The sequence below is a fragment of the Dendrobates tinctorius genome, unplaced genomic scaffold (genome assembly GCF_039654945.1).
Source record: "Dendrobates tinctorius isolate UK_male_01 unplaced genomic scaffold, ASM3965494v1 ptg000028l, whole genome shotgun sequence".
NCBI classification, from domain to species: Eukaryota; Metazoa; Chordata; class Amphibia; order Anura; family Dendrobatidae; genus Dendrobates; species Dendrobates tinctorius.
The window spans coordinates 49592946-49665034 of NW_027361696.1; the positions used below are offsets into that span (position 1 = coordinate 49592946).

At 46.5% G+C, this 72089-nt stretch overlaps 2 protein-coding genes across 2 annotated transcripts in view; one reads left to right on the plus strand and one right to left on the minus strand.

The window, feature by feature from the left end:
• Positions 1 to 1410: 1410 nt before the first annotated feature.
• Positions 1411 to 59952, minus strand: LOC141085000 (transmembrane protease serine 3-like; the record flags this gene model as incomplete). The annotated part of the gene is made up of 14 exons (XM_073569926.1): positions 1411 to 1488; positions 1978 to 2130; positions 6154 to 6296; positions 11900 to 11995; positions 20089 to 20258; positions 20339 to 20504; positions 23267 to 23310; positions 23776 to 23898; positions 26435 to 26579; positions 27490 to 27633; positions 27903 to 28040; positions 28288 to 28399; positions 32078 to 32131; positions 59935 to 59952. Coding segments are annotated over 14 exons (1527 nt in total), but the record flags the coding sequence as incomplete, so codon positions are not given.
• Positions 59953 to 65390: 5438 nt separating this feature from the next.
• LOC141085363 (uncharacterized) overlaps positions 65391 to 72089 on the plus strand; it is a 20156-nt gene continuing 13457 nt past the window's right edge. Inside the window, exon 1 of the mRNA XM_073570655.1 lies at positions 65391 to 65674. Coding sequence (XP_073426756.1) covers positions 65452 to 65674 — 223 coding nt within the window. The 5' untranslated portion in view covers positions 65391 to 65451. The remainder of the gene's footprint in view (positions 65675 to 72089) is intronic.

Genomic DNA, 72089 nt, shown 5'->3' on the forward strand with positions numbered 1-72089 from the left:
AGAGAGCTACTTCCTGTATCTAGAGCACTGACCGCACACACTGACAGCACAATGGTGACAAGTACTGACCGCACACACTGTTAGGGCTGGTGGAACGCACCAAATTATAAATAATAGTAGGTGCGTTCGCAGCCCGGGGTCCACCGTGCAGAGGTGGTACACTGCCGCTTCGTAATGGCGGAAGAATAGAGCAGCGTGAAAACAGTCACACGTGGGTTACGTCACCCAGTGTGAACAGGAGCGAACTCTGTTGACTCACAGAGCCGCACAGCCGCTGAACGCGAATACCGGAGCCTGTTTAGCTCACAGAGCCCGGCCAAAAAGCGCACAGAAAGCGGCCACAGAACTCTACCCCAAGGACACGGGGTTAGAGTTCTTCTAGGCCCTCTGAGCGCACGGCGTCGCTGCCGTGAACGCCGCTATAGACGCTGGCTACGGAATGTGGAGCACGTGCACTGTGGCGTGCCGAGTCACTGATGGGGACTAATGCCTGACTCCGACTCTGCCCTACCTACACCTAAGCCTGGGCGCTAGCAGGCTAGGCTGCACAACACATGCGTACCAAGGGTAGGGGTTTCATAATGAGTCAGTCACCAGAGACATTCATACGTACATACATCACTCACTCCTCATGGTCTGAAAATACAGAGTATCCTAGCGCATGGCCGAGCGGCCATGTGAACCTTTTATAGCCGCGAGCATCTGGGACCTTCCTGGCTTCTCGGATGGGCCAATCCGAAAAGGAGCAGGACCTGAGCACGTGACCTTCGATCTCCAATGGGAGATCACTCCACGGGCATGCTCAGTGGCCCGACATGAGGACTTAGTCCCTGGAGAATCTCGCTGCTGTGCAGTCTGCATTGCCATAGCTGTGCCAGAGGTGGCAGCAGCAAGCAAACCCACGGAGGTGTTCTGGGCAGAGTGCTGGGACCGAGTTTGCTGAGCAACCTCCTCTGCGGCTGGGGAGGAATGGGAGACCACCGGGAGCAGGGCTCGGGATTCCTGCTGTGCAGCAACAGGAACCCAATGCCTGACACACACTGACAGCGCAATGGTGACATGTACTGACCGCAAACACTGACAGCTCAATGACCCACATGTACTGAGGACTGAGGGTCCTTTGGCCCATTCTGTCTCTGGTCAACCATTTTCGTTTTTATTGTTCCCATAAAGTGAACTTCACCCTTTCTGGAGCCTCAGGATGCTGCTGCTATGCACTAAATATAGTATTATGGGCAGGAACAAATGGCTGTACAGAGGTATACTACAGGGGGTCAGTCACACATTCCCCCTGCCGCCACATACCAGAACAATACTTATTTCACTTAGCTGCTGTCTTTCTTACCGCAGATCGGAGCAACAGTTGGCGAACTACAAATCCCATCAATCATATGAAAAGGGCACACAAGACATGACATGATGTGCTTTATTGGATACAAATATAGTAGTGGATGGATCGTCTTCTTATTACGGGATCTCGCTGTCGGTCTGAGGAGAAAACGAGAGTGATAAAAATGTCATCACAACATGCAAAAATCAAGCAATCTCACAGCCCCTTGGATGGAAAAATAATGGCGATACAAAACAAAATTGTATTTTTTTTTTACAAATTTCCAAATTTTACTTAAAACTCAGTAAAAAATTAAAGAAAAGACGATAAAAGTATGGTTTTGCCATAATCATACAAAGAAACGCTTTGTCAGGTCTTCAAAAATAAAACTCAAAAAACAAGGACTGAATTGTTATTTTTCACCATTTTTTCGACTTTTCAGCACATCAAATTGTAAATTGAATGATATGATTAAAAAGTATATCTCAAAGCCCTCATTGACAGACAAAATTAAAAAATGACGCGCCTTAAGGAAGAGAAGGAAAAAAACGAAAATTGGGAAGGGGTTGGAGAGCCGCCATAATGGTTTGGGGGTCCTGTTGGAGATTTTGCATCGGAGCCCACGAGCGTCACTGATTACAACCCACCTGGAGGCGGTGATACACCCAGTCCAGGAGCGTGGTGAGATTGGTGTAGACTCCTGGACGATTGGGTCTCCCACAACCTTCTCCCCAGCTGACAATGCCAACCTGCCACCATAAGCCACCCTCCTGGCAGACGAGAGGACCCCCACTGTCTCCCTGCAAAAGAGAAGAAAAATAACATACCAGTTATAGTCTATCCTGTCCATGAACCCGGAAGCTCCATTATCACCCCGTTATCTACAAATGAGAAAACAATATGTTTGATTAGTCCTAATGATTTTATAATTTAGATTAAGCCGAGGGTTTATTGCTTCATTATTGTCTGCCGCTAAGCCATGGGGAAAATCGTCATCTCTCTAGGTATACAGAAAGGCTGGAAAGGACAAGGGTCAGAGACTTGGTTACAGCCCACCATTGGAGAGGGATCCATGTTCTCAGAGGTTGGACACCGCTCATCACAAAGAGATGGCATCCAATCAATATCCCATGACTTTATAAGATGGCAGTATCAAGTACAACAGCGGAGACGATAAGATAAGGGGATCAATACACCACTGTGATCAGGGGATTAATGTGTTATGTACAATAATTAGATTATATCATTCCGTCATTTACATGGATGAAAGTGCAATCAATTTCTCCTTGTGTTCCCATCAGTGCAGTTATCACTGTACACAATGCACTCTGTCCCAGTGCGCAGACCGCTGAGCCCGGGCCGAGCACTGATTATAGGCACATGAAATAGTGATTAATTCTTCTATTTAATGCGAGGGGTTAGTTACCTGATATAAATGTAAGGGCGTCATAACACACCCCTCAGCTGCTGCAGAACCTCCTTTAATCCACCATTGTTTGATATGAAATTTAAAAAAAATGTCTGCAGCAGCTTTGGTGTATTATGAGGTTCTGCAGCAGCTGAGATGTATTATGAGGTTCTGCAGTAGCTGAGATGTATTATGATGATCTGCAGCAGCTGAGGTGTATTATGAGGTCCTGCAGCAGCTTTGGTGTATTATGAGGTTCTGCAGAAGCTGAAGTGTATCATGAGGTTCTGCAGCAGCTTTGGTGTATTATGAGGTTCTGCAGAAGCTGAAGTGTATTATGAGGTTCTGCAGCAGCTGAGATGTATTATGAGGTTCTGCAGTAGCTGAGATGTATTATGATGATCTGCAGCAGCTGAGGTGTATTATGAGGTCCTGCAGCAGCTTTGGTGTATTATGAGGTTCTGCAGAAGCTGAAGTGTATTATGAGGTTCTGCAGCAGCTTTGGTGTATTATGAGGTTCTGCAGAAGCTGAAGTGTATTATGAGGTTCTGCAGCAGCTGAGGTGTATTATGAGGTTCTGCAGTAGCTGAGATGTATTATGATGATCTGCAGCAGCTGAGGTGTATTATGAGGTTCTGCAGCAGCTTTGGTGTATTATGAGGTTCTGCAGAAGCTGAAGTGTATTATGAGGTTCTGCAGCAGCTGAGGTGTATTATGATCTGCAGAAGCTGAGATGTATTATGATGATCTGCAGCAGCTGAGGTGTATTATGAGGTCCTGCAGCAGCTGAGGTGTAATATGAAGTTCTGCAGCAGCTGAGGTGTATTGAGGTTCTGCAGCAGCTGAGGTATATTATGAGGTTCTGCAGTAGCTGAGAAGTATTATGATGATCTGCAGCAGCTGAGGTATATTATGAGGTCCTGCAGCAGCTGAGGTGTAATATGAGGTGCTGCAGCAGCTGAGATATACTATGATGGTCTGCAGCAGCTGAGGTGTAGTATGAAGTTTTGCAGCAGCTGAGGTGTATCATGAGGTTCTGCAGCAGCTGAGGTGTATCATGATGTTCTGCAGCAGCTGGTGTATATTATGAGGTTCTGCAGCAGCTGACATGTATTATGAGGTTCTGCAGCAGCTGAGGTGTATCATGATGTTCTGCAGCAGCTGGTGTATATTATGAGGTTCTGCAGCAGCTGACATGTATTATGAGGTTCTGCAGCAGTTGAGGTGTATTATGTTCTGTAGCAGCTGACATGTGCTGTATTATGAGGTTCTGCAGCAGCTTTGGTGTATTATGAGGTTCTACAGAAGCTGAGATATATTATGAGGTTCTGCAAAAGCTGAGGTGTATTATGAGGTTCTGCAACAGCTGAGATGTATTATGATGATCTGCAGCAGCTGAGGTGTATTATGAGGTTCTGCAGCAGCTGGTGTATATTATGAGGTTCTGCAGCAGCTGACATGTATTATGAGGTTCTGCAGCAGCTGAGGTGTATTATGATGTTCTGCAGCAGCTGGTGTATATTATGAGGTTCTGCAGCAGCTGACATGTATTATGAGGTTTTGCAGCAGCTGAGGTGTATCATGATGTTCTGCAGCAGCTGGTGTATATTATGAGGTTCTGCAGCAGCTGTGGTGTGTATTATGATGATCTGCAGCAGCTGAGGTATATTATGAGGTCCTGCAGCAGCTGAGGTGTAATATGAGGTGCTGCAGCAGCTGAGATATACTATGATGGTCTGCAGCAGCTGAGGTGTAGTATGAAGTTTTGCAGCAGCTGAGGTGTATCATGAGGTTCTGCAGCAGTTGAGGTGTATCATGAGGTTCTGCAGCAGCTGAGGTGTATCATGATGTTCTGCAGCAGCTGGTGTATATTATGAGGTTCTGCAGCAGCTGACATGTATTATGAGGTTCTGCAGCAGCTGAGGTGTATCATGATGTTCTGCAGCAGCTGGTGTATATTATGAGGTTCTGCAGCAGCTGACATGTATTATGAGGTTCTGCAGCAGCTGAGGTGTATCATGATGTTCTGCAGCAGCTGGTGTATATTATGAGGTTCTGCAGCAGCTGACATGTATTATGAGGTTCTGCAGCAGCTGAGGTGTATTATGTTCTGTAGCAGCTGACATGTGCTGTATTATGAGGTTCTGCAGCAGCTTTGGTCTATTATGAGGTTCTACAGAAGCTGAGATATATTATGAGGTTCTGCAAAAGCTGAGGTGTATTATGAGGTTCTGCAACAGCTGAGATGTATTATGATGATCTGCAGCATCTGAGGTGTATTATGAGGTTCTGCAGCAGCTGAGGTGTTATATGAAGTTCTGCAGCAGCTGAGGTGTATTGAGGTTCTGCAGCAGCTGTGGTGTGTATTATGATGATCTGCAGCAGCTGAGGTATATTAGGAGGTCCTGCAGCAGCTGAGGTGTAATATGAGGTGCTGCAGCAGCTGAGATATACTATGATGGTCTGCAGCAGCTGAGGTGTAGTATGAAGTTTTGCAGCAGCTGAGGTGTATCATGAGGTTCTGCAGCAGCTGAGGTGTATTATGATGTTCTGCAGCAGCTGGTGTATATTATGAGGTTCTGCAGCAGCTGACATGTATTATGAGGTTTTGCAGCAGCTGAGGTGTATCATGATGTTCTGCAGCAGCTGGTGTATATTATGAGGTTCTGCAGCAGCTGACATGTATTATGAGGTTCTGCAGCAGCTGAGGTGTATTATGATGTTCTGTAGCAGCTGGCATGTACTGTATTATGAGATTCTGCAGCAGCTGGTGTATATTATGAAGTTCTGGAACAGCTGAGATGTATTATGAGGTTCTGCAGCAGCTGAGGTGTATTATGAGATTCTGCAGCAGCTTGTGTATATTATGAGGTTCTGCAGCAGCTGTGGTGTATTATGAGGTTCTGCAGCAGCTGAGGTGTATTATGAGTTTCTGCAGCAACTGAGGTGTATTATGAGGTTCTGCAGCAGCTGAGGTGTATTATGAGGTTCTCCAGCAGCTGAGGTGTATTATGAGGTTCTCCAGCAGCTGAGGTGTATTATGATGTTCTGCAGCAGCTGACGTGTATTATGAGATTCTGCAGCAGCTGGTGAATATTATGAGGTTCTGCAGCAGCTGACATGTATTATGAGGTTCTGCAGCAGCTGAGGTGTATTATGATGTTCTGTAGCAGCTGAGGTGTATTATGAGGTTCTGCAGCAGCTGACGTGTATTATGAGGTTCTGCAGCAGCTATCCAGCAGTTGATAAGAAGAATGAGCGTCCTGTAACATTAACCTGTGACGCCCTTCTTCTGCATGAGGAGACAGGCAGTGCCTTCCTATCTCCGCTTATCTCCGTGTTCTGATATTAGCTGTATCACTAATATAAATGTCATTTACAGACATGTCTCCATTGTGAATGTAACATTGGATACCTGACACGAGTCCACCTTTCCATCCAGATAACCAGCACATAACATGCGGGCACTGATCAGTCCCGGGTAATACGAGGACTGGTTACACAGCTCATTGCTGATCAGATGCACCTTGGCTTCTCGGAGAACCGGAGACAATTGCCCTGAAATAATTAAAACAGTAAAAAAAAAAAAAAAAAGATTAATACTGTAACAATGAGAAACTAGAGGACACATTCAGCGCAAAACTATTAAATCTAAGCATGAATCACCTCCTCCTTACAGCCCCATACATATTACATTTGGTGCAGGTCTCCACAGCTTTATTTGGGGGAGGCAAGGATCATGCATGCTGACTGTAATCCCTTGGAGATTCGGCCATTTTTCAATTTTTCCTCCCCTTCTTCCTAGAGCCATTACTTTTTTATTTTTCAGTCGACAGAGTTGTGTGGGGCTTATATTTTTTATCATTATCATTTTGGGATCTATACCACTTTCTGATCCTTTTGAATTATTTTTTTTGGGGGGGATGATGTTCTGAGTTCTGAGATATTTTTATCATCTTGGAATTCACCAGAATATTATTAGTTCTCACAATTATGTACATGGTGATACCAAATGTGTTATTTTTAAGATTTTTCTATTTACATTTTGAAGAAAAAAAGGATGATTTAAATTTTTACATTTTTGTTCTGTATATACGGTAAATACAGTCATGGCCAAAATTGTTGGCACCCTTGAAATTGTTCAAGAAAATAAAGTATTTTTACCAGGAAATTATTACAATTCCACATATTTTGTTATACACACATTTATTTCCTTTGTGTGTAGTGGAACAACGCAATAAAACAGAGAAAAAAAAAATTGGACATAATTTCACACAAAGCCCCAAAAATGGGCCGGACAAAATTGTTGGCACTCTTCATCTTAATCTTTGGTTGCAACCTGTGGAATAAATAACTGCAATTAGTCGCTTCCTATAACGATCAACAAGCTTCTTATACCTCTCAAGTGGATTTTTTGACCACTCTTCTTTTGCAAACTGCTCCAAGTCTCTCATATGACACAGGTGATCAATGGGATTTAGATCCGGACTCATTGCTGACCACTTCAGAACTCTCCAGCGCTTTGTTTCCCATCCATTTCTAGGTCCTTCTTGAAGTATGTTTGTAGTCGTTGTCCTGCTGGAAGACCCATGACCTAGGACACAAACCTAGCGTTTGCGACCCAAAATCTCTTGATAATCTTCAGATTTCATGATGCCTTGCACACAGTCAAGGCACCCAGTGCCAAAGGAAGCAAAACAACCCAAAACATTGTTGAAACTCCACCATATCTGACTGTAGGTACTGTGTTCTTTTCTTTGTATGCTTTATTCCATTTTCAGTACAGTAAAACAATGTGCTTTACCAAAAAGCTCCTGGTTTTACATCTGTCCACAAGACGCTTTCCCAGAAAGATTTTTGCTTACTCACGTACATTTTGGCAAACTGCAGTGTAGCTTTTTTATGTCAGTGTCAACAGTTGGGCCCTGCTGGTTCTCCTGCCATAGTGTTGCATTGCACTCAAATGTTTGGGATAGTTCACGCTGACACTGATGAACACTTGGCCTGAAGGACAACTTGAATTTCTTGAGAACTTGATTGAGGCTGTTTAGCCACCATCCGGACTATCCTGGGTTTCAACCTTTCATCAATTTTTTCTCTGCCGTCCTCATCCAGGTAGAATAGCTACAGTGCCATGGGTTGTAAACTTCTTGATTATGTTGTGCACTGTGGACAAAGGAACATCACAATTTCTGGAGATTGACTTGTAACCTTGAGATTGTTGATATTGTTCAAGAATTTTGGATCCCAATTGCTCAGACAGTTCTCGTCTCTTTCTGTTCTTCATGCTTAGTGTGGAACAAACACACAAGGCAAAAATTATGTCATCTTCTCCCCTTTTTATCTGGTTTCAGGTGTGATTTTCATATTGCCCACATCTGTTACTTGCCACAGGTGAGTCTGAACGAGCATCACATGCTTGGAATAAGGTTGTTTATCCACAATATTGGAAAGTGGCAAGAATTTTGTTCCGCAAATGTTTTGGGCTTTGTGTGACATTATGTCCAATTTGCCTTTTTTAATTTTTTTCTTTGTGTTGCTCCAATACACACAAAAAGAAATAAACATATATGTAACAAAACGTGTAATTGAAATAATTTTCTGTAACAATTTAAAGGGGGCCAACACTTCCGACCATGACTGTATGTATGTATATATATACTGTATATACAGTATATTTCATACTTTTAATATCATTATTACTATTATTTTAAATGTACCTTAACCCCTTACCAACTGCTGATACGCCTTTTAATGACGGCAGTTAATGGTACTTATTCCTCAGCGCCACTTTTTAACGGTGCTAAGAAATAAGTGTATAGTACCCCCAGCACTGGAAAATCTCCAGGGTCTCAGCTTGCGCAGTACCACCAGCGGGACACCCACGCCGGACCCCCCCGCCGCTGGAACCGCAGCTAGACCCCCGCCTGGACACGCCGCTGGACCCGCCACTGGACCCCCTGCCAGGACCAACCGCCGGATCGCCGCCAGGACCTGCCGCCGGACCCCCCACCGATTGACTACACGCGTCGGATCCCGCCGCTGCCTGCCCACCCACCTCCGTTCAGTCACAGCCAGCAGGAAAGACTGTGGCTTGCGGCCTGTGCTTGAGATGGGGTGCGGGCGCCCTCTGGTGGTGCCGCACCCCATCACCAGCCGCAAACCACGGTGGGGGGGGGAGAGACAGCCGCCACCCCCAGCGCCACAGAGCTGCCCCAATCATGATGTCACTGCCCTCGCAATGCGATAGCATCAGGCCCACACTAGTGTCAACTAGTGTCGGCTGTTAGTGAACAGAACTACAGACGTGGCTGACGCTCTAGTTGGCACATGATAGCAAGTGTTCAGAGCGCATCCTCGTGGTTACTGCTGGAACCAGCAGAGCCCGACCATGTATATATTACATTATATGTCTGGTGTCTGTATCATATGGTATCTGCTCTATTCATTATCTATGGAAGTGATGGAAATAGCTGAGCGCAGCATTCAACAGCTCTATAGATAATGAATAGAGCAGGGGCTGAGCATGTACAACTCTGCTTTATCCAGGGCGTGACTGCAGACCCCTGTTCTCAGGATCTCTGTGGGGCCCAGTGGTTGAATACCCAGTGATCAACAAGTTATCCAAGATCCGATGGATCACACATACATCGTACATATACCATACATCCATACGCACAAACAACATACATACACATACCATACATACACACAGATACACATACGTACACACACATACCCTACATATATAAACACACTTATATACACATATATTATACACATACCCTACACATATACTGTCTATACACACACATACATACACAGATGTACAGACACATACATATACATACACAGATGTAAGAGACACATACATACACATAGATACCCACATATACTGTACATAGATACACACATATATACACACACACACATAGATAAACACATTTACATATACAGGTACACACACATACATACTGTATATTGTACATACATACACACACAGGTACGCATACATACACAGGGATACACACATAAACTGTACATAAATACACAGATGCACACACACATACATGTACTGTACACACACATATACAAACACACACATAATAATTTATAATATCAGGTATTAAGATGAGCCATGGAGGAGGTCGGCCTCATAGTTCAGCTAGAGAAGCCTGCAGAACTCATTGTGGGGGATGGGGACACAGCAGAAAGGACTGATATCAGCCTCCTGCTGCTGTGCTGTCCTGTGCTGTGAGCCTTCTCCCATGACCTCTTCTCTGAGTTGCTGGGATTAGAACAGTGGAAGGAGCAGACTACACACTGTAAGTTCTGCTCTTCCTCCACTTTTGTTCCCCAGTGTGCTGTGTGGCCCGGGCTCCCTGACTACAGGTGAGCACTCTCCATTTGGACACGTCATGCAGGACAGAGACGGCAGCCAGTGAGCGCTCTCCTCAGTCTGGTGGTGCGTTCATTGGCCAGCGTCTCTCCCTTCTTGACACTCCCCTTTTTGAACTCCTGCACTCTGCGTGCCGATCTCTCCCCGGCTCTGGGTAGTTGCATGATTATTACATTAGGGAGTGAGAGGGGCCCGATGCTGCATGACACGGGGCTCCTTTCACTCCCACCCTCAATCTTGACTTAGTGGCCCCATAGCAGCTGCATACTGTGCCACTATGGGCAGTACGCCCCTGCCTGCAGGGGTCTCCCTCCACCTTCAGGCCCTGGTGCAGTTGCACAGGAAGTATGTCCGCCCCTGGTTGGGGCTAAAGTTAGGATTTGGGGCTATGGTTAGGGTTTGAGGCTAGAGTTAGGGTTGGGGCTAGGGTTACGGTTGGATTTGGGTTACGGTTGTGTTCGAGTTGCGGTTGTGTTGAGGTTAGGGTGGTGATGGGGTTAAGGTTATGGTGGGGTTAGGGTTGGGATTAGGGTTAGGGCTGTGTTACTGTTGGAGCTAGAATTGGGGGGTTTCCACTGTTTAGGCACATCAGAGGGTCTCCAAACGTGACATGGTGCCCGCCAGCCATTCCAGCCAATTTTGCATTCAAAAAGACACATGGTGCTCCCTTCCTTCTGAGTCCTGCCATGCATCCAAACAGTTGCTTTCCCCCACGTATGAGGTATCAGCTTACTCAGGAGAAATTGCACAACAAATCGTGTGGTCAATTTTCTCCTGTTACCCTTGTGAGAATAAAAAAAGTTTGGGTCTAAAGTACATTTTTTGTGAAAAATGTTAATTGTTTCCTTCCACATTGCTTTAGTTCCCAAAGTCAATTCAAATGTGATTTGGTCCCTAAAAAAATGGTTTTGCATATTTTGTTGGAAAAATGAGAAATCGCTGGGCAACTTTTAACCCTTTATAGCGTCCTAATAAAAAAAAATTATGTTTCCAAAATTGTGCTGATGTAAAGTTGACATGTGGGAAATGTTATTTATTAACTATTTTGTGTGACACAACTCTCTGATTTAAGGGCACAAAAATTAAAAGTTTGAAAATTGCAAAATTTTCAAACTTTATGCCCAATTTCCTTTTTTTTTTTTTTTTCAAAAATAAATGCAAGTCATTTCGAAGAAAATTTACCACTAACATGAAGTACAATATGTCACGAAAAAACAATCTCAGAATCAGTGGAATCTGTTGAAACGTTCCAGAGCTATAAATTCATAAAGTGACAGTGGTCAGAATTGTAAAAATTGGCCTGGTCATTAAGGTCAAAATGGGCTCGGTCACTAAGGGGTTAATTTTTTGTATCAGTCCTTTTAGACGGTCTTGAACTTGTAAGTTTACTGTTTCTCATGACTATATCTCCGATGAAGTCCAGATAAAGGCTGGGAGCATCATAGGTGTACAAATATGGCAGACATGGGGGCATTCACTGGGCCATCTCCCTGCTGCCATTAAAATGAAATTAGAGATAGATAGTATGAATTTACCCAACTCCCTATTTTCTATGAACCGAGAAAAAAATATGTTCCATTAGTCATAATGATTTTAAAATTTAAATTAAGTGGGGATTTGTGGCTTTATTATTGAGCAAAATGACAGAAAGCAGTTTAATGTCATGGTGAAAAATGTCAACTGTAGATATACGAGAGAAGGAAAATGATCAGAGGCTGGGTTACATACCATTCAGATCTACCATTGCACCCGGTCACCTTACCTCCTTCACTCACATGTCCCCAACCGCTGATCCAACAGTTGCCCCTTGTTTGGAACTGCTGACGTGTTCTGGGTAGACACACGGGCCGGAGGGTCTCTGCAGGAAAGAGAACACAGAGAAGCGACAACAAGCTACAAAAAAACACATAAAACACCCAGGGATTTGTGGGAATAATAAATGGGAGAAGTATACAAAGCGCTTTCGTGGCTCCCATGAAGGACCCTACTCTTCTCTGAAAACGCCACTCCACTTAACTATTTCTGTAAGGCATCTGTCTCCAGCAGAAGTTCTCCCCCACTGCTCTGTCTTCAACAGGAGCTCTCCCCCACTGCTCTGTCTCCAGCAGGAGCTCTCCGCCACTGCTCTGTCTCCAGCAGGAGCTCAACCCCACCCCTCTGCCTCCAGCAGGAGCTCTCCACCACTGCTCTACCTCCAGCAAGAGCTCTCCACCACTGCCCTGTCTCCAGCATGAGCTCTCCCCCATAGCTCTGTCTCCACCAAGAGCTCCACTCCACCACTGCTCTGTCTCCAGCAAAAGCTCTCCAACAATGCTCTGCCTCCAGCAGGAGCTCTCCCCACTGCTCTGTCTCCAGCAGGAACTATCCCCCACTGCTCTGTCTCCAGAAAGAGCTCTCCCCCACTGCTGTGTCTCCAGAAGGAGCTCTCCCCCACCGCTCTGTCTCCAGCAGGAGCTCTCCCCCACTGCTCTGTCTCCAGCAGGAGCTCTCCCCCACTGCTCTGTCTCCAGCAGGAGCTCTCCCCCACTGCTCTGTCTCCAGCAGGAGCTCTCCCCCACTGCTCTGTCTCCAGCAGGAGCTCTCCCCCACTGCTCTGCCTCCAGCAAGAGCTCTCCCCCCCAGCTCTGTCTCCACCAAGAGCTCCACTCCACCACTGCTCTGTCTCCAGCAAAAGCTCTCCAACAATGCTCTGCCTCCAGCAGGAGCTCTCCCCCACAGCTCTGTCTCCAGAAAGAGCTCTCCCCCACTGCTCTGTCTCCAGAAGGAGCTCTCCCCCACCGCTCTGTCTCCAGCAGGAGCTCTCCCCGACCGCTCTGTCTCCAGCAGGAGCTCTCCCCCACTGCTCTGTCTCCAGCAGGAGCTCTCCGCCACTGCTTTGTCTCAAGTGTAGGAGGGAGAGTCCCCACTGTGTAACCGGGCCGGAACCAAGGAGACTGTCACTAGGGAGACTGTTTCCGGGGGACATAATTGGAGGACGGACCAGAGACAGTTCTAGAAGGAGTGGGGGCGGAGCAGGTATAAAAGGAGCTGAGAACGTGAGCAGGGGGCACTCGACAGAGCGGGAGATAAGGAGCAGGGAGCCTAGGTGGTGCCAGAGAGCCAGAGCCAGAAGGAGTGAGCGACGACCAGAGAGACTCACGAAGGACAGGGAGGAGACAGCACTGAGCAGCTCAGCAGCGGGACACCGACCGAACGACCGCGCTCCCGTCATTCGCCTGCCTGCCGCCTCCCGCGGCTGCCACTGCTCGACTCCAGCCCGCGGCTGCGGCCTGCCGCTGCTCGGCCCCTACCTGCAGCTGCGGCCTACACGACTCGGGCCCCCGCTGTCCCCATTCTGCCTCCACCGGGAGGCGCAACGCAGAGGAACTTTTCAGGGGCCTGTTGTGCCCACACTCCACCTGGGCGTAGGAACGCCAGAAGCTCGTGCCAACTCCTCGTCGGCTGGGCCCAGCAGCTGAGACACCGAAGACTCCTTTCCACACTCCGACACCTGCACCCACACACAGGATAGTTCAGCAATGGCCCAGATTGCGGCTCCATACTTAGAGGATAGCAGAGCACCTTTCGTGGGTCCTTGCTTCATAACACGAGATGTGCTGAGAGGTGGGTGGAGTTAGGTATAAAAGAGTGGGAAGGTTTAGAATTGGAGTTCAGTTCAGTTCAGTCTGGAGTTCAGTCTGAGAGCAGGCTGACAGGAGGTCAGCCTGAGGGGAGGTCAAGGCGGAGGAAGACAGTCAGTCAGGAGAAGCTGAGGACTGGTCTTGGTGGAACGAGCTCCCCAGAAGAGAGATAGAAGAGAGAGTGCTGCAGCTGCCTCAGTGATCTGAGCCAGCTGGCACGGGAAAGGAACAGAAGGAGAAAGACGTAGAACTGCAACCTAAGCTTCCATAAGAGAGAGAAGGAACAGCGCGGAACGGAGGAGTAGGAGAACAGAAAGGAATTGTGGGTTAGAAGAGGAACCCTGCCTATAGGTTCTCAGCGCAAGGCCGGGGCCCGGTAACCGAGGTTGTATGGACACTTATGGTTCTGCAGCAGACACCGGTGGAGTAGTTGGCTGTAAATGCACTACTCTCATCTAAGACTTGGGACACAACAGCAACACGGATAGAGAGCCGGGATCCAGGAGCATCCCTGAGCAGGCTACAGCTGTCTGTCATACAAGTAAGGTTCTAGGAACATCTGACAGGAGGAACTTCAGAGTACCACGGTACTGGAGCTCTTCACACTAAAAGGCGCAATAGAGGAGTCGTTCAGGAAAGATACATGTTGGCGGAGTGTTGGAGAGGAGAGCCCTGACTTGCCCAGGAGGTTGATTGAGTCTCTGCCCCGGAGGACACGGCATGGAAGCGGGCACCAGTGTGCACTACGAACTGTGAGTAAAGCTTTGAAACTGCAAGCCCTGGTGTCTTCCATTCATTGGTGCGCCAACACCATCAGCACTGCTACATCTGGGTACCAACATTCCTCACACCGCCTGCGCCTATACACTGCCCTGGGGTTACAGCTTCACCTGTGGGGAGCTACACCATCTATGCTGCAACACACCATCAGCCCCAGAGGATCTGCAAGCAGTGTTGGCTTAATATCTTGCTTGCCAAACACCACAGGTGGCGTCACAAACTATTCCTATAAACTACATTAAAAACCACCATTGATATTGGGCGCCCAGGGCCACGGACCGGGTCACAGCTGCCGTGATACTTACCCCTTGACACCAGCCCGGTACCGAGTACCCCACAGCCCTGGGACGGGGCGACCCAAATTTTGGCGTCACGAACAGGATGACGAGACCCGATGCCATCGGGTTCTGTGCACCTGAAATTTGTGAGACTTTGTGCTTTTGAAAATGTGCAGAAGACTTGATTTGATAGACTGTAAAATGGACATTAGAAATGGCCGCTGGCGAGGAGAAGAAGGGCGTGAAGAGATGGGAGGTCCTAAGAAAAGACAGCGAAGAGTATTGGGCCTTCCCTGCCTGAATTACTATGTGACAGCGACATGGCCCACCCCCCGAGGGGTTCGTATACTGGCTTGGTATGGAGGCGCTGGAAGAAGACGCCACCCCCGGAAGGCGGGGCAGAAGAAGCCAGTGGTGGGAAAGGGGCCGAGGCAGGAAGAACGCGAGAACGCCATTTTGGAGAGTGAGGGAAGGAGGCCTGCGGAGCGCGGGGAAACGGATCTCCCTGGCGCCATGGCTGAAGGCTCCGACCCGATCTCAAGAATGAATCACCAACAGCTGGAGGACGAGATTATTCAGCTGACGCGCCGCCTGAGACTGAGGCGAGAAGCGCTATGGACATTAAACCTGCAGCGTGCCCAGGAGGGGCCTACACCTGCAGCACCCGCGACACCGGTACCCGCAGCTGTTGCATCGGATCTTTTCCTGGCAGACCTTGCAGAGCTTGGAGCCGCTGCCATGCCATCGGCAGCGTATACTGTCCCCTCTTTGCCGCTGATACCGGAGGAGCTGTATACAGCCCAGGGAGCTGAAGCGGAGGAAGAGAAGCTCCTGCCCGGACCTGTTGCGGCTGCGAAGGTCCCGCCAGCGAACCCAGCGGAACAGGAGCTGCTATTGGCTCCACCGCCGTCCCCGGTGTCTCACCGAGCAGCGCCCGCTGCCACGGACCAGGTCACAGCTGCCGTGATACTTTCCCCCTGACACCGGCCCGGTACCGAGTACCCCACAGCCCTGGGACAGGGCGACCCAGACACACCGACCACCACTCTGACGGATATAAGAGGAGGATAAGTGACACGTTGTAATTGATCAATCATAGTTCCTGGACCCGTAGTCGGCCATACCGCGGCCTCATACTTTAGTTACCGTTTCCGACAGGGTAGTTATCGTATTACCTGTATATTATTGTTCTGATCCCTGCGATGATAACTGTTGTTAGCTTGTTGGTTACTCGAGATAGCCCCTATAGATACATATATATATATATATAATAGTTACGTTCTAAGCTCACTTCGGCTCCCGTCTCGTCACTGCATCCCGCGTACCTGTGATTACTACACCAGCAGGAACTCTCCGCCACTGCTTTGCCTCCTGCAGGAGCTCTCCGCCACTGCTCTGCCTCCAGCAGGAGCTCTCTGCCACTGCTCTGCCTCCAGCAGGAGCTCTCTGCCACTGCTCTGCCTCCAGCAAGAGCTCTCTGCCACTGCTCTGCCTCCAGCAGGAGCTCTCCGCCACTGCACTGCCTCCAGCAGGAGCACTCCACCACTGCTCTGCCTCCAGCAGGTGCTGGCCCCCACTGCTCTGTCTCCAGCAGGAGCTCTCCCCCACAGCTCTCTCTCCATCAAAAGCTCCACTCCACCACTGCTCTGTCTCCAGCAAAAGCTCTCCAACAATGCTCTGTCTCCAGCAAAAAACTCTCCACCAATGCTCTGTCTCCATCAGGAGCTCTCCATCACTGCTCTGTCTCCAACAGGAGCTCTCCTCCACTGCTTGGTCTCCAGCAGGACCTCTCCCCCACTACTCTGTATCCAGCAGGAGCTCTCCCCTACTGCTCTGTCTCCAGTAAGAGTTTTCCTCCACTGCCCTATCTCCAGCAAGCAGGCGCTCTCCCTTACTGCTCTCTCTATCACTGCTCTGTCTCCATCAGGAGGTCTCCACCACTGCTCTTTATGGGTCGCCCCTCACACCCAGGGCAGTGGGGTAGTCGGTACCGGGCCGGTGTCAGGGTGTCACAGCAGCGGTGACCCGGTCCGTGGCCCTGGGCGCCCAATATCAATGGCGGTGATGTCAATGGTGTTATAGCTTAGTTGAATAGTTCGTGACGCCACCCGTGGTGTTTGGCAAGTAAGATATTGAGCCAACGCTGCATGCAGATCCACTGGGACTGATGGTGTGGTGCAGCAAAGATGGTGTAGCTCCCCACAGGTGGAGCTGTAGTCCCAGGGCAGAGTGGGTGCAATGGAAGAGGAGAGGAGCAGAATGGTATAGATGCTGGTACCCAGATGTAGCTGTGCTGAAGGTGTTAGCGACGAATGAATGGAGGACACCAGGGCTTGCAGTTTTAAAGCTTACTCACAGTTTGTGGTACCCACTGGTGCCCGCCTTCGTGCCGTGTCCTCCAGGGTAGAGACTCAATCAACCTCCCGGGCAAGTCAGGGTTCTCCTCTCCAACACTCCGCCAACATGTGCCTTTCCTGAACGACTCCTCTATTGCGCCTTTTAATGTGAAGAGCTCCAGTACCGTAGTTCTCTGGAATTCCTCCTGTCAGATGTTCCTAGAACCTTACTTGTATGACAGACAGCTGTAGCCTCTATCGGGGACTCCTCTCAGAGTCCTGGCTCGCAAATCGGTTGCTGTTGTGTCCCAAGTCTTGGATGGGAGTAGTGCAATACAGCCAACTACTCCACCTGCTGCAGAATCATAAGTGTCCATACAACCTCGGGGGCCGGGCCCCGGCCTTGCGCTGAGAACCTGTAGGCAGGGTTCCTCTTCCAACCCACAACTCCTCTCTGTTCTCCTACTCCTTCGTTACGCGCTGTTCCTTCTCCCTCTTATGGAAGCTTAGGTTGCAGGTCTACGTCTTTCTCCTTCTCTTCTCTTTCCCGTGCCAGCTGGCTCAGATCACTGAGGCAGCTGCAGCACTCTTTCGAAACTGAACTCAAACTGAACTCAAAACTTCAGAACTGAACTCCTCTCGCCTGACCTCCCGTCAGACTGACCTACTATCCTCAACTTTCCCTCTCTTTTATACTAACTCCACCCATCTCCCAGCACATCTCGTGTTACGAAGCAGGGTTCCACAAAGGGTGCTCTGCTACCCCCAGCCTGAAGCTGCTAGGCGGACCTACTGAACTATCCTGTGTGTGGGATGCAGGTGTTAGAGTGTGGAAAGGAGTTCCCAACCTACCTACTTGGTGGGGCACTACACCTTAGGAGAAGGTGCAGTACCTCTGTGGCGACTGAGCCTAAGGGGTGCCACATTTACCCTGCAAGAATTCTCCATCACTGCTCTATCTCTAGCAGGCGCTCTCCATTTCTTCACTGTTCTGTCTCCAGCAGGGGCTCCCCAATACTGCTCTCTCTCTCCAGCACGAGCTGTCTACTACTGCTCTTTCTACTGCAAAAGCCCTCCACTACCGCTCTGTCTACTGCAGGAGCTCTCACCAATCTCTCTGTCTCAAACAAGAGACTGATCTGTCTACTGCAGGAGGTATACTGAACAGCTCTTTCTCCGGCATGAACTCTCGACCTCATACTCTGTCTCCAGCAGGAGCTCGACCCCACTGCTCTGTGTCCAGCACGAGCTTGGCCCCACTGCTCTGTATCCATCATGAGCTCGACCCTACTGCTGTCTCCAGCAAATGCTCAACTCCACTGCTCTGTCTCCAGAAAGAGCTCAACCCCATTGCTCTGTCTCCAGCAGGATATCGACCCCACTGCTCTGACTCCAGCAGGAGTTTGACCCCACTGCTCTGTCTCCAGCAGGAGCTTGACCCCACAGTTCTGTCTCCAGCAGGAGCTCAACACCCACTGCTCTTTCTCCAGCAAGACCTCAATCCCACTGCTCTTTCTCCAGCAGGACCTCAATCCCACTTCTCTGTCTCCAGCAGGTGCTCAACCTCACTGCTTTGTCCCCAGCAGGAGCTCGACCCTACTGCTCTGTCCCCAGCAGGAGCTCGACCCCACTGCTCTGTCCCCAGCAGGAGCTCGACCCCACTGCTCTGTCCCCAGCATGAGCTCTACCCCACTGCTCTGTCTCCAGCAGGATATTGACCCCACTGCTCTGACTCCAGCAGGAGCTCGACCCTACTGCTCTGTCACCAGCATGAGCTCGACCCCACCGCTCTGTCTCCAGCAGGAGCTCAACCCCACAGTTCTGTCTCCAGCAGGAGCTCAACCCCACTGGTCTGTCTACAGCAGGACCTCAATCCCACTGGTCTGTATACAGCAGGACCTCAATCCCACTGTTCTTTCTCCAGTAGGACCTCAATCCCATTGCTCTGTCTCCAGCAGGTGTTCAACCTCACTGCTCTGTCTCCAACAGAAGCTCGACCCCACTGCTCTGTCCCCAGCAGGAGCTCGACCCCACTGCTTTGTCTCCATCAAGAGCTCGACCCCACTGCTGTCTTCAGAAAATACTCGACCCTACTGCTCTGTCTCCAGCAAGAGCTCATCCCCACTGCTCTGTCTCCAGCAGGAGCACAACCCCACACCTCTGCCTCCAGCAGGAGCTAGACCTCACTGCTCTGTCTCCAGCATGAGCTCCACCCCACTGCTCTGTCTCCAGCAGGATATTGACCCCACTGCTCTGACTCCAGCAGGAGCTTGACCCCACTGCTCTGTCACCAGCATGAGCTCGACCCCGCTGCTCTGTCACGAGCATGAGCTTGACTCCACTGCTCTGTCTCCAACAGGAGCTTGACCTCACTGCTCTGTCTCCAACAGGAGCTCAACCCCACTGCTCTGTTTCCATCAGAATCTCAACCCCACTGCTCTGTCTCCAGCACAGGCTCGAACTCACTGCTCTGTCTCCAGCAGGTGCTCAACCTCACTGCTCTGTCTCCAACAGGAGCTCAACCCCACTGCTCTGTTTCCATTAGAATCTCAACCCCACTGCTCTGTCTCCAGCAGGAGCTCGACCCCACTGCTCTGTCTCCAGCAGGAGCTCTCCCCCATTGCTCTATCTCCAGCAGGAGTTTAGCTCACTGCTCTGTCTCCAGCAGGAGCCCAACCCCATTGCTCTCTCACCAGCAGGAGCTCTCACCCACTGCTCTGTCTCCAGCCGGAGCTCTTCCCCACTGCTCGGTCAACAATAGGAGACCAGACATGCTAAGCATCAAAAATGGAAGAATTTCTGTGGAAAGTGAGGTAAAATAGTTGACAGAAAGTAATACAACCTGTGGACAGGTACGGCACAGTTTTTCGAACAAAGCATCTTTGTTTCTCTACATATTTAATTAAAATTATTAACCACAGCAGGACTTGAACTAACCAGAAAAGCCCATGGGCTGACTAGTTTTAAGCAGAGCGACATCGTAGTCATTGGTTTCAGGGTTGTACAGCCCATTGTAGTAGATGCTCCGGACCGAGTGAGAGGTTGATGGGTTGAGGGAGGCAGAACCAGCATGGACCTTCCACCTTGCAACAGTGAGGAAGTTGGACCTGTGAGATATGACATCATACTCCATCAGTATAGAGAAGGCTTCACTGTATATCTCCACATAGATGAGCCGACTACTCACAGGACAAAGCAGTGGGCCGCGCTCATCACCCATTGGGACGAAATGATAGACCCTCCACACACATGCCGTCCATCCCAACGCAAGCTGACCTGCCATGGCCAACGTCCCCAGGCTGATGGAGATCCTCCAACTATACGCTGACTTTCAGCGGAAGAACGACCGCAGTCTACAAGGAGAGGTTAGAAGCAGTGAAAGCACAAGTGAATAACCAGCGCCACATCTGTCCATCTGATTGGTAAAAAGGAAGATGCAGAAGCAATCCGTCTCCAAGACTGAAGACCGGTTCTCAGACTATTTTTCAGCTCGTAGGAGATCAGCATTCCGTTTTAGCGATCGTGGGGTCTCAATATTTGGAAATCTCACTAATCAAAACTTCAACATGAAGAGACATTATACCATGATCCCCTTTACTCATGGGTTGACCACTTCCTATAAACAAGGAGACGTCAGGATCTAATGGGTTCCGAACAGAAACTTATTCCAGAGATTGAGGTCGACCTCCATGAATAATTCATCCCTTCTGGTTATGATATTTTAGGAGGTGTTTTCTATTTGCAAGTTGCTAAACTAGTCTCAATGTGTTACCGAGAGCTGTGCACATCTCACGATCATAATGATGATAGCAAGATTGTTACTCTCTCGGCGCATTAAAGAGACGGTACACCTAAAAATGCATTGAATCATGTGTAGAAGATAATTTTGTGCTGATTAATTCCTGAGGATAGAGTGACAACTTTTTTAAAGAGGTTGTCCACCACTGGACAACCCCTGTTTACTCAATTCAGGGCCACATAGAAGATAAAAACAATGGATACTCGCCGACCTCAGTTGTGTCGTTCCAGAGATGTCAGCAGTGCTGTGCCTGGAATTGTCCTGTCAGGTGACTGCTGCAGCCGATCAGTGTCTGCTGACCGGCTGCAGCTCATTTATATTTCATCAGAGCAGACTGCTCTGATGAAATTATAAAGGCTGGAAGGCGCTTCATGTGTTTAACTTCTTAGGTGCCATTTAGGCAGCTTCTGAGGAGTTTGACAGAGGGAGATTACTCCCTCTGTCAGCTTTTTACACCCATAATATAACAATGGCTTTCTTGCTTTTGCCATATATCAATGCCCATAAGTTGCTGCCAGAATCAGGATCTAATAGGCTGCCTGTCAGTGTCATATTGCAATCGTTTTCGCGACACAGACACGTACAACCGAAGCCCTGTTATACCTACTTACGGTAGATGGAAAATAAATAGGCCTGGACTTTAAGGAGTTAAAATGGATAAGTGTAAAATCACATGTAAAACCAGGTTAAAGCGTTTTTCCCCATCTTCATATATGGGTATTGTCGGTGTAAGGTTGCGCTGTCATTCCAGTAGGGGATACTCGCTTAGCAGCCACAATAATCACGTCCGGCACGGGTTTTCCATAAAACCATAACAAGCCATGCGGTTTATTCAGGCATCATAAACCCACAGCAGCAACATAAAGTTCATATACACAGCATAGCGTCCATGACAGAGCTTCCCTCTGTTATCCCTGTACTAACATAGGTTATGCAATGTCCATTGCGCAGGCTTTCTAGCCTCACCGTTCTCACCCCGTCAGGGTTTTACCTCATGGCTGCTTCATCCATACTGCAGACGTTCATTCCCTCTCCCTGGGAACGGTCAGACACTTGCAGCCATTAAACACAGCATTCACGGGCTGTCAGGCAGGACGCCCCATCTCCCAGCGGGACCTTCCACAACGGACCAACCAGGTCCAGGCATTCACCCCATGTGACCAACCCTGGCCACCTTATATGGTCCGTAGCCACGCCCACCGGGTCACATGGCTATGACCTCATCACAGGTCCTTCAACCACTCATACACACTTTATACTAGGGTTCTTAAACACACCCCCTGGGTGGGTTTGTAGGTAACTGGGTCCGCCCGTCTCCCCAGCTACCTGGAGACTTCTCCCTGACACATTGAAACAGCACCTCAGCAGTATCATTGCTGATCATCACACACCTAAGTCTCCATCTCAAGGCCACCCACCTTGAGATACATAGCGATCATTCAGCATCCTACTCCTATCAGGACACTGGAAATGCTTATACACCTGTCCTGGGACACCCACACAGCGCCCCTAGCGGACACAGTGGTCACTACACCACATCAGATAGTTCTTGTAAATACAAGCAATTTTGCATTATACTGCTTACTAAAAGTTTCAGCCGTTCTTGAGATATTAACACTTTTCTTTTGTTTACAGTTCGCTGCCTTGGAGACCGACCACCGCTGACAACAGAACACACACAATCCTCACAGGCTCTTTTCTTCTGTTGAGCTTGTCAATTTCTATTGAAGCTGTCCAGGATCGCTAGAGCACACTCACACAGTTACCTCCTGATCTCGGACAGATTCAGTACAGTGCCTACAAGCTAGACAGCAGCAGTGGACGGTCTCCTAAGCAACCAGCTGTAAACAATAAAAATGTGTTAATATCTCAATATCTCAATATCTACAAATTTTAATATGCAGTGCATTGCAAAAGTGCTTGTTTGCACAAGCTCTAACCAACAATACCCATATACGAGGATGGGAATAACCCATTATTGGAGCACAATGGACTTGGGGGACACTTGTGTCCATCTGTAATTTTCATGGACATGATTTTCATCTTAGATTTCAATGTAAATTGTAAATCAAAAGTGAAATCTACTGAGGACAGACTCCAGGACCACTTAGTACCGATCCGCACTAGTCTATCAATTCTATATCTCCACCTAGTGGTCAGAAATTATATTGCATTTGCCATGGATTTCACGGGTGATTTCAAGAATGAAATCCGCAATGAAACTCCACTTCTCCGCTACGTCCCCTGATTACTCCTTGCCCCAGTACTGATGTCTGAGATTCCCATGATCCTTCTTTCTTTTTTTCCCCTTCTCACCTGTGCAGTGTAGAGACACGCCCTCTTCATTTGGACACTTCTCTCTGCAAAAAAAAGTGCAATGCGTCACTGCACAGAAAAGAGAACAGTGGTGGCGGCTTTACATCACTCCATCCGAGCTTGGCATTGTGCTTGGTGATGTACGGCTGCATGCAGCTGCTCTACCGTGAAGCTCCCGGAGCGGGCACAGTGTTTGTGCAGATACCAGAGGAGGTCTGGACTCTACAGTTATGGGGTCAGCAGAGCATTGGTGACTTTTCTGCCCTCTGCTCCTCAGCACTCGCCCTCCCTCACTCTCTGTAATGTTATGGGGTCACCACTTTGTGGCTGAGTTGCTGCGGTTCCTTCCACTTCTCACTAAAACCATCCACAGGTGATGGGGGAAGACTTTTTGACTGTGTGAAAACAGCATGGTTACATAATGTCTTTCCTGACTTCACCCCAGTTACAAGATAGCAGCACAGTTTATAGAAATAGAGCACCCCCTGGTGTCTGGTTATATGACTTACACAGGATTTAGGAATCCATCCAGGTTACTCTGAGATCCACTGGATTTATTCATCACAGCAAAGGCCTCCAGGCAGCTGGGCTCTGTCGTACCGAGAGGCAGCGGCGATGACAATACGGTGTGGCTGGTAAAGGGGAAAAAAGGAGAAGCCGACTCTTGGGTTATTATGAAAGTGGTGCCGGTAAGTTCATTAATTGGAAAGAGGTTAAAGGTAAGGCCTGTTTCACACATCCGTTTTTCCCCATCAGTCAAAATCCGCCGTTTTGCAAAAAAAACGGATCCGCCATTTTTCTTGGCGGATCCGTTTTTTTCCCCATTGACTTGTATTAACGGCAGATCTTGACAGATGGTCATCCGTTCGATCTGTTTTTTACAGATCCGCCAAGATTTTGCCATCCGCTAAGCGGACAGGACGGACAATGAAAGTTTTTTTCCCCCCGGCCGGATCCGCATTTTCTATTGCGCATGCCCGGGAGAAATGCCTGTGTTGGAAGTTTAACCCTAAAAAACTCACTCTCTCTCTCTATCTCTCTCTCCCCGGGCAGCGGTTCCTTTAAAATTCTTCCTTCGCCGGATCCGTTAAAACAACGGTCCGGTGGCAAACGTTGTGGTCAGTACATGAACGGATCCGTTGTCCACCATTTTATCGGATTTTAACTGACGGTAAAAGCTGATGTGTGAAACAGGCCAAAGAGCCAAATAGGAAGCTAACGACAAGATGAATAGAGAGAGACACTCAGGTCATGAAGGGTTAAGGGGTCGTCCACTGTATTTAGGGCTAAACATAATTTTTTAAATTGGGTTTTGTTAAAAATATTGCCCCTTTAGCTTTTTGAGGCTCTTTATTTCCTGCAAATTCAACTACGATGTGGTCTGTGGTCAGAAATCAGCTCCTCAGGAGAAGATATGAAAGAGTTAAAAAGTGCTCAAAAGCGGACTGACTGACGAATTCTCAGTTAACTCATTCTGCAGCCAGCGATAGATGGCGTAAACACAATACATGCATTTACAGGGATTATTCCCATCTTCATAGATGGATATTGTGGGATAGTGTGCGTGAAAACAAACACTTTTGTAAGTCACTGCTTATAAAAATTTGCAACTGTTCTTGAGATATTAAGGCTGTGTGCACACGCTGCGGATTCCGCTGCGTTTCCGCAGCGGTTTTGGCCGCTGCGGACCCGCAGCAGTTTTAGCTGCGGTGTACAGTACCATTCAAATGAATGGTAAAAAAAAACGCTGTACCGACGCTGCGGAAAAATCCGCGCGGATTTGCTGCGGTTTTGAATCCGCGGAAAGAATTGCATGTCAATTCTTTCTGCGGAAACCGCTGCGGGTTCCTATCTCCACCATTGTGGAGATAGTGAATCCGCAGGACCAAACCGCAGGCAAAACCGCAGATAATCCGCAGGTCTTTTGACCTGCGGATTATCTGCGGTTTTTGCAAAATCCCTGCGGATTAATCCGCAGCGGATTCCGCAGAGTGTGCACGTACCCTTACGCTTTTCTATTAATTTACAGCTCATTGCCTAGGCAACCGACCACCCCTGCTATCTGGCTTGTAAGCGCTGCGCTGGGGCTGGCCGGGATTAGGAGGAAAGAGCACGCTCCAGAGATCCTGGCCAGCTTCAAACCAGTGATTACAAGCTCAGTAGAAATGAGCTTGTAAGCACTGAACATGTTTTGCTGTCTAGCAGTGGTGGTCGGTCTCTAAGGCAACTAGGCATAAACAAAAGAAAAGTGTTAATATCTAAACAACGGCTGAGAATGTTAATAAGCAGTAAATTACAAAATTGCTCATATTTACGAGCGCTATCCAATAATACCCATCTATGAAGACGGGCAAAATCCCTTTAAGTAATAATAAACTGTACTCAAAGGTGGACAACGCCTTTAAGACTAGCCCGTGTCTGACGTTAGCTGCTGACCCACAACTACTAGATCCACGTGGCAAGAGAACAGCAGGCAAACTGGTACACAACTATAGGACAGTAGTCACCAATCTTCGGCTCTCCAGCTGTTGCAAAACTACAACTCCTATCATGTCCTGACATCTTACTACAGCGAGGGCATGGTGGGATATGTAGTTTTGCAACAGCTGGAGAGCCACAGGTTGAAGAACGCTGTGATATAGGTTGCATAAGTAGGAGGTGTAAATGGCGGCATAACAAACGTGAATCCTCCCCATCTCCAATAACCAGATCGCCGTGCAGATGAGAGATGGAGATAAGCGCCATCATACAGGGAAATTCAAATCCACAACCATTACGGCTAGTTGTAGATCTGCGCCATTTTCAGAACATTGTCACGGCCTCAGAAATGAGATGGGAAACCTTTTCGAAATATCGTAAAATTTTGGCAAAATTTTGGACTGTTTTGAAAGCTCAGCAGAGCTCAGTGGCAGGGGAGCGTCCGAGCACACTCCAACATGACACAAGCAAGCGTCTCTTAATACATTTGACGTATCTTACTCCCTAGTGCCCCAGAGAGCAACGTCGGTGCACACAACGCTATTCTTGATGAATCGGCTCCCCGTGTATGCCAAAAAGTGGTGTACTGGGTTATTAAGTTAGGAGTCACAAAGAAGAAGGCATGGCTAAAAGACAAGGCACGACAGGGCGGAAGAGGAGGCTGGAGGGAGCACAGCGCCACTTTATTACCTATTGAACCCCAGTTCCCTGCACACTGTCCAGCCGTGGGAGGGCGTCCAGCCCTGGTGACACACAGTGTGGTACCTCCCGCTGTTCGCACTGTAGACCTGGAGCAGCGAGCGCCCCGTGAGCAGCAGGACCGGATTCTTGTACTCTGATAACATGAGCAGATGACACCATATTCAGTGGATGCAATTATATCCTCATGGGTAATAAATCTGCCAATATGGCGGCCCAAAGCCAAAGTTTTTGGTGACCTCTTGAGATGGGAACTCTAGCTCCACCAATTGGAGGTTTGCAATCTGAAAAGTCAATACCTGCCCTTTAAAAGGCCTCGTTCTACAACGCCTTGCCACTCTCCAGATTGAGAAACACACAAAAAAAGGCATCCATTTGATGTGTTATACTCTAATCACACCCAAAGCTGCATCCAACATTCTTTTTAAAGGGGTATTCACATCTTCCAAAAGATTGTATCCCAGGATCAGGGGGAATCCAACTCTTTGAATCCCCCAATATTCCCAAGAATAAAGCGCTGCCGTTCACCGCACGGCAAATACCTGGGACAGTGCTGCGTCACCCTGAGCAGATGGGTGGCCAGGAGCGCAGCTGTGAACGGAAAAAATAGAGGGCTCAACTCTTCAGTTTTAGAATTGGTGGTGGGATCTCTTAAGACCGGACCCCCAACTAATCATGAAGTCATGGATATGGTATATGAGATCACGTTTTTAAGCTACTGTGCTTTACATTTTACAGCAACCCGCGTCACTCCAGCTCTTGTTAACCTACTGCCCCCCCTGACGCTGCTGTTATGCCATGCTAGGCATCATAGTTTCAGATTGAGGACCCCAGCTGCCCTAGATGCTTTTTGCTGGTCCAGTGTCTGCTGGGAGCATGTTCAGATGTATTGTATTGCAGGAGTTGTAGTGCAACAAAATATTGCACCATCGTTCATGGACCTGGTGACCAATAAAGATGCAGCTTTGGATGTGAACGGAGAACACATTTTTGGGAATAGGCACACCGCTACGATTGTGCATGCAATCATCACACCCCGTCCTCACCGCTGACCAGGGTCCGATTGCTTGGCTGCCTGCTAGGTGGGCAGAGGTTGGCACCATCTGCATGAGAACAGTTTACGGAGGGAGCGCAGGCCTCCAAATAGTCAGGACAGGCTCGCTGCACCGCAGGATGATAAAAATACTGCACTGCGGAAAATGCCAGCACCGCCAGTTAGAGAGCGAAGAGGAGATTTCAGTGCAAAATATAAAACCTTTATTGCTCTACTATTTAATAATGCTCTAAGAAACTCTGCTGGATTACTGTTAGCTCTCAGGATCTCACATATCTCTGCAAATCGACCCCGTCCATTTGTATTGTGCTGCGATGTAGCAGCGACACTTTTATAGTTTTTATATCTTCTTAGCCCCCGATTGTATTTACGCCCCCATCTGTTATCAGCATTTCTCTTACTTACAGATGAGAAGGACGGACAGAGACGCTGCAGCAATGGACAGGATGATGGAGACGTGGACGAGAATTCTGGACACACGATGCAGAGAGCACAGGGGCGATTTCTCCTCCAAACTGCACAAAGCCTCGGATCCAGGATCATCTACTCCGGGGAAAAAACTAACAGGTGTAATTCCATTTACCGTCAGCAGGGCGGTGCCAGAACCAGAAAAACAAGGGCAGGTATTAGGCCGTATTGGGCAAGGAGGGCACAGGACATTCTAAAACATGAGGTGCATTTGCTAAGCTTACGGCAAGATCCCCTAAAACATCCAAGAGTCACCCAGAACCGATCCATTTACACCCCAAATCTCCCATCAACCCGTCGCAATGCCCCGCTGTCCTCTCACTCTGATTCTGCAGATCAGTCAGTGTAGAGATGATGATGGCGGCCTCATCCCCCACCTGTACTGGACCGGCCTCCACTGACGCTTCTTCTCCAAAACTTGAGGGATTCACATCCTGAAAATGTTAAAAAAAAAAGACAAACAGTAGAGCAAAATATGACGTGTGGAAACTACCACTTACTAAGGAATTGGTTGTGGTGATGGCATGTTTAGCGCTACAGCCTGGTCAGGGGAAATCCACACATGGACTTCTCACAAACAAAAATAAGGAATTTAAGGGATTTACCATAAATATATTTTTTTTCCTTTAACAGATAATAATACCAGAAAAAAAGCTATGACTTACTGGCAATTATAGACACAACAGACAACTAGGCATTCAATCTTTCTATAAACTCATTTTTTTGTCTGACCTTTTGCATGCATCCAGTAATATTCTACAGAGCTGTGCTCACTATTCTGCTGGTGCATTCACTATGTACAGTTGTGGCCAAAAGTATTGACACCCCTGCGATTTTGTCAGATAATACTCAGTTTCTTCCTGAAAATGATTGCAAACACAAATTCTTTGGTATTATTATCTTCATTTAATTTGTCTTAAATGAAAAAACACAAAATAAAATGAAGCAAAAAGTAAAACATTGATCATTTCACACAAAACTCCAAAAATGGGCCAGACAAAGGTATTGGCACCCGCAGCCTAATACTTGGTTGCACAACCTTTAGCCAAAATAACTGCGACCAGCCGCTTTCCGGTAACCATCAATGAGTTTCTTACAATGCTCTGCTGGAATTTTAGACCATTCTTCTTTGGCAAACTGCTCCAGGTCCCTGATATTTGAAGGGTGCCTTCTCCAAACTGCCATTTTTAGATCTCTCCACAGGTGTTCTATGGGATTCAGGTCTGGACTCATTGCTGGCCACCTTAGAAGCCTCCAGTGCTTTCTCTCAAACCATTTTCTAGTGCTTTTTGAAGTGTGTTTTGGGTCATTGTCCTGCTGGAAGACCCATGACCTCTGAGGGAGACCCAGCTTTCTCACACTGGGCCCTACATTATGCTGCAAAATTTGTTGATAGTCTTCAGACTTCATAATGCCATGCACACGGTCAAGCAGTCCAGTGCCAGAGGCAGCAAAGCAACCCCAAAACATCAGGGAACCTCCGCCATGTTTGACTGTAGGGACCGTGTTTTTTTCTTTAAATGCCTCTTTTTTTCTCCTGTAAACTCTATGTTGATGCCTTTGCCCAAAAAGCTCTACTTTTGTCTCATCTGACCAGAGAACATTCTTCCAAAACGTTTTAGACTTTTTCAGGTAAGTTTTGGCAAATTCCAGCCTGGCTTTTTTATGTCTCGGGGTAAGAAGTGGGGTCTTCCTGGGTCTCCTACCATACAGTCCATTTTCATTCAGACGCCGACGGATAGTACGGGTTGACACTGTTGTACCCTCAGACTGCAGGGCAACTTGAACTTGTTTGGATGGTTGTCGAGGTTCTTTATCCAACATCCTCACAATCTTGCGTTGAAATCTCTTGTCAATTTTTCTTTTCCGTCCACATCTAGGGAGGTTAGCCACAGTGCCATGGGCTTTAAACTTCTTGATGACACTGCGCACGGTAGACACAGGAACATTCAGGTCTTTGGAGATGGACTTGTAGCCTTGAGATTGCTCATGCTTCCTCACAATTTGGTTTCTCAAGTCCCCAGACAGTTCTTTGGTCTTCTTTCTTTTCTCCATGGTCAATGTGGTACACACAAGGACACAGGACAGAGGTTGAGTCAACTTTAATCCATGTCAACTGGCTGCAAGTGTGATTTAGTTATTGCCAACACCTGTTAGGTGCCACAGGTAAGTTACAGGTGCTGTTAATTACACAAATTAGAGAAGCATCACATGATTTTTAGAACAGTGCCAATACTTTTGTCCACCGTCTTTTTTATGTTTGGTGTGGAATTGTATCCAATTTGGCTTTAGGACAATTCTTTTTGTGTTTTTTCATTTAAGACAAATTAAATGAAGATAATAATACCAAAAAAATTGTGTTTGCAATCATTTTCAGGAAGAAGCTGAGTATTATTTGACAAAATTGCAGGGGTGTCAATACTTTTGGCCACAACTGTACATACTTTACATTACTGATCCTGTACTGATCCTGAGTTACCTCCTGTATTATACTCCAGAGCTGCACTCACTATTCTGCTGGTGCAGTCACTGTGTACATACATTACTTTACTGATCCTGAGTTACATCCTGTATTATACTCCAGAGCTGCACTCATTATTCTGCTAATGGAATTACTGTGTACATAGATGGGGTATAATACAGTATGTAACTCAGGATCAGTACAGGATAGGTAATGTAATGTATGTACACAATGACTGCACCAGCAGAATAGTGAGTGCAGCTCTTGAGTATAATACAGGATGTACGGTAACTCAGGATCAGTAATGTAATGTATGTACACAGTGACTGCACCAGCAGAATAGTGAGTGCAGCTCTGGAGTATAATACAGTATGTAACACAGGATCAGTACAGGATCAGTAATGTAATATATGTACACAATGACTGCACCAGCAGAATAGTGAGTGCAGCTCTGGAGTATAATACAGGATGTAACTCAGGATCAGTAATGTAATGTATGTACACAGTGACTGCACCAGCAGAATAGTGAGTGCAGCTCTGGAGTATAATACAGTATGTAACTCAGGATCAGTACAGGATCTGTAATGTAATGTATGTAGACAGTGACTGCACCAGCAGAATAGTGAGTGCAGCTCTGGGGTATAATACAGTATGTAACTCAGGATCAGTACAGGATCAGTAATGTAATGTATGTACACAATGACTGCACCAGCAGAATAGTGAGTGCAGCTCTGGAGTATAATACTGGATGTAACTCAGGATCAGTAATGTAATGTATGTACACAGTGACTGCACCAGCAGAATAGTGAGTGCAGCTCTGGAGTATAATACTGGATGTAACTCAGGATCAGTACAGGATAAGTAATGTAATGTATGTACACAGTGACTGCACCAGCAGAATAGTGAGTGCAGCTCTGGAGTATAATACAGTATGTAACGCAGGATCAGTACAGGATCAGTAATGTAATATATGTACACAATGACTGCACCAGCAGAATAGTGAGTGCAGCTCTGGAGTATAATACAGTATGCAACTCAGGATCAGTACAGGATCAGTAATGTAATGTATGTAGACAGTGACTGCACCAGCAGAATAGTGAGTGCAGCTCTGGGGTATAATACAGTATGTAACGCAGGATCAGTACAGGATCAGTAATGTAATGTATGTACACAATGACTGCACCAGCAGAATAGTGAGTGCAGCTCTGGAGTATAATACTGGATGTAACTCAGGATCAGTAATGTAATGTATGTACACAGTGACTGCACCAGCAGAATAGTGAGTGCAGCTCTGGAGTATAATACAGGATGTAACTCAGGATCAGTAATGTATGTACACAATAACTGCACCAGAAGAATAGTGAGTGCAGCTCTGGAGTATAATACAGGATGTAACTCAGGATCAGTACTGGATAAATAATGAATGTACATAATGACTGCAGCAGCAGATAAGTGAAAATTAGTAATACTTTGTATCTATCCATTTATTAAAGAGTTTTGCAAAATGTGTGACAAAATTTGCACATGTGCATGGTAACTCGTGCTTTGGTTACATCCACAACATTCAATGTCAATAACTCTGCCATGTTTTTTGTGCTAATTAAATAAAATAAAGAATCCCAACCACCCTTTTCTACCTCATGCGTCTTACCTGTGCGCTGACGTCTTCTGGGAAAATATCAAATACTGAGATTCTTTTCGATACCTGGAAAATATTACAAAATGAATGACGTGCATGGAGGTGACACGGGATCCCTCATGTAACAAGGGCACAGCGCTGCTCTTATCCCGACACTTTTCGGGGGCAACATATCTAGGGCTGTAGCATAAAAAAAGAGTAAAAACTTCTGCCACAAAAGTATCAGATCAATTTTATGCATCCTTGGCCACTTTAGTTTGGCAATGGGATCGGGACCCTCCATGGTCTGACAGAAATATCTACGTACTTTTGTCATCATGAGTTGCCATTCCAATGTCACTTGCTCCGCTTATACGCCGGGCTCTGCTGCATTAAAGGGCCGTAAAGCGTAAGCTCTCTAGTCCCGATGTGTCCGTCTCTCCGCAGCCACATAGCTCACATGCTAAAAAGACGCGGACTGTGGCTATAACCGATAGAAAATGGCCTCGGCTACTGTAAGTGACAGCCCGACACAAAGCGGTGAGATGTTCCCTGTGCATGCTGGCCACATCCCGAGAAGACGAGCCATGGGTTATATCAGGTGTCCTCCATGGGTGTTCAGTTACCGGCCGGGCCATGATATACAGCTGTCTGCATGATACACTGATACTATTGTAGTGCTGGCTGGAAATTACCACAGGCGCAACATTATTATTTTCTGATCACTTTTTATTTTATTTTTTGGGGGCGATTCAGCCATTTCAATTTTTTTTTCAGTTTATAGTTTTAATGCTAAGATATTTTATCAGTTCGGACAGTTAGGCACAATCTGATAGCACAAAAGTGCATTTTTTATATGTTTTTAGATAATTTTTACATTATGGGAAAAGAAAGGTGATAGAAAGTTTTATAGATATAAAATATATATCTGTATAGATATAATATATATATATATACACTGCTCGAAAAAATAAAGGGAACACTTAAACAACAGAATATAACTCCAAGTAAATCAAGCTTCTGTGAAATCAAACTGTCCACTTAGGAAGCAACACTGATTGACTATCTATTTCCCATGCTGTTGTGCAAATGGAATAGACAACAGATGGAAATTATTGGCAATTATCACACTCAATAAAGGAGTGGTTCTGCAGGTGGGGACCACAAGACCACATCTCATTACCAATGCTTTCTGGCTGATGTTTTGGTCACTTTTAAATGTTGGTTGCATTTTCACACTCGTGGTAGCATGAGACGGACTCTAAACCCACACAAGTTGTTCAGGTAGTGCAGCTCATCCAGGATGGCACATCAATGCGAGCTGTGGCAAGAAGGTTTGCTGTGTCTGTCAACGTAGTGTCCAGAGGCTGGAGGCACTACCAGGAGACAGGCCAGTACACCAGGAGACGTGGAGGGGGCCGTAGGAGGGCAACAACCCAGCAGCAGAACCACTATCTCAGCCTTTGTGCAAGGAGGAACAGGAGGAGCACTGCAAGAGCCCTGCAAAATGACCTCCAGCAGGCCACAAATGTGCATGTGTCTGTGCAAATGGTTAAAAACTGACTCCATGAGGATGGTCTGAGTGCCCGACGTCCACAGATAGGGGTTGTGTTCACAGCCCAACACCATGCTTGGCATTTGCTACAGAACACCAGGATTGGCAAATTCGCCACTGGCGCCCTGTGCTCTTCACAGATGAAAGCAGGTTCACACTGAGCACATGTGACAGATGTGACAGAGTCTGGAGATACCGTGGAGAGTGATCTGCTGCCTGCAACATCCTTCAGCATGACCGGTTTGGCAGTGGGTCAGTAATGGTGTGGGGTGGCATTTGTTTGGAGGGCCGCACCAGCCCTCCATGTGTTCGCTAGAGGTAGCCTGACTGCCATTAGATACTAAGATAAGATCCTCAGACCCCTTGTGAGACCATATGCTGGTGTGGCTGGCCCTTGGGTTCCTCCTAATGCAGGACAATGCCAGACCTTATGTGGCTGGAGTGTGTCAGCAGTTCCTGCAAGATGAAGGCATTGAAGCTATGGACTGGCCCTCCCGTTCCTCAGGCCTGAATCTGATTGAACATATCTGGGGCATAATGTCTCGCTCCATCCACCAACGCCACTTTGCACCACAGACTGATGCTTTAGTCCAGGTCTGGGAGGAGATCCCTCATGACAACATCCGCCGACTCATCAGGAGCATGCCCAGGTGTCGTAGGGAGGTCAAACAGGCACGTGGAGGCCACACACACTACTGAGCATCATTTCTTTGTCTTGAGGCATTTCCACTGAAGTTGGATCAGCCTGTAATTTGATTTTCCACTTTGATTTTGAGTATCCTTCCAAATCCAGGCCTCCATGGGATACTAATTTTGATTTAATTGATCATTTTTATGTTTTCTTGTTCTCAAAGCATGCCACTATATAATGAATAAATATTTGCAGCTGCGATATTTCATTCAGTAATATCTACGATGTGGTATCTTAGTGTTCCCTTTATTTTTTGAGCAGTGTATATGTGTGTGTATATACGGTCTAAATATATCTTAGATATATCTTTTTTGTACCTTTTTTTATCGGTCCATGCTGTAATATTGTAGTATTACATCTCCTTTGATGCCATTGACTGGGATTTATGGGTGAACAAACATGGCTGCCAAGGAGGACTCCACTGGGCCTCCTTAGCTGCCGCTATGACAACCTCATAGGCACTATACAATCATGTTGATGAGTGTCGGAGGAGACATCTTCTCCCATTTCCAAACTCGTAGATGTTCTCTGTCACGATTGACATTGGCATCTAAGAGGTTGAACTGAAGCTTGGTCTTCTCGCAGTACCAGCTGTATAACAATTCCATACACGAAGTGTGCATGTCCACCATACATGTACGGCAGGTGTGGAAATTTGAAGCCTCCCACACGTTAATTTGCCATCCCTTGTTTGGACTGGTGCAGCAGCCACTGTGACTGGCAGATGCAGCGCAACTACCTAACTCCATTCATTAACTTCTATGGAAGGTCAAATCTGTTAACAATATCTGAAAAAAGCCGCACATGAACCGGCTACCTATTTTTTTAGCGATCTGAATTAGGTCCCCAGTCTTACTACTGCTTCCATATATTATAACATGTCAGGGGCTTTATAGACATTGCTGGTATTAAAAAAATGTCGCCCGTCAGGTTTAGTGTATCCCTCAGTTCCTTGTCTCACAATAGACAAAGTGAATCCATAACATGCTATAAATTCTGCAGCCGCAGAGGACGCGGCGCTCTGTCTCGTAACAATAGGGCCGGTGTGATCTGTCAGCGCTTCTCAAATAACATTGACTTATTTATATAGACTGGATTTACACGTAGCCATCACTTTTGTTATGGCCGGAGACAGGGTGCGTACAATGAGGTGTCTGAGGTAACCATTATTCTCTGACCTGGACCTCATACGGCCATGACAATGTGTGATTAAAAGGTATTTCCATCTTCCTCCATAAAGGAATTGAGAATTTATATGATCATATAACAAAATTTCCTGTCATCTTCTGTTCTGTCATATGTGAGGGAGGGAAAATGACAACCTCAATGGCTTCCACAGTCCGCATTACAGATCTTGGCTGATTCGTAATATGGCAGCCTTACAAATCATATTTTACCTCAGATTTACCTCAGATTTTATTGAGATTTTCTCCTCACAGTAAAAAATGTGATTTTGCGCAACTTATCGCAGGTTGCATTGCGGAGGAATTCTCCATGGCTTCTAGGATAAAATACAGCAATATATGGAGACACTATATGGCAACACATCCAGTGGGCGTTGTACATGATTTTCCCATGCTTGTGTCCGCCCTGTGAATGAAGACGAGATAAATTTAGGCGTCAAAATGACAACTTTTTGACGCAGAAACCATTTCCTTTAAGTGGCGTTTATTAATGTGTTTTTGTTTTTGTACAGAAGTTAGCGTTATGTCAATGTTTTCTGAAATTATTTAATGAAAAGGATTTTTTTAAAACTTTTTTTGTGTGACCTTAATCCCTGAATAAAATGCCTCAAAAACGCTTACAAAATGGTCAAAAAGATGCTCAGATGTCGCTTTTTTTTTTTTTTTTACAGCCTTCTCATTGACTTCTAGAGTAAAGCATGAAGCGGCTTCATAGTAAAAAGGCCTAAAAAAATTTTTTTTAACATGTTGTAATTTTTCGAAAACCTAATATGAAAATAACCCTAATAAAAAAAAATGTGTGAACAGCGATGTAGATTTCCAACTTAAATGAATAAAAAGCTTATTTTTTATGTGGATTTTGAGTCAGATTTGATTAAAAAAAAGCAACAGGTCAATTATTGAGGCATTTTTCTTAGAAAAAAATGATCCCAATGTGACAAGTACACCAATCAAAGTAAAAAAAGCACACCACATACACAAAGACAGTGAAAAATTCCTAAGCCAAAAATTTTATATTTTTCAAGCAAGTTGCACATGTTTTTGGTCCCATATCTGAGACACATCACCATTTCGCGCTGGCCTAAATGTTTTGTCTAGGCAGATTTGCGCCACTTTTTCCATCACACCCAAGATGGCAGAGTAAAGTGGGAAGAGCTTCAGGGCACACGATTAAAGATGCAATTTTTTCGTTTTTTTAATCTATTTTTCAATTATTTATGCATCATTGCTGACTGCGCAGATGCCGGTTGTTTTAATACAGCCAGCACCTAAGTCTACTCTGATCATGACAGTTTAACCCGTTAGATGCCAATGCTTAAGAGGTTGCAAATTGGGGAAAGTGTCCCTTCTGACACCCCATTCTTCCTTATCCTGTGAATGTGGAGAAGATGGAGAAAAAAAAATGTCTCCATTCTGCACAAGACCTTAGGGAGACCAATAAAAAAAAATTTAAAAAATTAAAAATAAAAAATATTTTTAAAAAGGAAGTAAATGTAAAAACTAGAACACCTTTTCTCTGAGAATGTAAATAACACCATAAAAAACTCAATAATAAAAACAGTAAAAAAGTGAACGCTCTATATATATATATATATACTGTATTTATCTTCTAATATATACTTACCTTGTAATGTCTTCACATCCTGTTCCGTCCAGATGTGTTCGGATCTCAGAATTCCAAGTGGCGGAAGTTCACCGACCGCCATATTGGGACACCCAAGTGATGGGTGTCTCAATATGGAAACTGCTGGTGGTACCTGCCTCTTGCACGGTACCACGAGCGGAACACCGTCGCACCACACACACACACACACACACTGTATATGCTGTACGCACCACACACTGTATATGCCGTACGCACCACACACACACACAAACACACTGTGTACGCACCGCTCACACACACACTGTATACACCGTACGCAGCCTCTTGCACGGTACCGCCTGCGGAATACTGTCGCGAACACGCTGCCACCGGGATCAGCTGAATGATTCACTGACCGTCACCATCTTTGTACAGGAGGAGCGCATGTGCAGATTTAATGTGACTGCCGCTATCTGCCTGCACAAAGATGGCAGCGATCTGATTTACTGCACCTGCGCTAATTCCGCGCAGGCGCAGTGAATCATTCGGCTGATCCCGGCGGCATATGTGCGACATGTCTACAGGCAGAGGAAGCCGGTCACATCAACGGGGTGTTCCCACAAACGAAAGTTCATTTTAAAAACTGTCTGTGTCTGACCGTGTACGGAGCATACCACATCTCCTGAGCAGGGGAGGAAGCAAAAGACTATACTGACATTATAGCAGGGGATCACAGAGGATTGATTTTGTCTGGTAAAATATTTCACTGACTATTTTTAAACAATATTTTACCTCATCAAATGTATCCTCTGTGATCTCCTGCTGTAATATCAGTATTGTCTTTTGCTTCCTCCCATGCCCAGGAGCTGTGGTATGTTCTGTCCCTCTTCCCACGTCCCTCCATCAGGTTGGTCTTCTGACTATGATTTATACTTTACTGACCATATAGTCTTTATATCCTCTTCTGATTTTGTAACCATATGTGATTGTTATAGGGCTTAATGTGCATTGAACTTGATCCTGAAACCTTTTTCCATTTCATTACACTAATTATTTGTAGGTCAGATTTGACCACTTTACTGCACTTGCACTTTATATAATTTTTCTATAGAAGTCTTGATTATTGAAAAAGGTTTTTTACGGATTTTATTTGTATAACATCATGGTATAATATCTTTGCACATCTTTTTCCTTTTTCAAGAAATGATCATTGATTTTTTTTTATATATTTACTATCTAGTATAACAACCAACCTGGACGTGGCACTTTGGCTACATGCTTTTTTCTCTCCTTCTATTTTATTGATATGAATTTTTTATCCCGTATGTGTCTATATATTTGTTAATAAAATTTGAATTTTTTTTTGGAGTATTTATTATTAATTTATGGAAGAGCATTTTTTTTTTTACTAGTCTTTGATTTGGGATTACAATATCAACATGCAGTGTGCACACACCAGCCATAGGGATAATGGCGATGGGCGGTGCATGTGCATTGCTATGTTGATGTTGTTGTACATTACTTCAATAAAATGGTGCCGGAGTCAGCACGTGCTCATACTGCGCCATTTCCTTAAATACACTGTATATGTGAATTTACAGACACAGTGTCTTTAAGGGAATCTGTCACCCTTTTTTGGCCTTTCAACTGCTGGCATAGACATCGGGGGCTTATCTACAGCATTCTGTAATGCTGTAGATAAGCCTCTGATGTAACCTGAAAGAGAAGAAAAACACGTTATATTATACTCACGGAGGTGGGCGGTCCTGTCCGATGGGTGTCGCCGTCCCATCCGGCGCCTCCCTTCTTCACGCGATGACGTCCTCTTCGCCCGTCCTGTAATGGCTCGAGGGCAGAGCAGAGTCCTGCAGTGCGCAGGCGTCGGGAGAGGTCCGGCGCCTGCACACTGCAGAATTCTGCTCTGCCCTCAACAGGGCAGAGCAATGCGCCTGCGCCGGAGCCATTTCAGGATGGGAGAAGAGGACGTCATCGCATGAAGAAGGGAGGCGCCGGACCGGACCACAACACCCATCGGACCGGACCGCCCACCTCCGTGAGTATAATATAAAGTGTTTTTCTTCTCTTTCAGGTTACATCGAAGGCTTATCTACAGCATTACAGAATGCTGTAGATAAGCCCCCGATGTCTATGCCGGCAGCTAATAGGGGAAAAAAAGGGTGACAGATTCCCTTTAAAAAAATGGTGCCGGATTGAGCAGTATGCGCATGCACTGACTCTGGTGCCATTTTATTGAAGTATTGTTCTTCAAAATTAAAGGGATACTGTCTACAGAATTAATGCAATTAACCTGCAGATATGCGGTTCATTTGCAGGATAACAGCGTTATTATGGTGCCCGGTGCCTGCAAGCAGCCAAATTCAGCGAGGAGAAAATGAACTTTATTCTCCCGCCAGCATTCATTTTCAGCCATTAGGCGGTACTTTGAATATATAGAGTGGCCGTTGTAACTGTGCCCCCGGGTCCGGACCTCACTGACACTGGAACTACATTGAGGCCAGCAGTCGGTCAGGGCTGGGGACACAGTTACAGCAGCCGCTCTGTATTCTCAGAGAGAAATATGCTTCCCAATCCTAGTATATGCTCCCCCATCCTGGAAAATGCTTTCCTATCCTGACATATGCACCCCATTGAGGTCCCCCATTCTGGTATATGCTCACCCATGATGGTCACCCACAGGGTTGCCACTAGGAATTTTGGGGCCCCATACTGGCAAAATTTTGGGGGCCCCCTTTAGACTCCGCTCAGGCTCCACCCCAGCCCCGCCTCCACCCCTCAACCTGTCCACAGTCCCACCGACTTCTCTTGAAAAAACTCCACTTCTCACCAAACACATTAACAGTTCCCATCACCAAATTACACATATAGCCGGCAGCTTTTGTTTTGGCCAAAAGATTTTTTAAGCCGCCATCACAACACTGTAGACACTTTTGGCCGAGCTCTACTCTACGCTAACCTATTAAATATTTTTTAAAATATGCAATACAATTTAGGTATATTTTTATTTTTCAATTTTTAAAATGACCAATAATATCACATACATAGTTACATAGTTTTGAAGGCTGAAGGAAGACCTTATGTCCATCTAGTTCAGCCTATTTTTAGTGCAGCTGTTCTGCATTGTTGATCCTGGGGAAGGCAAAAAACCCACAGAGTAGCAGCCAATTTTCTCCATAGGGAAAAAACTTCCTTCCCCAAAGCTGGGTCAACCATCTACCTATAATATTCTGTTATTCGTAACCTTCTATACTGTTACTCACAAGAAAAGCATCTATTCCTTTCTTAAATTCATTCAGTGAGTTGGCCATCACCACTTCCTCAGGAAGAGAATTCCAGAGCCTCACTGCTCTTACCGTGAAGAATAGAGTTGAGCGAAACGGGTCGAAAAATTTGAAAAGTCGCCGACTTTTGGCAAAGTCGGGTTTCATGAAACGAAACCCGACCCTAGGATGAGGTCGGCCACGAGGTCGGCGACTTAAGCGCCAAAGTCGCGTTTCAAAAGTTTGTTTTGCGCTCTTTTTCAGCCAATCAGGATCCACGGACACTGTGGGCAACGTGATGACATAGGCAGGGGTCACCACCATCTTTCAGAAGGGCATGCAAGTGATTGGCTTGCTTTGGTGGGCGTCACAGGGGGTATAAAAGGGCGTGCACGCCGACCGCCATGTTACTCATGCTGATCTCAGAATAGGGAGAGCTGCTGCTGCTGATGATTTTGTAGGGAGAGCGTTAGGCAGGGAAGAAGACACCAAAAACTGCTTCTGCTGTTAGCGATTTTGCCTGTACAACACACCAGTCACTGTGTGTGCAGTGCAAGTGGAGGCTATATTTTACTGGATCAGCGGTGTTGGTTGTTAGGCTGCCTTCTAAGGCTTCCTGACGGCTGCATTGCTGTTTACCCACTGCTCTGCAAACTGCTTTTTTAAAAGCAATCCCAATTTTTTTTTTTGTCCTGGTGAGGTACTGAGCGTGCATTTTTTCACACCATACAGCGGTGCACACTCCTCACACAGTACCGTGTAACGGCTGTTATCACAGCCACAGTGAAGCTGTGTGTCACTCTGTAAGGATAAGTCGAGGACATGTTCCGTTCTTACAGACCTGCACCTTTTAGTTTTGTCTAGCTTTCAAACAGTTAAGTATATTTGCTGTTTGATCACATTCAAAACTATAGAGACACAGCGTGTGTCAGTCCGTATACTTAAAAAACATGGAGCTTGACAATTTTGCGTACATCGGACAGCCGTGTACGTGCACGCTCCTCTCTCAGTACCGTGTAACGGCTGTTATCACGGCCACAGTGAAGTTATCTGTGTGTCGCTCTGTAAGGATAAGTCGAGGACATGTTCCGTTCTTACAGACCTGCACCTTCTAGTTTTGTCTAGTTTTCAAAGTTAAATATATTTGCTGTTTGATCACATTCAAAACTATAGAGAGACAGCGTGTGTCAGTCCATATACTGTATATACTCGAGTATAAGCCGACCCGAGTATAAGCCGACCCCCCTAATTTTGCCACAAAAAACTGGGAAAACTTATTGACTCGAGTATAAGCCTAGGGTGGGAAATGCTCCATAGATTATTCCGCCATATGGTGTCCCCAGAAGAAGCTCCATAGATTGTTCCCCCATATACTGCCCCATAAGAAGCTCCATAGATTGTTCCCCCATATGCTGCCCCCGTTAGAAGCTCCATAGATTATTCCCCCATATGCTGCCCCCATTAGAAGCTCCATATTGTTCCCCCATATACTGCCCCCATAAGCAGCTCCATAGATTATTCCCCCACATACTGCCCCCATAAGAAGCTCCATAGATTGTTCCCCCATATACTGCCTCATTAGAAGCTCCATAGATTATTCCCCCATATGCTGCCCCCATTAGAAGCTCCTTAAGATTATTCCCCCATGTGCTGCCGCTGCTGCAGCATTGCAGCATGTAAAAATAAAAAAAATGACATACTCACCTCTCCGTCGCTGGGTGTCAGATACTCACCTGTCCTGCGTCCATGGCTGCTCACCGCTATCTGCAACGTCATCAGTCAGTGACGTTCAGACTGCAGGGGGCGCGGCGCGCACTAATCACGTCACCGCGCCCTCTGCTGTCTCAAGTCACTGACCGATGACAGACAGCAGCAAGCAGCCATGGCTATACTTACCCGTCCTGACGCTGTCGCTTGAGCCCCCAGCTTCTCCGCGCTCTCTCTTCCTGCGTTCAGCGGTCATGTGATACTGCTCATTAAAACTCATGAATATGCGCATATTCATGAGTTTTAATGAGCGGTACCACGTGACCGCTGAAGGCAGGAACAGAGAGCGCGGAGAAGCTGGGGGCTCAAGAGACAGCGTCAGGACGGGTAAGTATGACCTGACACCCCTGCCCCCTCTCCCCCTCCGACCCCCCGGGTATATGACTCGAATATAAGCCGAGAGGGGGACTTTCAGCCCAAAAAAACGGGCTGAAAATCTCGCCTTATATTCGAGTATTTACGGTACTTAAAAAACACGGAGCTTGACAATTTTACGTACACCGGACAGCCGTGTACGTGCACGCTCCTCTCTCAGTACCGTGTAACGGCTGTTATCACGGCCACAGTGAAGCTATATGTGTGTCGCTCTGTAAGGATAAGTCGAGGACATGTTCCGTTCTTACAGACCTGCACCTTCTAGTTTTGTCTAGTTTTCAAACAGTTAAATATATTTGCTGTTTGATCACATTCAAAACTATAGAGAGACAGCGTGTGTCAGTCCGTATACTTAAAAAACACGGAGCTTGACAATTTTACATACACCGGACAGCCGTGTACGTGCACGCTCCTCTCTCAGTACCGTGTAACGGCTATTATCACGGCCACAGTGAAGCTATCTGTGTGTTGCTCTGTAAGGATAAGTCGAGGACTTGTTCCGTTCTTACAGACCTACACTCTAGGGAGATTCCTATTCTGTCCAATTCTATATACACGTTGTAGTTTGTCATACACTAGCCAATTTCTGCCTGTGACAGCGCTGTGATATTCACTGGGCCTCACACAATCCAAAAGTGTCCAGTGTCCACAAGTGTGTGCTGAAATTCAAAATCTCCGTTATCCTCTAGTCACATTTTTCACACCTGCGACATCAAGCCTGTGACATAGCGCTGTGATATTCAGTGGGCCTCACACAATCCAAAAGTGTCCAGTGTCCACAAGTGTGTGCAGAAATTCAAAATCTCCGTTATCCTCTAGTGACATTTTTCACACCTGCGACATCGAGCCTGTGACATAGTGCTGTGATATTCAGTGGGCCTCACACAATCCAAAAGTGTCCAGTGTCTACAAGTGTGTGCGGAAATTCAAAATCGTCTGGCTCCACAAGGCCTCAAAGGCTTAGTTTTCTAGGAGTTGGCAAACCGCTTTTAAAGCCAGAGCTTCAAGAAAAAGTTTTGTCTTACATTGCTGACTCAGCCTCCAGCTCTATCGCCTCCTCTTCTGTAGTTGTAAAAAATAAAAGCACTGAGTCGTCATTGGAGGCTCATGTTCATGAACCACACCTTTCCTTGTGTCCTTCACCCCAACCAAGATTGAAGGATGACGCAGGCCATACTAATGATTACTCCATGGAGCTGTTTTCACATACCATGCCTGGATTATCAAGTGAAATGGTGAATTACCCAGGCCAAGATGAATCTGACATGGAGTGCACTGATGCACAGCCACTGATAGATGATTCTGCTGGTACATTCACTCAGAGCACTACATTGTCCTCGCAGTGTACAGAGCCAGATTCTGACCCTGATGAGACTCAGGTGCCCCTTCCCGCACACTATACCACCATACACAGTGACACAGAGGAAGGTGCACATGACATTGAAGAGGAGGTGATGGATGACACAGTTGTTGACCCAGATCAGCATCCATTGGGGGAAGAGGGTGCTGCTTCCAATAGCTCAGATGAGGAGGAGGAGCATCCACAGCAGACATCGACATCGCAACAGCTGTTATCTGGCAGGCCCGGAGCACTCCAAAGACAGGTTCCAAAAATCAAAAGAGTTGCTGGACAGCTTGTCCAGAGGGTCAACATATCACAGCGTGCTAGGCCGCAAAATGTCTGCCAAAGTAGGAAGAGTGCAGTGTGGCACTTTTTTGAACAAAATCCTCATGATCAGGCCAAGGTTATCTGTAAGAAGTGCGCAAAGACCTTTAGCCGAGGGAAAAATCTGAAAAATTTGAATACCAGTTGCATGCTTAGATATTTAACCAGCATGCACTTGCAAGCGTGGACACAACACCAAACCTCAAGTACCACATGTGCAACTGATCACAAAGAAGGTAGTCAGCAATGCTACATTGTTTCCCCCACTGTAAGCCCACCGGTTAGCACAGCAGCAAATGTTGAGGTGTCGTTGCAAGGCCACAGCAGTCAGGGAATCCCACTGTTATATCAACGAAAGACTGAATCTAGGCCATCAGAAAGAACACCAACTCCATCACCATCATCAACCCTCTCTCAGTCCGCCCTGTCCACCGCTACTTCCACCATATGCAGCTCTCAAGTCCAGCTCACCCTCCCAGACACTATGAGTAGGTCAAGAAAGTACTCAGTCTCTGATCCGCGTACACTGGGTTTGAACGCACACATTGCCTAACTAATCTCGTTAGAGATGATGCCCTATCGGTTGGTGGAAAGCGCAGCTTTCTGCGAACTCATGGCCTATGCAGTACCACGCTATGACCTACCCAGTCGCCACTTCTTCTCTCGCAAAGCCATCCCAGCCCTCCACCATCATGTGAAAGACCGCATTGTCCATGCACTCAAGCAGTCAGTGAGTGGAAAGGTGCACCTCACAACTGATGCATGGTCCAGTCGGCATGGCCAGGGCCGTTACGTGTCCATCACTGCGCACTGGGTTAATGTGGTGGATGCAGGGTCCACAGGGGACAGCGGTGGTGGGACAGTGCTGCCTAGCCCACGGTATAGGAAACAGTTGGCTGTAGGCGTTCGACCCTCCTCCTCCTCCTCCAGAAACGAAAGCTCGTCCACAGAGCGCAGTCGTACGAGCACTCCATCTGCAGCTGCCACTGTTGCACATGAGGTGTCCCCCTATCGAGCAGCTAGTGGAAAGCGTCAGCAGGCTGTGTTGCAGATGATGTGTTTGGGCGACAGACACACCGCCGAGGTGCTGGCCAAGTACTTTCAGCGACAAACTGAGTCATGGTTGGGCAGTGTACATCTTGAGGCAGGCAAGGTAGTTAGTGATAACGGCCGTAATTTTGTGGCAGCCATAGCCCTTTCAAAACTCAGCCACATACCTTGCTTGGCTCACACCTTGAACCTGGTGGTGCAGTGCTTCCTCAATAATTATCCAGAGTTAACAGCCCTGCTCCAGAAGGTGCGAAGACTGTGCGCGCACATCCGCCGGTCGCCTGTACACTCCATTCGTATGCAGAAGCTGCAGCGATTGCTCCACCTTCCCAACCACCGCCTCATTATCGACATTGCAACAAGGTGGAACTCCACCCTGCACATGGTTGAGCGGCTGTGCGAGCAGAGGTAGGCCATAATGCATTTGTGGGAGGATACACGGCCAGGCACTTTGAGAGCAGACATGGAGTTGACAGGTGTGCAGTGGTCGAAGCTGAAAGACCTCTGTAAAGTCCTTCAGTGTTTTGAGGAATGCACACGGCTGGTAAGCGCAGACGACGCCATCCTAAGCATGAGCATCCCACTTATGCGTCTGCTCATGCAAACTTTGACGCACCTTAAGGAGCAGGAGTCTGCAGCCAATGTTGACGAGGAGGAAGAGGTGGAGGGAATCCTTGATGACATTCAGCCATTGTCTGCTCAGGGACCTCTCCTGGACGAGGTGGAGGAAGAAGAGGAGGAGGAGGATGATGATGGGGATGATTACTTAGGGGAGGAGGATGCATCTCGTGGGGCAAGTGAAAATGTTGGCGTGGTAAGGTCTGGTACAGGGTTTGTGCGTGACTGGAGGGATGTGGATTTGCCAGAAAGTGCTCCTCCACCCAGCACTCGCAGTGCATCATTGACACCGGGAACATTGGCCCACATGTCAGATTATGCCTTGCAGATCCTAAAAAGGCACCCACGCATTGCCAAAATGATGAACGATGATGACTACTGGTTGGCCAGCATCCTGGATCCACGCTATAAAGGCAAATTACAAAACATCATGCCACAGGAAAACCCTAACCTAATATTGGCTACTAAACAAGCAACTCTGGTTAACCGGTTGGTTGAGGCATTCCCAGCACACAGCAGCGGTGATGGTTCTCACACGAGCCGTACGGGCCGGGGGCAGCTTGGCAGAGGTGTTCGTGGTGCACACAGCAGAAGTGGCGTTGGAGACAGGGGTTTCATGACAATGTTGTGGACTGATTTTTCACGGACCACTCACACAACTGGTAATACTGCATCGATGGAAAGTGACAGGAGACAGCAGTTGTCAACTATGGTTAATAACTACTTTTCCTCCCATATCGATGTTCTCCCGCACAGGTCATTCCCTTTTGACTATTGGGCCGCTAAACTGGACACCTGGCCTGAATTGGCACAATATGCCTTACAAGAGCTCGCTTGCCCAGCTGCAAGTGTGCTATCGGAAAGAGTCTTCAGTGCAGCTGGATCAATCCTGACAGAAAAAAGGACCCGTCTGTCAACCCAAAATGTGGATGATCTAACCTTCATTAAAATGAACCATGCATGGGTTTCCAAGGATTTTGTCCCACCTTCCCTTGATAACACATAGGTTGCCAGAAAAATGGCTTGCTTTGTCCTCCTATTCCGCGAACTTGACCTATTTCGCCTTTTGCAGCAGCTGAATGACCCACATCTACATATGCCACTTTGTAAACCTCCATAAGTGGGCGGCCCCCCCATGGCCGGGGTCACCACCTAGCGCACAAAACCGTGCGAGTGCCGTTGCCCTGGACAGGTGGGTAGGCACTGGCATAGGGTCCCTCATAGTGCAATCAAGTGTCTCTGACAGTGGTGGTGCACACCCGCCATCAGACACACCGCCGTACTATGAGGGGCCCAGTGCCAGTACCGACGCCCACGAGTGTTCCCCCCTTGCTTGGGCAGGGCCCCAGCATTTGCAATGTTTACCTCTCCCTGCTCCTCCGCTGTGTAGTCTGGGCTGTCAAATCCTTCACTGGGACTGCCACTACAAATTGATTGAACTGAAAGATGATGATTAAGATGTAGCTATGCCCTGTCCTGCTGGCCAGGCTCTAGCTCCAGATGATCAGTGGCTTCCATTTCTTATGGACGTCGACTCACAATTACATGCAGTGGTGGTTTATCATCAGCTTTCACAGTTTTCCTACTCACAAAAGTGTGACATTCCGGCGCACATTTCAAAATGTGCCCTCTCATGCCAATCAAATAGAATCGCCTACGGCCTGTGGCTTCTGTCTTTTGCACTCCAAAGTTACGTGACAGATCATGATAGCCAGTGAGCACCATGTTTACATCGCTCACTGTGATAAAAATTGTATTGAGATGAGTAACAGTGATGGAATCAACGGAAGTGCGATACAGCAAGACTTTATTCACAAAAAAATGTTTTCACTGTCTCAACACACAAATTAATTGAGGGTCAGCCTATGAGAATTGTGACGGAAGTTTTTCCCGTGAATAATAATTCCTAGATTTCTGCAATCAATAGCCTTTATGTCACTAATTGTATGCATCTCATTTCCTATTGCGGAGAGGCTGGACTGTATTACTGAGACAGAAATATATATGAAGATTTAAAAATAACACCAAAAGTATATAGTTGTGTACGCCTCAAATGCATCTCCTTTTTTCCACTTTTTAGATTGCTGTGTAATCCATACTGAGAACAAGGAGATTTTACATGTTTAAACTATGCTATATATACCTGCTATCCAGTGATAAAGTACCCTTTCTCAACTTTGTACAATCTGGTCAAATCCATACTGGGCCTGAGAACATCTGAGTCTGCCTCCTGATCTATAGACATATATTTTTAATATGTAAACTAGGCTACATATATACGTGTTATCCGGTGAAACTGTACCCTTTATCAACTTTCTACAATGTTGTTGAATCCATACTGGGCCTGAGAACAGCTGCCGAGCTGTTAAGCAAGCTACAGCACCTGTGGTTTGGACACGTAATTTTTTCAGGAATGACGGTTAGGCCTAACTCCGGAATTGCAGTTGACCTGAACTTACTGAGAAATCATCGTTCGCGGGGAATAATCTGAATCCCAGATCCCCATCACTAACGGAGTTCAGCAGGTTATCTGCACCTGTAAGCGACAAAAGCTGGTCCTTTCAGTGTAGCGTGCATGCAGCCCCGGACATGTACTGGAATGCTAGACCTGTTATTGCTCGATCTCACGTGCCACAGCCTCGCGTATCCCTCTAGTAAGCTTGACGCGTACCGCGGGGCCATGCCGGAGTCTCGGTCGTTAACGGAATAAAGCTGAGAAATCGCTAGCACAACTACAAACGGACATACCACACCACACACAGAATCGACAAAGCTTGCAATCTGTCCATCTTTTCTGTAGCTTGTATGGTAGTGGTTTCCCGGGTGCAGTCCAATTAAGCCACAGGCTCCACTCCTGGTGGTGCCCTTTTGGACATTCCTTTAAGGTTCAGCTTTGCAATCATACTGCCCCCGGAAACCAAAAACTTTGCCTTCAGGGACGCTGTTTGGAGGTTCGTGGGAATAACGCCGCCTGATCAGCAGTCGGCATATGGGTCGCCCTCCCAGGGCTGTGGGGTACTCGGTACCGGGCCGGTGTCAGTGGGATGTGTCACAGCAGCGGTGACCCGGACGGTGGCCCTGGGCGCCCATGTAAATGGCGTGGTATAATGGTAAAGAGTTTATATAGTTTGACGCCACCTGTGGTGTTCGGCAACATAGATGTTAGGCCGACGCTGCATGCAGATCCTCTGGGACTGATGGTGTTGTGCAGCAAAGATGGTGAAGCTCCCCACAGGTGGAGCTGGAGTCCCAGGGAAGTGTAGATGTAGTGATGGGGGAAAGGCACAGGCGGTGTAGGTGCTGGTACCCAGATGTAGCGGTGCTGGAATAACTGTAGGACACCAGAGCGTGCAGTTCCAAAGCTTTACTCACAGTCTGCAGGTTACACAGATGCCTGCCTCCGTGCTGTGTCCTCCGGGTCAGGACCTCTGCCAACCTCCGGGACCAGAATGGAAAGCTCCCTTCCAACACTCCGCCAACATGTACCTTCCTGAACGTCTCCTTTCTTGCGCTTGTGGGGGAAGCACTCACAGGACCGTGGTTCACTGAAACGCCTCCTGTCTAACAGATGTTCCTGAGACTTTACTTGTATGGCAGACAGCTGTAGCCTTTTCCTTCTGCCTCGCACATGTCGATGCTGGGGCCTCCGAGCCTTAGCTGGGTACAGAGCATTTATAGCTGCTACTTCCCCCGGTTTCTGCTGCAGGAACGTCAGTGTCCCTACAAACTCGGAGACCAGAATCCGGACCATGCGCTCCAGCTAGGAGTGAGCCTTAACTCTGCTCATCCTCCAGCTCCCCTTCTCACGTCCACACACTTCCCCTGCCCTGCACAGAGTGTCCTAACTTACCTCCTCCCGACCACAGACAGCAGCTCCTCAGCAGTCAGGTTCAGAGGTCTCCCTGCTGACCTGGAGTGGGAAATGTGTTGTGTGTTGGTTTCCCTGCTAGAGAGATCCTTCGTTGCTCCCAAGCTTGACAACACACTCCCTAGGAGGAAGGCAATGCCACAGTGGCGACCGTACTCTTGGGGACGCCACAAGTGCACTGAGGCCCAGCCACTGCTGGATGATGCTGCTGCTACATTGACCCAGACCACTACATTCCCCTCGCACTCTACACAGCCAGAATCTGACCCAGAGGAAACTCAGGTTCCCCTTCCCGCATACTATACCACCTTACACGGTGACAAAGAGGAAGGTGCAGATGAAAGTGCAGGTTTCTTGAGCAGGTGGGGGGGCATACTCATGGGCGATGGCACTGGCACAGGGCACCGCATAGTACGAAAAAGTGTCTCTGCCGGTGGGAGGGCCTAAACAGCCAAGTGCAGTGAGATGGAAGATGGGGACGACAAGAAGTTCAGAGTAGTGCAGGGATTCCCTAGCAAGGAGACTTATGTAATTGTTTTCAATGTTGGGACAACAATTTTTGGGGAGCACTATACTCTGGTGAATGATATATGGGGCCCACCATACACTGGAGCATTCCAAAGGTGGACATCAATTATTGTACACTAAAAGGTTGAGACAAGAGCACAATAGGATCTTATCTGGGTAAAACGTATAAATAAAAAGGTATTTATACTCACCTTTTCAAAGAAAACGTAAAGCCTGTATAGTCAGTATGTCAGCCTGCTGCACGTCCAACGGTCCACAGCATGTGTCAACCCCTGAAGAAGAAGTGTTATGCTTCGAAACGCGTAGGGATTAAAGGGTTAACTTTTTAACCTTGTGTGGCTATGGAATTTGTCTGGCAGCGCACCTAAAGTCCAAGAATTTATCCCTAAGAATCCAAAGGTGGACATCAGGCACTGGAGCAGCATTTACAGGGCCCATTATACACTAGAGCAGTAGAAATGGGGCCCATTATATATGGAGCTTTATTTGGGCCCATAAGACTGTGGAGCTTCATCCATTGGGACCAACATATACTGTAGCATTATGTGGAGCTCATCATATACGGTTTGAAACATTATATGGGAATAATGATTCCGTATGGAGAAATATATGGGCCTCATTACTCTGTATAGCGCACTAAGCGCTGGCCATAATACTGTATGGAGTTATATACTGTCCGTTTTTGGAGGTATTGGAGAATTTAAAATGGATATCAGTCATGAGATGTAAGAAGTCAAGTATTTTTCATTGTACTATACTGCTATTTCTCTGCCGTATCGGAGCATCATGAGTTGTGGTATGTGTTAAAGGGGCGCTCTTTGGCCCTGGGCCCACGAAAACCTGGAGCCAGCCCTCCCCCCCCACAACTGTAGCCAAATAACCCCCATTTTTCAGTGCGTAACTAGTATTATGAAGTTAATTAAGGTTGACAAGCTTCAGTAACATGAATTTATGCTTTTGGCATTCAAATGGGCACTGTTGGTGTGTTTCCTGTCCTCCTCTCACTGCCGACTTTAATTCTCCATTGACTTACATTGGGTTTCGTGTTTCGGGACGACCCCGACTTTTCCCTATAGTCGGCCGATTTTGCTCGACCCGACTTTTGGAAAAGTCGGGTTTCATGAAACGAAGCTCGACCCTAAAAAAACAAAAGTTGCTCAACACTAGTGAAGAACCCTCTTCTATGCTGGTGCAGAAATTGTCTTTCCTCCAAACGAAGAGAATGTCCCCTTGTTCTTGTCACAGTCCTTAGTACAAACAGTTCATTGGAGAGATCTCTGTATTGCCTTCTGATATACTTGTACATATATATTAAGTCTCCCCTAAGTCTTCTCTTTTCTAGAGTAAATAGACCTAATTTTGATAACCTTTCTGGGTATTGTAGTGAACCAACTCCATTTATCGTTTTAGTAGCCCGCCTTTGAACCCTTTCAAGTTCAGTAATGTCTTTCTTGAGCACCGGCGTCCAAAATTGCACACAATACTCCAAGTGTGGTCTGACGAGTGATTTGTACAGAGGGAGAATTATGTTTTCATCTCGTGTTCCCAGACCTCTTCTAATGCATCCCATGACCCTATTTGCTTTGGTGGCAGCTGCCTGACACTGGGCACTCCAATTTAGCTTCTTATTGACTAAGATGCCTAAGTCTTTTTCCATGTCTGATTTCCCCAGCAATTTCCCATTTAGTAAGTAATTTTAGCATCTGTTTCTCCTTCCCATGTGCATAACCTTACACTTATCTGTGTTAAACCTCATTTGCCATTTTTCAGCCCAATTCTCCAATTTACTCAAATCTGTCTGTAGTTGCAAACTGTCCTCCTATGTGTTAACTACCTTACATAGTTTTGTATCATCTGCAAATACTGATATTTTACTGTGTAAGCCATCCACTAGATCATTAATAAATATATTAAATAGTAGGGGGCTCAATACAGAACCCTGTGGTACCCCACTAGTAACCCTGGCCCAATCTGAGTATGCACCATTAATAATCACTCTTTGTTTTCTATCACTAAGCCAGCTACCTACCCATCTACACACATTTTCCCCTAGCCCAAGCTTTCTCATCTTACTTACCAATCTTTTATGTGGGACAGTGTCAAATGCTTTAGAGAAGTCGAGATAAATGACATCCAATGGTTCTCCTTGGTCGATTTGAGAGCTTACATCCTCATAGAAGCTGATCAGGTTAGTTTGACAGGAGCGATCCTTCATAAATCCATGTTGATATGGAGTTAAACATTTATTAACATTGAGATATTCCATAATGGTATCCCTTAGAAACCCTTCAAAAATTTTACCCACAACAGAAGTTAAGCTTACCGGCCTATAGTTTCCAGGTTCCCTTTTACACCCCTTTTTGAATATTGGTACCACATTTGCTTGCCGCCAAACAAAAGGAACAGACCCTGTTTCTATAGAGTCTTTAAATATAAGGAATAGAGGCCTGTCTATCACATTACTTAACTCCCTTAATACCCGAGGGTGAATGCCATCAGGGCCTGGTGATTTGTCAATTTTAATCTTACTAAGGCGGTTCTGCACTTCTTCCTGGGTTAGGCAGGTAATACTTAATGAGGAGTTTACATTATCACTCTGCATTTCCCCTGGCAAATCCTTTTCCTGTGTGAACACTGTTGAGAAAAAAGTATTTAAAACATTTGCTTTTCCCACATCGCTCTCTATGATTTCACCCTCATTGTTCTTTAAAGGGCCGACACCATCAATTTGAATCTTTTTACTGTTTATATAATTAAAGAATAGTTTGGGGTTTGTTTTACTTTCCTTAGCAATGAGTCTCTCAGTTTCCACTTTTGCTAAATGTATTTGTTTTTTACACATTTTATTTTTTTCTCTATAACTTTTTAATGCTTCTTCATTGCCTTCTTGTTTTAGCTTCCTAAATGCCTTGTTCTTGTTATTTATTGCCCTTTTTACATCCTTATTTAGCCACATTGGTGTTCTCCTGTTCCTAGCCCTTGTATTTCTGTACGGTATAGCTAGCTCGCAGTGGGTGTGTAAAACTGATTTAAATATTTCCCATTTATTTTCTATGCTCCTATTTTTCAGGACATTGTCCCAATCAATTCGGCGAAGGTCCTCTCTAAGCTGATCAAACTTTGCTTTCCTGAAATTCAGCGTTTTTGAAACCCCCTTCCAGGGCACCTTACTGAAGGACAAGTGGAATTGTATTATATTGTGGTCACTGTTCACTAGGTGCCCATCGACTCGTACTTCTGTTATTCTATCTGGCCTGTTGCTTAAAATTAAGTCCAGAAGGGCTGTCCCTCTAGTTGGGCCCTGCACAAGTTGTGACAGATAATTATCCTTGGTTACTGACAGAAATTGGTTTCCTTTCTGAGATACGCAGGTTTTAGTTTCCCAGTCTATGTCGGGGTAGTTGAAGTCCCCCATAATAATCACCTCATTGTGATTTGCTGCTATGTCTGTTTGTTTCAATATAGATTTTCAGTGGTTTCTGTTATATTTGGTGGCTTATAACAAACCCCTATGAGGATTTTATTACTTTTCCCTCCTTGTATCTCCACCCAAAGAGACTCCACCTCTTCATTTCCCTCTGGTATATCTTCTCTTAGTGTGGGCTTTAAAGTGGACTTTTTATATAGACAGACTCCACCCCCTTTACTTTTTTTTACGATCCCTCCTTAACAAATCATATCCTTGCAAGTTAGCCGCCCAGTCATAGCTGTCGTCTAACCATGTCTCAGTTATTCCTACTATGTCGTATTATTCCTCATACATTACCAACTCCAGATCTTCAATCTTACAAGGGACAAATACCACCGCACCATGTTCAGACCACATATTACCACCACATAGTGACCTATAATCAGGGCCACCATCAGGGCATTACTGCCCTGACTGGCGTATGGGGCCCGGTGGGCAGAGGGGGGCAGCATCGGGCCCCGTCTCATCTGCTCACCGGGCCCCTACCGTTGAACGCTATTGACCTGTGGGCCCGCCGGCCCGCATGTCAATAGTTAGCAGCCACCAGTCAATCAGAGGCTGGCAGCTGACGTCAGCCGCAGTGCACACGTCGCTGGCGTCTGACGTCATTGTCAGTCGCTGACGTCTGACGTCATTGTCAATCGCCGGCGAGTGCACGATTCAGCTGCGTGGAGGGAGCTTTGCCACAGGAGCGCGGCCAGGTAAGAAGAACTTTTTTTTTCTTTATTGAAAGCGGCAATCCGAGGGGCCCGGCGCAGACTGAGACACGGGGGCAGAATGCAAGACACGGGGGCAGAATGCAGACATGGGGGCAGAATGCAGACATGATGGGGGCAGAATGCAGACATGGGGCAGATTGCAAGACATGATGGGGCAGAATTTAAACATGGGGCAGAATGCAGGACATGGGGGCAGAATGCAGACATTATGGGGGCAGAATGCAGACATGTTGGGGGCAGAATGCAGACATGTTGGGGGCAGAATGCAGATATGTTGGGGGCAGAATGCAGACATTATGGGGGGCAGAATGCAGACATGTTGGGGCAGAATGCAGACATGTTGGGGGCAGAATGCAGACATGGGGGCAGATTGTAAGACATGATGGGGCAGAATGCAAGACATGATGGGGGCAGAATGGACATGGGGCAGAATGTGAGACACGGGGGCAGAATGAACATGGGGCAGAATGTGAGACACGGGGGCAGAATGCAAGACATGGGGGCAAAATGTGACAGTGAGACAAAGGAGGGGGCAGAATGTGACAGTGAGACACAGGCGGGGGCAGGATGGGAGATACATGGGGCAGGATGGATACGATGGAGACAGATGGGGCACAATGGATACTCATGAGGACGGGATGGGAGAACATATGGCTGAAGCCAGGAATGAGACACACAGGGCCAGGATGAAGAATATTATTACCATAGGGGCTAATTAAGGGATATTATTACTGCAGTGATGCATTTATTTTATTTTTTGAGTATACTGTTTTAAATGGGGGGGCGGTCCTGTTACTGTGCAGAGTGATGCTATGTTGCCTTTTTTCTTCATGTGATGTAATGTAGAAGTTGGGAAAAAAATAAGTAATGTGTTCTGCAAGCGGAGCTCTAGATAACTGTCTTATTTCCTGCAGAGACGAACCCTGGCTGGAAGAAGTGATGGCGATCTGTGCTGGATGAAAAATGAAAAGCAAGGATGAAGGACTTCACTTAGAGACATCACTGGTGAGTTAGTGTGTTACCTGTACACTGACACTATACAATGTATTCTATATACAGAGGTCCTTTGTATAATGCCATTGATCACTGTATTACCTGTACACAGACACTGCATACTAAGTACAGATCCCCTGTGTATAATGGCACTTATGGTGATAGTATTGTTTTTTTTTTATTACTGATCAGTATGGTAGTATTCAGTCACTATGTGGTGGTAATATGTGGTCTGGACATGGTGTTGCGGTATTTGTCCCTTGTATGTGCTATTATTTGGTCACTTTGTGGTGGTAATATGTGGTCTGGTCATGGTGCAGTGGTATTTGTTCCTTGCATGTGATATTATTGGGTCACTGTGGTAGTAATATGTGGTCTGGTCATGGTGTGGTGGTATTTGTTCCTTGTATGTGGTAATATAGGCAGGGCTGCCACTAGGAATTTCAGGGCTCCATACTGGCACAATTTATGGGGCCCCCCTTGAGACTCTGCCCAGGCTCCACTCCCAGTTCCGCCTCCACCCTAGCTCCTCCTCCACCACGTGAACCTTCCAAAATCCCTCTGCTCTTTCATCGAAAAACTTCAACATACCCTCAGCAATCACACATTAACACCATATCACTTACCTAACCATCAGTTTTTGTTTTGACCAAAGGATTTTTTAAGCCTGCCACCACGACAAGGTATGCTCTATTGGTAGGGCCAATACCATACCATATACAAGGGACAAAATACCATCACACCATGACTACACCATATAGATAAATACCGCAACACCATGACCAGATCTAATCTATGAGAACATCGTTGTAGCTCTCATATACTTGCATTGAGAGCTTATGACTAGAGAGGAGCTAAATTTATGAATAAGTGAGCACCTGAACAATCTATAGCGCTTACCGAATAAGCTACAGCAGGAACCTGGATACATGGAGCATGCTGGCTGATCGGAACCACAACTGCATGTGTCAAGGCTGGGCTGTGTCAGAGTCATGCACAGAGAGCCCAAAACAAAGGGTCTCCATGCATGTGCTGTGACTGTCACACAGCCACGACGACACATGCAGATGCGGCGCCGAACAGCTGATCATCGGGAGCGCTCCAGGTATCCGGGTTACCGCTGTAGCTTAATCAGTAAGCACTACAGCTTACAGAATAAGCAGGGACACGAAGATATTCACTCAACTCTACTTATGACATAGCTTCTGACTTCCAGCCAGTTAGAAGCTGCGTGTACAAGATGGCACCGAAATGCCAGAGTGGTGCTGAAAATTGGTGAATATTTTGGACGGTATAAGAGGTAACTTAGGTTTAAAGGGACTGTCAGCATAGACTGACTGTTCAAAAAAAGTCCCTACATTTTGTTTCACATCGGGCCCAATCATTTCAATTCACCTTGCCACCTGCTTGTTTTCCCTCTATGTGAATCCCCTTTCCTTAACCCCTTACCGACAGAGCCAGTTTGCAACTTAATGACCAGGCCAATTTTTACAATTCTGACCACTGTCCCTTTATGAGGTTATAACTCTGGAACGCTTTAATGGATCCCGCTGATTCTGAGACTGTTTTTTGTGACATATTGTACTTCATGTTAGTGGTAAAATTTCTTCGATAAGTCTTGTGTTTATTTATGAAAAAAACGGAAATATGGCGAAAATGTTGAAAAGTTTGCAATTTTAAAACTTTAAATTTTTATGCCCTTAAATCAGAGAGATATGTCACAAAAATTTCTTAATAAATAACATTTCCCACATGTCTACTTTACATCACCACAATTTTGGAAGCAAAATTTTTTTTTGTTAGGAAGTTATAAGGGTTAAAAGTTGACCAGCGATTTCTCATTTTTACAACAAAATTTACAAAACCATTTTGTTTAGGGACCACATCATATTTAAAGTCATTTTGAGGGGTGTACATGACAGAAAATACCCAAACGTGGCACCATTCTAAAAACTAGACCCCTCAAGGTGCTCAAAACCACATTCAAGCAGTTTATTAACCCTTTAAGTGCTTCACAGGATCTAAAGCAATGTGGAAGGAAAAAATTAACATTTAACTTTTTTTTGCAAAAAATTTACTTCAGAACCAATTTTTTTTTATTTTCACAAGTGTTAAAAGAGAAAATCAACCACAAAATTTGTTGTACAATTTCTCCTAAATACGCCGATACCCCATATGTGGGCGCAAACCACTTTTTCAGCACACGGCAGAGCTCGCAAAGGATGGAGCGCTGTTTGACTTTTTCAACGCAGAATTGGCTGGAATTGAGATCGGATGCCATGTTGCGTTCGGAGAGCCCTTAATGTGCCTAAACAGTGGAAACCTCCAACAAGTGACCCCATTTTGGAAACTAGACCCCCCAAGGAACTTATCTAGATGTGTGGTGAGCACTTTGAACCTTCAAATGCTTCACAGAAGTTTATAACGTAGAGCCGTGAAAATAAGAAATTCATTTTTTTCCACAAAAATGATCTTTTCGCCCCCAAATTTTTATTTTTACAAGGGTAACAGGAGAAATCATACCCCCACAGTTATTGTGTGATTTGTCCTGAGTACGCTGATACCCCTTATGTGGGGGGGAACCACTGTTTGGGCGCATGGGAGAGCTTGGAAGGGAAGGAGTGCCATTTTGGAATGCAGACTTTGATGGAATGGTCTGCGGGCATCATGTTGCGTTTGCAGAGCCCCTGATGGGCCTAAACAGTGGAAACCTCCAACAAGTGACCACATTTTGGAAACTAGACCCATTAAGGAACTTATCTAGATGTGTGGTGAGCAGTTTGAACCTTCAAGTGCTTCACAGAAGTTTATAACGCAAAGCCGTGAAAATAAAAAGTCTTTTTTATTTCCACAAAAGTGATTTTTTAGACCCAATTTTTAGACCTCCAAAGTTGGTAAATAGTGGAAACCCCTCAATTCTTGCTCCAACCCTAACCCCAACACACCTCTAACCCTAATCCCAACCCTAACCTTAATCCCAACCCTAATCCCTAATCCTAATTCTAACCCTAATCCTAGTTCGCCCTAACCCTAATTCTAACCCTAGCCCTAATCCGAGCCCTATCCCTAGCCCAACCCTAACCCTAGCCCAACCCTAACCCTAGCCTAACCCTAACCCAACCCTAACCCTAATGGAAAAAATATTTTCTTTATTTCGTTATGTTGGCCTAACTAAGGGGGTGATAAACGGGGGGATTATGTACTATTTTGTTTATTTTGATCACGATGATAGTTTATCATCGTGATCAAAATGAATGAATGGAATCTGCCAGCCAGAGCCGACAGATTCCCGGTGGGCACACTGCACATGCGCCTGCCATTTTCCCCGGATCCAAGATGGCGGCGCCCACCGGAGGACGTCGGCGGGACGCGGGACCACCGGGAGGGGACCCTGGAGCACGGAGAGGTATCGGGGACCCTCTTTCTCTCTCCTCTGTTGTGCGATCACATCAGAGGAAAGAGAAATTAAATGTAAAATCGCGGCTTTTTTTTTTTTTGCGGTTGCCGTTATAGGGTTAATAACGGCGATCACAAAAGCGGGGTCAGTAAAAACCGACCGATTCATGTTCTCTGGGGTCTCACCTACCCCCCGGCAGCTGAGACCCCGGAGAAAATCCGACACTGGGGGGCGCTATTCACTTTCTCCACAGCGCCGTGAATTAGCGGCGCTGTGGTTTTAGTACAGATAAATACCGCCGTTAAAAGGCGTATCGGCGGTCGCTAAGGGGTTAATAGACAGCTCTGGCTTCATATCAACAGAGAAGGTTGGAGATAGAGGGAAACCAAGCAGGTGGGAAGATGTATTTCAATGATTGCCCACTGTGAAGCACCAAGCACCTGGACTTAGCTGAACAGTCATTTTTTGCTGACGGAGTCCTTATAAAGCAACACTCCTGTAATGGAAACAAAAAAAGCATGCATCGAGACACTAGCTCTAAACAAAATGTGTGCACCTATGATGGATCCACTGCAGCGCTTTGGCTTCATGGATACAGGTGCAGCGCCCCAGACATGCAGACTAGAGGAACCGTTGGTGAATATAGGTCTGCACTTGGACCGCAGTGCATGGACCGGCCACGGGTCTCCTGACCTGAACTCAGCAGCCTCACAGCATGTATGAGGATGCTGGTCAGGAGATTGGCGCCCAGTCCATGCACTGCTGTGCAAGCACAGACCGATTTTCCCCTTTCAAAAATTACACTGACATAATAAAAATTTTTGACAATCATATAAACTCACTTGCATCAATAATTCCGCACCCCCCTTCCAAACCCCAAACAAAACTTCTAAGCTACTGGATTATCCTGAGCACTGCTGCCTTATGTTATCATTGGGCATTTGGTTTTCCAGCAGGTCAGGATCATCCAGTAGCTTATATATACATTGCTATTGGGGAGTCGAAGGGGCAGGGGGAAGGAATAATTATACAATCATTCCTCCCCCCCTCCCCCTTCGACTCCCCAATAGCAATGTATATATACGGTAAGTACAATCACATACTGAAATGGTGGACAAACGAGTACATGGACTTGTTATTTACTCACACAGCCGGTGTTGCTGCCGCGCCAAACACCCAGTCAAGAAGAATCTAATGGTCGTCTCAGCCTGCCCACCGCTGCCGCCTCAGCCTGCCCACCAAAAAAATGGAAAGTGTATATTATTGCATATATAATCAGTGATTATACACTGCAAAAAATATCTTTATTTTTAATTATTAAAAAACACTAAATTATAGAACGTAAATACACCTCAAAACGTAACTAAGTGATTATGTAAAAAAACAAAAATAAATTAAATAGGAGTCAAGAGTAAAAGGTTGATCACCCCATTTATTTAGTTTACTAACTTTTATACAGTCATAATTCAAAAACGCTTTAGGGTATGTTCCCACGGTCAGTAAACGCTACGGTAAAGTAGACCCCTTAAGGAACTTATCTAGATGTGTGGTGAGCACTTTGAACCCCGAAGTGCTTGACAGAAGTTTATAATGTAGAGCCATAAAAATAAAAAATCTAATTTTTTTTTCACAAAAATGATCTTTTCACCCCCAATGTTTGTTTTTCCCAGGTGTAACATGAGAAATTGGACCCTAACAGTAGTTGTGCAATTTGTCCTGAGTAGGCTGATACCCCATATAGGACTACGGGCTGAGCTGCAGGTGGAGACAGTCAACATGATGTTGGTGCTGTGCATGTGGGTCGCCCTCCCAGGGCTGTGGGGTACTCGGTACCGGGCCGGTCTCTCAGATGGGAATGTCACAGCAGCGGTGACCCAGTCCATGGCCCTGGGCGCCCATGTAAAAGGGGTTGAGTTGGGAATAAAGTTTATAAGTGATTCGTGACGCCACCTGTGGTGTTCGGCAATGAAGATGTTAAGCTGACGCTGCAGACAGATCCTCTGGGACAGATGGTGTGGTGCAGCAATGATGGTGTAGCAATCCACAGGCAGGGCTGTAGTCCCAGGGCAGTGTAGATGAATGTTTAGGAAGAGGGTGCCGTGTTTGGCACAGAGATGTAGCAGTGCTGAGGATGTTGCAGGAAGGAGGCAAGGACACGACAGGGTGCAGTTTCTTTACCATTACTTGGCAAACGCAGTCCAGCGTCCTGGTTACAGATGGCACAGGAGTAGGCTAGCCTGGAAGCAACTCAGGGATCTCTCTATCAGATGGGTTGTGCAGTCTCCTTCCTAGCGCTGGCTTGAGGTACATGCAGTACAGAGTTACACTGAAGTTCCTCCTTCTTATCTTCTTAGAACTACCTCGTATGGCAGACAGCCGTAGCCCTCTATCTCTCTTGGCTCACCCGTCGCTGTTGTGCCCCCGAGTCTTAGGTGGGAATAGAGCATTTACAGCTTCCTATTCCTCAGATTTCTGTTGCAGGACCTTCCGTATCCATACAACTGTGGAGACCAGGCTCCAGATCATGCGCTATCACTGGGAGGGAACTCTCTATCCTCAGCTCAACCTCCAGCTTCTCTCCACACGTTGCCCTCCTCACACTAACTGACCAATTTCCCTTCCTGACCCTCAAAGAGCACTCCTCCCCCTTTCCTGGGTCAGAGCTCCCTCTGTTGGCCTGGAGTGGGAACTGTGTTGCATGCAAATGATTAACTGCTAGAGAGACTCTTCATTGCCTCCAAGCCTGACATCACCCTCCCTGGAGGAAGGTAATGCCACTGTGGCGACCATACTCCTGGGGACGCCACACATGTGCAGCACAGTCTGTGCTGAATAAAAGGATAGGACTACGGGCTGAGCTGCAGGTGGAGACAGTCAGCAATGTGCCTACTAATCATGGACGCTGGAGATTTGTCCCCCTGGGCCCTGGCTCCCACCATCATCAGCCAGGCCACCGTCTCACCCAGACCCCCATCATCAGCCGGGCCCCTGGCTCCCCCAGACCCTCATCATCAGCCGGGCCCCTGGTTCCCCCAGACCCCCATCATCAGCCGGGCCCCTGGGTCCACCAGACCCCCATCATCAGCCAGGCCCCTGGCTCCCCCAGACCCCCATCATCAGCCGGGCCCCTGGGTCCCCCAGACCCCCATCATCAGCCGAGCCCCTGGCTCCCTCAGACCCCTATCAGCCTGGCCCCTGGCTCCCCCAGACCCCCATTATCAGCCGGGCCCCTAGCTCCCCCATCATCAGCCGTCCTGGCTCCTGGGTCCCCCAGACCCCCATCATCAGCCTGGCCCCTGGCTCCCCTAGACCTCCATCAACAGCTGGGCCCCTGGCTCCCCTATGAACAGCCGGGCCCCTGGCTGGCTGCCCCATGAACAGCCGTGCCCCCCGGCTGGTTCCCCCATGAAGAGCCGCGCCCCTGGCTGGTTCCCCCATGAACAGCTGACAGCTGGGCCCCGAGCCCCTAGAGCTGGGTCCCTGGCTGGCTCCCCCATGAACAGCAGGGCCCCTGGCTGGCTCCCCCATGAACAGCCGGGCCCCGCTGGCACCCCCATGATCAGCAGACAGCCGGGCCCCCAGAGCCAGGCCCCTGGTTGGCTCCCCCATGAACAGCTGGGCCACTGGCTGGCTCCCCCATGAACAGCTGGGCCCCTGGCTCCCCCATGAACAGCCCGGGCCCCTGGCTCCCCCATGAACAGCCGGGCCCCTGGCTCCCCCCATGAACAGCCGGGCCCCTGGCTGGCTCCCCCATGAACAGCCGGGCCCCTGGCTGGCTCCCCCATGAACAGCCGGGCCTCTGGCTGGCTCCCCCATGAACAGCCGGTCCCCTAGCTGGCTCCCCCATGAACAGCCAGGCCCCGCTGGCTCCCCCATGAACAGCCAGGCCCCGCTGGCTCCCCCATGAATGATTAGCTGACAGCCGGGCCCCAGGCCCCCCATGATCAGCCGGGCCCTGACAGACAGAGACATAAAAAGAAAAGAATACTCACCTTACCTGCTCGCTCGCCAGGCATCGCCTCGCCGTCCACCGCACCGTCAGACCGATGTCTTCTCTGCTACCGATGCAGCCGCGCCCAGTCCCACGCTGACACCACGTGCACACCGCTCTTCTTCTTGCTCAGGAATGAAGAAGTGAAGAGCAGCGTGTGACGTCACGTGAGTTGGGGGCGGTGCTGGACCATGGTGCACTGGGGGGGGGAGAGAGAGGAGGAGGAGCCAGGCACTGCGGACCTTCCTTGCCATGTTGTCACTCATTGAAACATGGGGAGAAGAAGCCAGGGCAGGCTGAGGGGGGGCCGGGCCCGCGCCGCTGAGCAAACTGAAGGGGGGGGGCCCGGCCGGGACCCGAGCCGCGAGCGCAGACCGGGCTGCCAGCGAAGCGCCCAGCGTGCTCGGGCGCCGCCGGGCCTCCCTAATCATCGGGGTCCCATACAGCTGTAAGGGCTGTCATGCCCTGATGGTGGCCCTGGCCGAATGTGAGGCTCTGGATTCCTGCTGTGCCGCTGCAGGAACCCGATGCCTAACACACACAGTCTGGGCAACTAAGGAGTGGCTCCATAAGAAGAATTTCAAGGTCCTGGAGTGGTCTAGTCATTCTCCAGACCAGAACCTAATACAAAATCTTTGGAGGGAGCTTAAACTCATTATTGCCCTGTGACAGCCCCGAAACCTAGATCTGTATGGAGTAGGGGCCAAAATCCTTGATGCAGTGTGTGCAAACCTGATCAAGAACTACAGGAAACGTCTGACCTCTGTAATTGCAAACAAAAGTTTCTGTACCAAATACCAAAGGTGTTCCCATCTCCAAGATCCAATCCCAATAAGTAGTAAGTGTGTTAATATTATCAAATATTTCCAATTAGAAATGTAGTATAGTTTTTAAAATTCACTATGACTTTCCTCATGTGCAGGCATTGCAGGACCTTAGGTATCCATGGTTACAATCACTAATATAGTGACAGATATTTCCTAGTGGTCGTAACCATGGATACCAAAGGTCCTGCAATGCCTGCACATGAGGAAAGAGACATAGTGAATCACAAAAACTATACTACATCTCTAATTGGAGGTATTTGATATTATTATTATTACACCTACTACATATATTGGGATAGGATTTTGGAGATGGAAATACCACTTTAAGTTCTGTTATTCTATTCTATCAAACACATATACTAATAAAAAAAATATAAAACTTCATATCACCTTTTCCCCATATGATAAAAAAATTAAAATGAACAATGTGTATATATATTAACCTCTTTCCAACCTTAGACGTATAGTTACGTCCAAGGTCGGCTCCCCATTTACTGCGGGCTCCGCCGATGAGCCCGCAACTTTTTGAGCACATGTAAGCTGATTTTATCAGCTGTCATGTGCCCCTAACAGCCGCGGGTGGAATAGCAATCCACCAGCGGCTGTTAATGTGTTAAATGCTGCTGTCAATCTCTGACAGCGGCATTTAGCATGTTCACACCAGAAGCGCGTCACTAATCCCACCCATTGGCGCTGTGTCACATGATGGGTCGGCATGACAACCCGAGGTCTGCAGAAGACCTCTGTGGTTGTCATAGCCGGATAGCTATGAGCGCTGCCCAGCGGTCGGTGCTTATAGCAAGTGAGCATTTTAGCTACATAGAGCAGGGCTGAAGCGCTGCTCTGTGTAGCACAAGCGATCGGATGATCGCAGCTTCTAGTCTCCCATTGAAGCAAGTGAAAAGTAAAAAAAAAAAAGTTTTAAAAAATATTAAAAAAATAAAAAATATATGGGTGATCAAATGATTGTATCTATACCAACATGTTATCAACAAAACGTCAGCTCGGCACGCAAAAAATAAGCCTTCACCCAACCCGAGATCACGAAATATGTAGATGCTACAGGTCTTGGAATATGGCAACTTTTTATTTTAATGTTGGATTTTTTTTTCACCACTTAAATAAAAAAGAACCTAGACATGTTTGGTGTCTATGGACTCGTAATGACCTGGAGAATCATAATGGCAGGTCAGTTTTAGCATTTAGTGAGCCTAGTAAAAAACCCAAACAAAAAAACAATGTGGGATTTCACTTTTTTGAGCTTTTTCACCGCACTTGGAATTTTTTCTCGTTTTCCAGTACACGATATGGCAAAACTAATGGTGTCGTTCAAAAGTAACAACTCGTCCCGCAAGAAACAAGCCCTCACATGGCCATGGGGACGGAAAAATAAAAAAAAAGTTATGGGTCTGGGAAGAAGGGGAGCGAAAAACGCAAACAAAACGGAAAAACCAAAGGTGGTGAAGGGGTTACATTGCTTTAGAAAAAATAGAAAACTTCATCTCTTCATTTTCCAACATGGTAAAAGAAATTCCAGAAAAAAGTATATCGAACTAATAAAATGTTACAATATTTCTAACAAGAATGCAAAACGTCACCATCCAAAAAACAAAATGATGAAAGGTTCTCAGGACCCCAATATGGTAAAAGAAAATTTTTTCTTTTTTTTGTGATTTTTATTAAAAAAAAGTACAGATCACAAAAAGTTCTAACTTTAAGAAAAAAAAAAAAACTGAAGTGAAGAAGTGCACAATAAAGCCAATGCTAGCTGTGTGTGGTTATTTCCAGCCCTGACGCCGCTTCCTACAGTCGCTGGTCTGGTCAGCTACGAGCAGTTTCCCCTTATATGTCTCCAGCAGGCGGAGAAACGCGTTTGTCACTATACTGGACCCTTGCGGCCGCCGTAGACATCGTACGGCAGTTCCGTCTCCTTCTCTCCCCCCCCAGCTCCGTACATCAGTGTCTCTCCTCCTCCCCCCTGCACAAAGCATCCTGTGTCTACTCCCCCCAATGTCTGCTGCCCTCCTGCCGCCCAGCTGACCCCCGCACACCCCTCTCCCAGCACCCAGGTGAGTATGAGCCGGGCCTGCACTCCTCCTCCTCCCGGGCGACGCTCGCTCCGCTTAACCCTTTGGCTGCCGGGCAGGGTGCTGTGCATAGCACCCCCCCTACCTCTTTGCAATCGCAAGGGTTAAAAGTGGTGCATGTAGAGTACCCCCCCACCCTGGCTGCACTTTTCTGCACCAGTAATGTGGGGGGGAGTTCCTGGCATGGCCGCTCCTGGGAGGAGGTGACTGCAGCTTTCTCATTAATTCATTAATTGCTTGCCTCCTTAGTAACTTTTTGCAGGGTACGGTGTATACTGGGGGGACGAAACCTCACGCCGTGCAGCCGGTCGTCGCCAGTATTGCCAGATTGCGTCTTAAGCGTGTTATTCGGGTGTTTGGACTCTTTACAATTCTTAAATGGGGTTTCTGATTTTTAGATTTTGGCCCCCACCCACAAAGAGAAAAAATCTAAAAAGTCTTGGCTGTGTTCGTTTTAGCGGACATGGGGCTAGAGATGATCGTGGTCCCTTGCTGGGCTCAGTGGTGCCCCGTACACCTCCGTCATTGGGTGTGGTCCAAATATAGTGGCGGCACCCGAAAAAGGGGCAAATATGGACGGACGTAAGGCTCTGTTCACACAGAGTCCGGATTCGTGACTAATGTAAACGTCAGTGGCCGATTTTCACGTGAAGTGCGCAAGTGACCACGAGTCTCCTGACCACAAAATCCAATAGCCATGTATATGTCTTAACGCAGTGGTTCCCAAACTCCAGTCCTAGCGGGACCCCAACAGGTCATGTTTTCAGGATTTCCTTAGTATTTCACAGGTGATGGAAGTATCATCAAGGCATCAGGAATTCTCTCACATGTGTAACACTATGGAAATCCTGAAAACATGACCTGTTGGGATCCGCGAGAACTGGAGTTTGGGAACCACTGGTCTAATAGGTTATTAAAGGGGTTTTCCACTTTCAGGAAAGTGCTATAAAATCACAAATAGAGCAAACACTCTGCCTCCCCCGGTCCAGCACCAACTCGCCACCGCTTAGCTTTTGACTGCAACGGTGACTTCACATCAACAGCTTGCATCATTGCTGCAGCCAATCACTAAGCTTATCTGTTATGCCGCCTACTTTGGTGGTTTGTTGTAGATGTGTTACAACTTTCCTGAAAAGTTTGGGTCAAGAAACGGTCCACGCATAACCGTGGGATGTGTGATGTGGTCGGTAAGTTTTCCGTTGCGGACTCTCCTACCGGTAAAAATGAATCTGTGACGGAGATTGAACCTCAGTAGTGGTGTTTTGGGGAGCGCAAATGCTTTAAGGCTCGGATCATTAAACGTGGGAGGGAGGGAAGACCGTGTTAGCATGGGCACAAGATGGGGGAACTGGCCGCCTCCTGAAATTCCAAAATCTTCCTTTGCGTGAAGTGTGAACCTAGAGCCGGGTCCTGGTCCAGTAGCCAGGTCAGTATTCTGTGGCCCTGAAACCTCCTCTGTCCTGCCGGGCATCCCGAGTCATCGATGGTGGGTGCGCCAAATTTGGAAGCAGAAAAAACACGCAAAGGCTTTGTTTCTTGTGGGGTTTTTTTGTTTGTTTTTTTTTTTTTAGCATTTTGTAAGCAACTAATGTCATGTTCAGTATTTTACATCAGTATTTGTGAGGGTGTGTGCACACGCTGCGGATCCGCAGCACTTTCTGCTGCGGTGTACAGTACCATAATATCCTATGGATATTAAAAACCGCGGTGCAGACGGTGCGGGTTTGCTGCGGTTTCTAAACCGCAGAAAGAATTGACATGTCAATTCTTTCTGCGGATTCCGCTGCGGTTTGCCTTCTCCATTGTGGAGAGGTAAAACCGCAGGTCTTTTGACCTGCAGATTTTCCTGCGGATTTTACAAAATCTGCGCGGCCAAATCCGCAGAGCATTCCGCAGCGTGTGCACGTACCTTGAGCCAAAATCAGGAGTAGAACAATCAGCACTCCTGTATTTTTCGCCCACTCCTGATTTTGGTTTAGAAATGCTCAAAAAATACTGAACATTTGACCATGGCCTTATAGTCTGCCTCTTGATTCGCGGCAAATATGCCATGTCTGAATTGACCCTTAGAGCTCATACTCACATGCGATAAACTCTGACGAATCTCGCACGTCAATACCCGGCACGGCCGCCGGCACTCGGGAGCGGAGCGTTCAGCTGCATGTATTTCTGTGCTGCTGAACGCTCCGCTCCCGAGTGCCGGCGGCCGTGCCGGGTATTGACGTGCGAGACTCATCAGAGTTTCTTGCACATGAGTATGAGCCCTCATGCATATTATTCACACACTGGCTGTAAAATCAGACAGACCACCGTTATTAATTAGGGTAGTTCAGATGGGTGTGGATATTTAGTTGTCTGTTTTCTTTTTTTGGTGTTTTTGTATGTTTTTTTTTTTTTGGTGTTTGTTTTTTCTTTATGGCTGTTGAGAAATAATAATAAAAAAAAAAATATGGCATGCACAGTTTGTTTGTTTTTTTTTCCAGATGAGACACAACTAGTCAAATCTGGTGCGCAAGAAAAAAAAGCCCAGATTCATTTTTTTTTTTGGGACATTGCGACACATGACAAAGGATGCGTTCTGCTTTGTACATTTCAGTACAAACCCGACACATGGTAGAATACAGTTGTTTGGGTATGTGCACATGTTGTGGATTTGCTGTGGATCCGCAAGTGATTTACAGTACAATGTTATTCTATGAGGGAAAAAAAAACGCTGTGCGCATGCTGCAGAAACGCAGCTTTTTTTTTTCTCTGCAGCGTGTCAATTCTTTTTCCGGATTCCGCAGTGTTTTAACACCCATTTCATTATAGGAATCCGCAGGTGTAAAAACGGAGTCCAAATCCGCATAAAAACGCGCGTTTTTTATGCAGATTTTGACCTGCAGATTCTGCCAAAAGTTGCAGATTCCGCGTGAAAAATTCTGCACAGCAATCCGCAGCGTGTGAACATACCCTAAATCTTCCATATTTTTTTTTTTTCTTGTAGTCGGACGGTTTTTCATATGCTTGCCTGATTAGACGTCTTTGGTCAGTTTCATATGTCACTGATCTTTGAGGCTGCAAAGTTCGGGTCTGGGGACCCCCGACTGGTGTGGAACACGTGAAACTGACCTTGGGGTAAATGAACTGAAATGTGCGGCCTGATGCACGTGGAAATTTCCTGTATTGGTTCCTTTTGGCTGGAGCTAAACGAATAGCAATGCAGAGAGTTGGATGATAAGCGGCGCCCAATGTCAGGTGGCAGCTGCACAAGCAACTATCGGGACGCAGCTTTTGCTACCAACACGTGATAATACAAGTAATTCTACTCACAGTTTTTTGTTAAGTGAGAAACCGTATTGTGTTATCATGTATGTATTTTTCTTACACCGTGATTTTCCCTGTTAAAATCAATAGGGGGGAAAAAATCTGCGGAAACACCACGAGGCATAATCCGTTATAGCCGCATTGTGTGAGTGGAATCTGCCCGCCGCAGTAAATTACCACGGCTGGAAAAATAACGACCGCGCGAACGAGCGTAACACAGAATGCGCTGCAAAATAAAACTTCACAATTTATTTTTTATTATTAGAGAATGTAGTTTTACAACCCAATTTAGAGAGAGGGAAGAAATGGGTGTGTTTAAAAAAAAAAAAATCAGCACAAAATGTCTGCAGCTCGAAAAAATGGCAGCAGGCTCTAAAATAAGCTAAATAACGCACTAAAAAAAATAATAAAAGCTGTGGGTGAGTGGAAAATTATATTTTCCTATTCGCTCACAGAGACCATCTGGCTGCTGCAGCTTGAAGCATTAAAAAAAACTATATGAGGGGAAACAAAAATGAAGAAAGAAAATTATGAGGAAACTGGAAAAAAAAAATCTGTATGAGGAAATGAAAGAAGATAAAAACTACACAAGGGGGGAAATAATAATAATAAAAAAAATACATGAGGGAAAACTGAGGAAAAAATATCTGAGAAATGAAAAACAACTTGAGGGGAAAATTGGAAAAAAAATTACATGAGGGAATGAAAGAAGGTAAACTACAGGAGGAGAAATATAAAAAAAAAAAAAAAAAAGCAGAAAATTGAGGGAAAAAAATCTGATAAATGAAAAACTACTCAAGGGGCAGAATAAAAAAGAAAATTGAGGGAAAATTGGAAAAAAAATGCATGAGGGAACGAAAGAAGGTCAACTACACGAGGAGGAGAAATGATAAAAAAAAGGGAAAAAAAAATACAAAGGCAAAATTGTGGAAAAAAACTACACGGAGAAGAAATTAAAAAAAAAAAATGAAGGGAAAATTTGGAAAACTCCACGAGGAGGAGGCGAAATAGAAAGAAATAAACTATAGAAAGAGGAGTTGTGAAATGAACAAAAAACTACGAGGGAAAATTAGAAAAAAAAAATTGTGAAAGGTAATAAAAAAAAGGTTTTAATAAACTATAAAAAGTGAGTTTACAATTTACAATGAAAAATTAAAAAACTTGTGTGAACGGAATTTTTTAAAAAAAAAAGGACTGACGAAAAATGTAAAAAAATATATAATATAATTATTATTATTATTATAAAAAAAAAGATAGGAAGAGAAGTGAAAAATAAAGAATAAACCTGGCCGCGTTGAAAATGGTGTCATTAGTCAGAGGGATAAAATGTATGATGACCATGACGCAGTTCGTATGTCCCACAGTCACTCTGTGCAGGTTAATGGGGTCGTATTCAGACCCATTGAGTGAAAAACTGCAGCACGTAAGTTGCAAAGAAAAATCTTAACTCGTGACTTTTTGTGACTTTGGTGGCCTTTATGTGACCCTATTGACCTGCAGTGTTAGGCCTCAGCTGCCATCTTAGAAAACCGCGCATTACTTAACCGTATTTTATATCTCGCACTGAGCGTTATATTGGAAAGCGGCAGTAAAAATAAACCATTGAAAATTCCTCTAAAAAAGAAAAATGCTTTGTCCAAACATGGCCTCACACTGTCCTGAGGTAAAAATCCTCCCAGAACATGTAGAGAGTGTCCTCCACATAATGTCTGCTTTGCGAACTTCCTGCTCGCACTTTATTTGTTTTCCTAGCATTAAAACCATTGTTTTCTTATGGCCCACGTGACCCTGGTTGCCATGGCAGCCTGAGCCCGGGACGGAGCCTCTCGCAGGGAATCCATTTTGACCTCCGGGACCTTTCTTTTTTTTTTTTTTTTTTCTTCATATTTTACTTTCTGTGTTTTTTATTTTTGCAGAAAATCTCCTTAGAAGATGATAGGAGCGAGCATTTATGGCTGCCGGGGTCGGGTGGTGCATGGGTTAACGTATGGAGGACTGGCGGTGAGGCGGTTAACGGCTCTGGGGCGTTCTATGTGGTATTGTGTGGAAGCGTTATTTTTATATTGCGGCTGTAAATATTCCTCTCCGAGCCTCAGCCGGTCGCTCCACAGGACGAGCCGCCGCCACTCGCCTGGTTATTTTTGTGCTGCTAATAACATTTCTTTGCTTTTTACCGTCTGTGTTTTATTTCCACTATAAAATTTTTTTTTTTTTTATATAATTTGTTTTTTTATTTTTTTTTCATATTGCGCCATAGAAACACTGAGGCCTGCAGAGCCCGAATAATACGGAAATGTGTACAAAATGGTGGATGGCGACACTCCTAGTTCAATAAAGTTTTAGCATTTTGAGTGAAAGGAAAAAAGAACACATGTAGAAGTGTTGCTCATAGCAACCAATCAGATCACTGCTGTCCTTTTTATTTAACTGGTGTAATAATGAAAGAATGAAAGCTGATCTCTGGTTGCTATGAGCAACAGCTGCAGGCATTCAGCACATCACTGCACCGGATGTTGTGGAACTACAACGCTCAATTGTATGATGTGACTTGTAGTTCTACAACAACTGAAAAAGACTCCACCATCAGAATAGTGAGTGCAGCTCTGGAGTATAATACAGGATGTAACTCAGGATCAGTAATGTAATGTATGTACACAGTGACTGCACCAGCAGAACAGTGAGTGCAGCTCTGGAATATAATACAGGATGTAACTCAGGATCAGTAATGTAATGTATGTACACAGTGACTGCACCAGCAGAATAGTGAGTGCAGCTCTGGGGTATAATACAGGATGTAACTCAGGATCAGTAATGTAATGTATGTACACAGTGACTGCACCAGCAGAATAGGGAGTGCAGCTCTGGAGTATAACACAGGATATAACTCAGGATCAGTAATGTATGTACTTAGTGACTGCACCATCAGAATAGTGAGTGCAGCTCTGGAGTATAATACAGGATGTAACTCAGGATCAGTAATGTAATGTATGTACACAGTGACTGCACCAGCAGAATAGTGAGTGCAGCTCTGGAGTATAATACAGGATGTAACTCAGGATTAGTAATGTATGTACACAGTGACTGCACCAGC